Source organism: Anser anser (assembly GCF_964211835.1).
Source record: "Anser anser genome assembly, chromosome: 30".
NCBI classification, from domain to species: Eukaryota; Metazoa; Chordata; class Aves; order Anseriformes; family Anatidae; genus Anser; species Anser anser.
In genome coordinates this window covers 2,570,120-2,637,092 of record NC_139751.1, presented here as the reverse complement: position 1 = coordinate 2,637,092, position 66,973 = coordinate 2,570,120, and the positions used below count along the sequence as shown (strand labels likewise).

The 66,973-nt window shown below is 58.8% G+C and overlaps 5 protein-coding genes across 13 annotated transcripts; 1 reads left to right on the top strand and 4 right to left on the bottom strand.

Moving 5' to 3' along the window:
* Nucleotides 1-6,072: 6,072 nt before the first annotated feature.
* LOC310888000 (uncharacterized protein) lies at nt 6,073-9,076 on the bottom strand. Of its 3 annotated transcripts, none has more exons than XM_083814315.1 (9): nt 8,434-9,076; nt 8,140-8,186; nt 7,789-8,055; nt 7,634-7,707; nt 7,467-7,544; nt 7,303-7,389; nt 7,089-7,193; nt 6,914-7,001; nt 6,073-6,663 (listed from the first exon to the last, which is right to left on the bottom strand). In XM_083814315.1, exons 1-9 carry the CDS (start codon nt 8,862-8,864, stop codon nt 6,224-6,226), a joined length of 1,617 nt encoding a protein of 538 aa, XP_083670441.1. In that variant the 5' UTR covers nt 8,865-9,076; the 3' UTR covers nt 6,073-6,223. The 3 variants fall into 3 exon arrangements, with proteins under 3 accessions (XP_083670441.1, XP_083670442.1, XP_083670443.1); XM_083814316.1 differs by having other exon boundaries at nt 6,432-6,663; nt 6,914-7,006; nt 8,434-9,069; XM_083814317.1 differs by lacking the exon at nt 6,914-7,001 and having other exon boundaries at nt 6,432-6,663; nt 8,434-9,074.
* A 14,211-nt stretch (nt 9,077-23,287) lies between these two features.
* On the bottom strand, nt 23,288-50,375 carry LOC310887998 (uncharacterized protein). 6 transcript variants are annotated; one of them, XM_083814310.1, is made up of 9 exons: nt 49,876-50,372; nt 49,572-49,618; nt 49,221-49,487; nt 49,066-49,139; nt 48,899-48,976; nt 48,735-48,821; nt 48,521-48,625; nt 48,346-48,438; nt 23,290-23,551 (listed from the first exon to the last, which is right to left on the bottom strand). In XM_083814310.1, exons 1-9 carry the CDS (start codon nt 50,304-50,306, stop codon nt 23,411-23,413), a joined length of 1,323 nt encoding a protein of 440 aa, XP_083670436.1. In that variant the 5' UTR covers nt 50,307-50,372; the 3' UTR covers nt 23,290-23,410. The 6 variants fall into 6 exon arrangements, with proteins under 6 accessions (XP_083670438.1, XP_083670436.1, XP_083670439.1 ...); XM_083814313.1 differs by having other exon boundaries at nt 23,417-23,551; nt 48,346-48,433; nt 49,876-50,373; XM_083814308.1 differs by lacking the exon at nt 23,290-23,551 and adding an exon at nt 47,503-48,095 and having other exon boundaries at nt 48,346-48,433; nt 49,876-50,375.
* LOC310888010 (tubulin alpha-1A chain-like) lies at nt 29,169-30,432 on the bottom strand (the record flags this gene model as incomplete). Its single annotated transcript, XM_083814338.1, has 2 exons — nt 29,169-30,331; nt 30,376-30,432. 2 exons carry the CDS (start codon nt 30,430-30,432, stop codon nt 29,432-29,434), a joined length of 957 nt encoding a protein of 318 aa, XP_083670464.1. The 3' UTR covers nt 29,169-29,431.
* Nucleotides 30,527-32,466, top strand: LOC310888009 (uncharacterized protein; the record flags this gene model as incomplete). The annotated part of the gene is made up of 6 exons (XM_083814337.1): nt 30,527-30,655; nt 30,840-30,899; nt 31,005-31,069; nt 31,509-31,578; nt 31,749-31,795; nt 32,068-32,466. 6 exons carry the CDS (start codon nt 30,527-30,529, stop codon nt 32,201-32,203), a joined length of 507 nt encoding a protein of 168 aa, XP_083670463.1. The 3' UTR covers nt 32,204-32,466.
* A 3,308-nt stretch (nt 50,376-53,683) lies between the features above and the next one.
* Nucleotides 53,684-65,766, bottom strand: LOC310887911 (uncharacterized protein). Of its 2 annotated transcripts, XM_083814093.1 has the most exons (6): nt 64,847-65,766; nt 55,168-55,227; nt 55,006-55,070; nt 54,497-54,566; nt 54,280-54,326; nt 53,684-54,007 (listed from the first exon to the last, which is right to left on the bottom strand). In XM_083814093.1, exons 1-6 carry the CDS (start codon nt 65,372-65,374, stop codon nt 53,872-53,874), a joined length of 906 nt encoding a protein of 301 aa, XP_083670219.1. In that variant the 5' UTR covers nt 65,375-65,766; the 3' UTR covers nt 53,684-53,871. The 2 variants fall into 2 exon arrangements, 1 of the variants encoding a protein (XP_083670219.1); XR_014575793.1 differs by adding an exon at nt 55,412-55,560 and having other exon boundaries at nt 53,883-55,070; nt 64,847-64,952.
* Between the last annotated feature and the right edge of the window lie 1,207 nt (nt 65,767-66,973).

The following is a 66,973-nucleotide window of genomic DNA, read 5'->3' as shown; positions in this document are numbered from 1 at the left end:
GCTTTCAGTTCACAACCCAGATCTTGCAGTCGTGTTTGAAGACGTTTGGCCTCTCCGATGGCAGAATTTCGCTGCTCTGTCACTTGCACGAGTTTCCCCTTCAGAGCAGCGTTGTCAGATCGAACCTCGTCTATCCGCTCCTTCTGCCCACGGAGCTGAGAATTTTCTTCTGCGCGCCTGGCATTTTCATTTGTCATCTCTCTCAGACGCACTTTCAGCTCCTCGTACCTTTGCTGCAGTCTTGAGCGTTCCTGATCCAGGTTCCTGTGAGGCCTAAGTTTTGTCCCAGCCTCGGTTTCCGATTCCCCTCTCTGCTGCTGGTCGACCTGCTCTGTCTTTGCAGCAGTCTTTCCAGATTTCAGGTCGGTCTCTTTCAGTTGCCTGGTGTTTTCTTTCAGGTGCTTGGTAAGGAGGCCTAGCATACTAGTCTTCTGCTGGAGCCTCTCCACCTCCTCCCCCAGTTCCAGAGCGCTTTCCTTCCCCAGAAGGCGGGTCTCCTCTTGAAGGACACCGCATTGCCTCTGCAGGTCCTCCAGGGCATGCTGCAGATGAGCTTTCTCCTGCAGCAGCTGGCTGTCTCCACTGCCAGGTGGGCAGGCCTCTTGTTGCGCTGCCACCTGAACACCCACGTCTGTGACCGCCCGCCCGCAGCTCTTCCCTTCTCCCTGGAGGTGAGCTTTTAAGCTGGAGTGGGTTGTCTGCTGCCCTCCTCCCCCAGCAGCACCAGATGCACCGGGGCTCTTCGAAGAGCAGGTCCCGGTGGTCCCTGCGCCCAGGCGAGTCTGCAGGCGGTGCCAGGCCGCAGCCCTGTCTTCGCTGTGGGAGGCAGACGGCCTCCCCTCAGCCTGCTCCAGGATGTACTGCTGGAAGAGCCTTCTCTGCAGTTCCAGTTCATTTTGGAGGCTTACGATGCGGGCGGTCTGCTTGCTGTCCTTCCGCCAGTGGAGCTGCCTGTGGACCTCCTGCAGCTTGCTGCGGGCCTCGCTGCTGCTGCTGCAGCCGTGCCTCACCAGCTCCTCGGCCAGCTCCTGCTGCAGGTCCCGCGCCTGGCGGACGGCGTCGTCCCGCTGCTCTTGGAGCAACTCCTGTGCCTGGCGCCACTCGGCCTCCTTCTCACGCAGCAGCTGACGGATCTCTGTTGCCCGCTGCTTCTGGCTCAGCTCCCACAGCCGCTGCAGCTCCCGTGCCCGTTGCTGCTCCCATCTGGAGCGTAGCTTCTCAGCCAGAAGCTGCCGCTCCTGCTCTGCCATCTTCTTTATCTGGCGGGTTTCATCAGCAAAGCGGCGGTGCAGCTCCTGCGAGTGGAGACGCTCGGCCTCCAGCTGGGCCCGCAGCGCCTCCAGCTCCTGCCTGTGCTCCTCCTGCTGCACAGGCCTGCTGGGGGGTCGCGCTGGGCCCCGACGGGATGAGGGGTGACTGTGCACCACGGGCCCCTGGCCCACACCACCCCGGATCATGGCTTAAGGGATGAGAACGATGAACGTTCACCAAACGCTGCCAGCAATAGCCACCAGCGATCGCACGGCCTGGACCTCTGAGGGACAGCAGCCTCTGAGCCCTCAGCAGACACCGGCTCCCAGCACCGCGCAGCAGCAGAGGTCGCCTCTGCCACTGGCCCGGCCTGGGCGAGCGCGGCCTTATATAGTGTCCGGGTGATGACGTCATAAAGGAGGGATGACGTCATAAAGGAGGGATGACGCCATATGACCTTATATGGTGCGTGCCCGCCCGGACACACCCCGACAGCCTCAGCGCAAGGGGTGCAGAGGAGGGAGGTGAAGGGTTGTTAACGAGTGCAGACGCAGCCCCCGCGCAGGTGCGCAACGAGAATGTGTCTGTGAGGCCTCAGGCACGGGCACAGCTTACGGGTCTGGACCACGTCTGTCCTTTAGTGGGGGAAGCGTGGTAGTGATGACATACAGCATTACACAGCCATTAGCATGGGTTGTTAACGAGGGTTAACAACCCCTAGAAGGGTTGTTAACGAGGTCATATGACGTCATCCCTCCTCTATGACGCCATCACCCGGACACTATATAAGGCCGCGCTCGCCCAGGCCGGGCCAGTGGCAGAGGCGACCTCTGCTGCTGCGCGGTGCTGGGAGCCGGTGTCTGCTGAGGGCTCAGAGGCTGCTGTCCCTCAGAGGTCCAGGCCGTGCGATCGCTGGTGGCTATTGCTGGCAGCGTTTGGTGAACGTTCATCGTTCTGAATCCTTAAGCCATGATCCGGGGTGGTGTGGGCCAGGGGCCCGTGGCGCACAGTCACCCCTCATCCCGTCGGGGCCCAGCGCGACCCCCCAGCAGGCCTGTGCAGCAGGAGGAGCACAGGCAGGAGCTGGAGGCGCTGCGGGCCCAGCTGGAGGCCGAGCGTCTCCACTCGCAGGAGCTGCACCGCCGCTTTGCTGATGAAACCCGCCAGATAAAGAAGATGGCAGAGCAGGAGCGGCAGCTTCTGGCTGAGAAGCTACGCTCCAGATGGGAGCAGCAACGGGCACGGGAGCTGCAGCGGCTGTGGGAGCTGAGCCAGAAGCAGCGGGCAACAGAGATCCGTCAGCTGCTGCGTGAGAAGGAGGCCGAGTGGCGCCAGGCACAGGAGTTGCTCCAAGAGCAGCGGGACGACGCCGTCCGCCAGGCGCGGGACCTGCAGCAGGAGCTGGCCGAGGAGCTGGTGAGGCACGGCTGCAGCAGCAGCAGCGAGGCCCGCAGCAAGCTGCAGGAGGTCCACAGGCAGCTCCACTGGCGGAAGGACAGCAAGCAGACCGCCCGCATCGTAAGCCTCCAAAATGAACTGGAACTGCAGAGAAGGCTCTTCCAGCAGTACATCCTGGAGCAGGCTGAGGGGAGGCCGTCTGCCTCCCACAGCGAAGACAGGGCTGCGGCCTGGCACCGCCTGCAGACTCGCCTGGGCGCAGGGACCACCGGGACCTGCTCTTCGAAGAGCCCCGGTGCATCTGGTGCTGCTGGGGGAGGAGGGCAGCAGACAACCCACTCCAGCTTAAAAGCTCACCTCCAGGGAGAAGGGAAGAGCTGCGGGCGGGCGGTCACAGACGTGGGTGTTCAGGTGGCAGCGCAACAAGAGGCCTGCCCACCTGGCAGTGGAGACAGCCAGCTGCTGCAGGAGAAAGCTCATCTGCAGCATGCCCTGGAGGACCTGCAGAGGCAATGCGGTGTCCTTCAAGAGGAGACCCGCCTTCTGGGGAAGGAAAGCGCTCTGGAACTGGGGGAGGAGGTGGAGAGGCTCCAGCAGAAGACTAGTATGCTAGGCCTCCTTACCAAGCACCTGAAAGAAAACACCAGGCAACTGAAAGAGACCGACCTGAAATCTGGAAAGACTGCTGCAAAGACAGAGCAGGTCGACCAGCAGCAGAGAGGGGAATCGGAAACCGAGGCTGGGACAAAACTTAGGCCTCACAGGAACCTGGATCAGGAACGCTCAAGACTGCAGCAAAGGTACGAGGAGCTGAAAGTGCGTCTGAGAGAGATGACAAATGAAAATGCCAGGCGCGCAGAAGAAAATTCTCAGCTCCGTGGGCAGAAGGAGCGGATAGACGAGGTTCGATCTGACAACGCTGCTCTGAAGGGGAAACTCGTGCAAGTGACAGAGCAGCGAAATTCTGCCATCGGAGAGGCCAAACGTCTTCAAACACGACTGCAAGATCTGGGTTGTGAACTGAAAGCCATGAGACAACTGGCAGGACGAAGGCAACAACAGGAGAACGACCTCGAGGAAACAAGGCGACTGCTGCAGAAGAAGAAAGAGGAAGTTGAGCATTTGCAGAGGGCTTGGGCAGAGCAAAGAAGGACACATGAGGAAGACACGCAAGCGTCTCAAGCGCAGCTGAGAGAATTAGAGAAACAGAATCAGCACCAAAGTCAACAATGGGAGCTGCTCTCTCAGCAACTTGAGCAAGAAAAAAGAAAAGAATCCAACCGTGTCGGTTCAGGACTACCACAGGTGACATCTTCTCCCACAGCACAGGCCTATGCAGAGCAGTCCCATGACCTTTGCAACCGCGAAGACAGCTCTGATGTTTCTGAGGAGGCAACCAAGGTCCCGGCATCCCACACAAGCACCTCGACATCAGATGCCGCACACAACAGTCCTGGGTGCCGCCTTCTTTCAGACGAGGGCCCTGTGCATGGGAACGAAGAATCAGGAGCAGAGCATGTGTCCTTCATCCTGCAGTCCTCGGGAGAAGAATCGCTAAAACTTCGAAAATTTTTAGCTCGATATAGCTACGATCCTTTCGAGGGTCCTAATGAGCACCCCGAAGCAGAGCTTCCTCTGACTGCGGGAGAATACGTTTATGTCTATGGAGACATGGATGAAGACGGCTGGTTTGTGGGAGAGCTGACGGATGGCACGAGAGGATTTGTCCCCTCTAATTTGGTAGAAGAAGTTTCAGACGATGACCTGGTGACAACTGTGCCTCCAGAGCTACGTGATCTCCTGCAGGATAGCGATGATGAGCTGAGATCTTGCAGCAGGAGAGGAAGGAAGAAACGGAGGAATCGGAGGAATAAATAAAGATCTTGACCAAGGAATCTGTGTCCCCTGTGTCTCCCCCCCTTCTCCCTCCCCTTCCACAGCTTTTATTGCTGAGCGTGACGTTGCCGTATGGACTATCCCTTTGGTCTTTTTGGGTCAGCTGCCCTGGCAATGCCCCCTCCCCACCTCTTGCCCACAGCCAGCCGACTGGATTTGGGGCTGGGGGGTGGCAGAGGGAGGGCGCTGTGGGAGTCCTGATGCTGTGCCAGCACGGCTCAGCAGTAGACAAAACACATTGGTGCAATATCAAGTCAGTTCTAGCCAGAAGTACAGAGCATAGTGCTGCATGGGCTGCTGTGGGGAAGGTTGAGTCCATCCCAGGCAGACCCAGAACACCATACCCACCGTGGTGGGGATGGTATGACCAGGCAGGGTCTAGAGGGGTGGCTGGATCCCCACTGAAAAAGTCGTCGGGGGGCTGGGAATGATGGGGAAGGGTCTGGATGGTGTGGTGGGAGCTCCTACGCTCACCCAAGTGAGCAAGCAGTATGAGTGTTCTCCAAGGGATGTCAGCTCTGCGCGTGCATGCGCCGGTCAATCTCTAGGGGTGAGAGCACAGCGTGGCCAGCTCCACAGCTCGCTTTGGAGCCTCCTTTTTCCTTCATTCTCGGTCACAATGGTGACCAAGACTCTGCTTTACGCGGCTTGTGGAAAGGCTGCTCAGCCTGTAACTTGTGAAGCTTCTGCTCCCTGCTACGAGCTGCTTGGTAAGGCCCGGCTCTTTCAGAACCCACTTTCCCCTTTGGACCAACGGCCCAGGTGTGCTCGGGGCAGCGGTCTGTGCCAGCTGTGACGCATTTCACACCATTGCTGCTTCTGGAAGCCTGCTGCAGGCCCACCGTGCCTGCTGCCGCCATCGTTCACCCGGCTCTGCCACAAGCACCTTGTTTCTCCTCAGGTGTGGCCTCGAGTGAGCTGTCCCCTCCTGGCTGCCTGCAGGAGAGCTTCAGGGGCCTCAAAGAGAAGGCTCTGCTGGGCTCCGCTGTCACTTTGCCCTTTGGAACAAAAGCGCAAACCTGCGCTCCAGCACCGCCGTCGTGCAGCCATCTGGGAGCACAACCAACAGGCTCCCTGAGAATCCCCCGTGCCCCCCAGCGTGCCCCCCATTTTCACTCGCCTGTGCCCCCACTCCCATATGTCCCCCTTTCCCCTCACTATTTCAACTCCCATGTCCCCACCAGTAGTTTCCCAGTGAGCTACGTCCACGGGGCCTGAGGGAACCGGTGGACTTGCTAAGCCACTGGCCATCATACAGGAGAGGCTGTGGAAGTCTGTTTAAGTAGTTCCCACTGACTGGAGGAGAGGAAACATAGCCCCCATTCTACAAAGGGGAAAATGGAAGACCTGGGAGCTACAAGCCTTCCTCCCTTTGTGGGGGTGCAGAGCCTTCACCACCCTCAGGCGGGAGGCAGAGCTGAGGCAGGGCCGGGCTGGGTGGGGGGGGGCGCTCTGGAAGGTTCTGTGCTGTGGGGCGTGCTGGGGGGGGGCACTGGGAGGGGGTGTCCTTAAGGTCAGTGGTCATTAAGGTCCCCTCCAACCCAAAGCATTCTAGGATTCTGTTTCTAAAAACACCTCTTCTGTTCCATCCCAGTAATAATAAACAGCACAAGCAGAAATCAGCTCTGCCAGCCTGGGGTGTCCCCATGCATTCAGGTCGTCCTCATCCCCCCCACACTCACGCTACAGCCTGCCCCATGGGTGGCCAAGGGGAGATGTTTCCACAGCCTTGGCCCCCCCCAGAGCCTCCTCCCCAGTGCAGGCACTGCGTAGCCATCACGGGGGGGACAGCGCAGCCCTGCCTGCCGGGGGGCAGCACCCAGGGCCCCCATGGCGGCAGCAGCAGGGCAGGGGCTCCCAGCACCCACAGAGACCCCGCGGCAACGTGCAGCACAAAAGAGTTTATTAGCAGCACGATGGTGCCCATGGGGGCAGCCCCCAGCCCCAGGGGGGTGGACGTGGTCACAGCTGCCCCGGGTGCTTGCAGGGGCCCTGGTGCGGGGACACTGGGACCAGGCCGTGCTGGGCCACACGACCCCAAAGGTTCCTGAGCACCTCCGTCACGCCAGGAAGGTCCTGCAAATCCTGCCACAGCAGCTGCAGCAGCAGGGTCACACGCTGCGGGGGGAAAGCCTGAGTGCACAGCTCTGCGTGGGATACCCCCCGGAATGGGGGGACGACACCCCCCGGAATGGGGGGACGACACCTGGGTGCCCCCGGCCTCCCTGCCCCACGCAGTGCCCTCCAGTCTGAACCCCGGGGTCCCCTCCACCTCCCCAGGGAATGTCCCCCTGCCCCGCCGCTCTGACCCCAGGTCTCCCTCCCCTCACCCAGGCTCTGTCCATCTCCCCCCCCAAGGCCTCCCCACCTGAGCCTTGGGCAGAGCCAGCACCGCGTTCACCATCACTTCGGCATCCTGCCAGCCCTTTTCCCCCACGAAGAGCTGCACCACGGCCCTGTCCTGGGAGGAAGGTCCCCCCCGTTAGGCTCCATCCTCCACACCTCCCCCCACCTCCACAGGGACCCCCCCGGGACCTCCCCACCTGAGCCGTGCTGGAGCTCGGCGAGGTGCTGGGCAGAGCCGGTGTCTGCCCCTCGGGCTCCTGCTGGCCCTCGTCCTCCCTGAAGAGCTGCACCACGATGTTCTCCTGCGGGAGGGATGCCAAAATCAAGGCAGGTGGGGGGGGGCGCTGCTGCCACAAGTCCCAGCCTCTGAGGGGGGGGACCCCGAAGGGCTCAGTGCTCCCTGGCACTCACCCAGGGTGGGGCCTCCTCCTTGCTCTCAGCAGCATCGGTGCTGGGGCCAGGCTGGGGGGACAGGGCCAGTCTCCACTTCAGGGGGCGCTGCGGGGTGACGCTGCCGTCAGCGTGGGGGGGAGGGGGGTGGGCTTGGACCCCCACCCCCCCGGCTTGTCACCCACCTGGTGGGTGCCCAACACGCGGCTGCGGGGGGTGAGGCGCGGCGTGCGGAAGAAGCGCTCTTTGGATGCCTCAAAGCGCTGCAGGGCGAGATGGCGGGCAGAGGGATTTTGGGGTGGGGGGGCTCAGCACTGGCACCTGCCCCTTCACCCCCCCCCCCCATACAAACCATGGCCTTGGTGATGGGCACACGGCGAGCCAAGCCGACGTTGGAGGGTCCAGATGCTCGGGGGGGGTCAGTGCCTGCAGGCGGGGGGGGTCCTGAGCACCAGTACAGCCCCCCCCCAGTGCAGGGCGGCAGCGTGGGGGGCACAGGGGGCGTACCTGGGGTGCTGCTTTCATTCGAGGGGCGGTCTGGGAGCACGGACGCGCTCTCCTGGGTAAGGAGGGAACCTGGCGGTTCAGCTTGGGCCCCCCCCGCGGTTTGTGGGAGCCCCTGTGCCCCCCGGGCAGCTCCTGCGGTGCCCCTGGCCGAGGAGGGGACGCGGGCGGGCACTCGGCGGGCCAGGCAGGGTCTGCCCCCCGTGGCTCCCCCCGCCTCGCTCAGCTGCTCACTGGGCAGGACAGGGGCCAGCGCTGCCGGGAGGGTCTCTGTGGGGAGGGAGAGGCACAGTTATGGGGTGGGGGGGGCAGCACCCAAACACCTGGGTGCTGCAGGGGGTGGGGGGCACCCACCTGCTTTCACCACTGCGGAGGGATCCTGGTCCGTGTGTTTTTTCAGGCTGCAGGGGCGGGGGGGGCCTTAGGGGTGGGGTTAGGACCCCCCCCAAAAAAAAACAGCGGGGGAGGGGCTGGCCGGGGTGCGCTCGACCTGTGTGTGGCTGGTTCGTGGCAGGAACCGAGCATCCCCGGGACAGCCCCAAAGCCGGTCCCGGGAGGGGCGTCCCAGCACCGGCCGCTCCCCTTCCCCTCCCGTCCCCTCCCCGGGCCGAGAGCCGCCGGCGGGGCTCCCCCGCTCCCTCCCCTCACCTGCGGGACCGGGCCCCGGCCGCCCCCTTCGGGGCTTCGCCGCGGCGCTCGAGAACCGGGGCGGCGGCAGGGAGGGCGAGGGGGCGCGGGGGGCCCCCGGGAGCCCGAACAGAGAAACCGGAGGCGCGGTCGAGGTGGCGCTGGAGCGGCCGCGAGGCCTGCGGGGAGCGGGGCGCTGAGCGGCGGCAGCAGCGGGCGGCGGCACCGGGGGCGCGCATCTGGGTGCGGAGGGAGCCGAGCCGCAGCGGGACGCGCCCGGCCAGCGAGGCCCTGACGGCGCCGCCGGGCCGAGCCTCGGGCCGCGCTCCCGGGCCCGGGCCCGGTCCGCTGAGGATCGCGGCCAGCGCCGCCGGGTCCGCCCGGAACGGGGGCGTCCCGCGGGGCTCCGTGGCCCGGCTCTCCCCGCCGCCGGGGGGGCCGCGAGACGCCATGGGGGCTCCGCACCCTGCGCCCGGCCCCGCCGGGACCCTTCTACGGGCCCCGCGCCGCGCGCCGCCGGTTTCCAAACCAACGGCGGCGGGGATTGGTCCCCGCGCGATGCGGGGCCGGCCAATAGGAGGCTTCCCGACGCCGGCGGCGCTGTCGGGATTGGTCCGCGCCGCTCAAGCACCGCCCCCTATCAGCCGCCCGCCAAGGAGCGGCCGACCACAGAGAGGAGGCGGCGGGCAGAGCGCCCCCCTGGGGACTGTGGGATAGCGGCGGACGCGGGACGGGCCCCGCTCCCGGCCCCGGCCCCGGTCCCGGCCCCCGGTGCCGCCCCCGACAGCGCCGCCCCCGGGCTCCAGCCTTTGTGGATTACGTGTCTTCAAGGATGCTAACAGAGGGGCCCTTCCCAGCCCTCCATTAGCACCCAGGGGTGGGTCACTGCCCCCCATACCTGGATTTACCCCAGTAAATGCCCTGGTTCAAAGCGCGAGGAGCTGTGAGGACCAGTTCAGTCCTGACTTGTTCCTACCATCTTCTTTAAACCCTTCCCTAGACTCTATGCCATGCTGGGAACAGCAGCCCCCGCTCAGCATTGGGGTGAGGGGCTGCTCACCCCATACATATCCACTGCTCGGGATAGCAGGCAGGTGAGGAAGCTGCCATCAGCGCACCCCAGGACCCTCCCGGATTGCTGATGTCTTGCGGTGTTATCCCTCCAGCACACAGATGGTGCTTGAAGTCCCCCGGGGCCCTGCAAACGTGAAGTTTCTCCTACCTATCTGTAGAGGGACTCAGTACTTGTTTTTTTCCTGGTCAGTTCCCTTTCTTGCACAGGCACAGAGGAACTGGGTAGAGCAGCCTCGGTTTTATTTAGAGGAGATGTCAGTGGGGCGGCACGCCCTCACTGACCAGAGACAGGGTCTCTTCAAGGAAGTGTGCCAGGTCAGTGAAGATGTCTTCTGGCAGCACATGAAGCAGCAGGTGGAAGAACTCCCGGTCGTAATAGGAGGCGTAGAGCACCGCGACACCCAGCATGAAAGTGACGGCCAGCTCCACGCACAGGAAGATCAGGCAGAATGTCCTGTGGGGCAGAAAAAGAGCTGGAAAAAGGGCAGGCTGGACGCATCCCGCACCCATGCCAGAGGGGGCTGTTCTGGGAGCCCCACAGGCAGCCCCTCCAAGCATTTCTCATTGCTCATTCGGACAGGCTTGGACGTGAGCCTCCACAAGCCAGGGAAGACACCTCGGCATTGGGCAAACACGCCGCAGCAGGCGTCCTGGCCATCCCAGTCGCTGCAGGGGAACCTGGGTGGGCACAGGGCACCTGAGGGGACGCTCACCACAGCCAGGAAAAGGCACCTCTTCTCCTCGCCAGTTCCTCCGTCTTCTGTAGGTCAACACAAGGTAGGGACACTTGTCAGGCCCCACCGCACAGTCCGGTTCAGTACCCCACAGTAAATGCCAGTAACACACAGTACCCCAGTAAATGCCCTGGTTCAAAGCGCGTCCGTGCTGGCATCTCCTTCGGGCTGCGGGACACGAGCAGGGCCCAGCTGGGCTGTTTGAAATGCATCTTTTACTGTGCCTACAAGCCCTCCAAGCACCCCCGGTGTAGCTCCAGCACCGCCTGTTCCATTCAGTCCAGGGCCTTTGCTGGAGAGCTGCAACTGCAGGGGAAACATCTCCCCTTGGCCTCCCATGGGGCAGGCTGTAGCGTGAGTGTGGGGGGGATGAGGACGACCTGAATGCATGGGGACACCCCAGGCTGGCAGAGCTGATTTCTGCTTGTGCTGTTTATTATTACTGGGATGGAACAGAAGAGGTGTTTTTAGAAACAGAATCCTAGAATGCTTTGGGTTGGAGGGGACCTTAATGACCACTGACCTTAAGGACACCCCCTCCCAGTGCCCCCCCCCAGCACGCCCCACAGCACAGAACCTTCCAGAGCGCCCCCCCCCCCCCCCAGCCCGGCCCTGCCTCAGCTCTGCCTCCCGCCTGAGGGTGGTGAAGGCTCTGCACCCCCACAAAGGGAGGAAGGCTTGTAGCTCCCAGGTCTTCCATTTTCCCCTTTGTAGAATGGGGGCTATGTTTCCTCTCCTCCAGTCAGTGGGAACTACTTAAACAGACTTCCACAGCCTCTCCTGTATGATGGCCAGTGGCTTAGCAAGTCCACCGGTTCCCTCAGGCCCCGTGGACGTAGCTCACTGGGAAACTACTGGTGGGGACATGGGAGTTGAAATAGTGAGGGGAAAGGGGAACATATGGGAGTGGGGGCACAGACGAGTGAAAATGGGGGGCACGCTGGGGGGCACGGGGGATTCTCAGGGAGCCTGTTGGTTGTGCTCCCAGATGGCTGCACGACGGCGGTGCTGGAGCGCAGGTTTGCGCTTTTGTTCCAAAGGGCAAAGTGACAGCGGAGCCCAGCAGAGCCTTCTCTTTGAGGCCCCTGAAGCTCTCCTGCAGGCAGCCAGGAGGGGACAGCTCACTCGAGGCCACACCTGAGGAGAAACAAGGTGCTTGTGGCAGAGCCGGGTGAACGATGGCGGCAGCAGGCACGGTGGGCCTGCAGCAGGCTTCCAGAAGCAGCAATGGTGTGAAATGCGTCACAGCTGGCACAGACCGCTGCCCCGAGCACACCTGGGCCGTTGGTCCAAAGGGGAAAGTGGGTTCTGAAAGAGCCGGGCCTTTCCAAGCAGCTCGTAGCAGGGAGCAGAAGCTTCACAAGTTACAGGCTGAGCAGCCTTTCCACAGCCCCCCGACGACTTTTTCAGTGGGGGTCCAGCCACCCCTCTAGACCCTGCCTGGTCATACCATCCCCACCACGGTGGGTATGGTGTTCTGGGTCTGCCTGGGATGGACTCAACCTTCCCCACAGCAGCCCATGCAGCACTATGCTCTGTACTTCTGGCTAGAACTGACTTGATATTGCACCAATGTGTTTTGTCTACTGCTGAGCCGTGCTGGCACAGCATCAGGACTCCCACAGCGCCCTCCCTCTGCCACCCCCCAGCCCCAAATCCAGTCGGCTGGCTGTGGGCAAGAGGTGGGGAGGGGGCATTGCCAGGGCAGCTGACCCAAAAAGACCAAAGGGATAGTCCATACGGCAACGTCACGCTCAGCAATAAAAGCTGTGGAAGGGGAGGGAGAAGGGGGGGAGACACAGGGGACACAGATTCCTTGGTCAAGATCTTTATTTATTCCTCCGATTCCTCCGTTTCTTCCTTCCTCTCCTGCTGCAAGATCTCAGCTCATCATCGCTATCCTGCAGGAGATCACGTAGCTCTGGAGGCACAGTTGTCACCAGGTCATCGTCTGAAACTTCTTCTACCAAATTAGAGGGGACAAATCCTCTCGTGCCATCCGTCAGCTCTCCCACAAACCAGCCGTCTTCATCCATGTCTCCATAGACATAAACGTATTCTCCCGCAGTCAGAGGAAGCTCTGCTTCGGGGTGCTCATTAGGACCCTCGAAAGGATCGTAGCTATATCGAGCTAAAAATTTTCGAAGTTTTAGCGATTCTTCTCCCGAGGACTGCAGGATGAAGGACACATGCTCTGCTCCTGATTCTTCGTTCCCATGCACAGGGCCCTCGTCTGAAAGAAGGCGGCACCCAGGACTGTTGTGTGCGGCATCTGATGTCGAGGTGCTTGTGTGGGATGCCGGGACCTTGGTTGCCTCCTCAGAAACATCAGAGCTGTCTTCGCGGTTGCAAAGGTCATGGGACTGCTCTGCATAGGCCTGTGCTGTGGGAGAAGATGTCACCTGTGGTAGTCCTGAACCGATACGGTTGGATTCTTTTCTTTTTTCTTGCTCAAGTTGCTGAGAGAGCAGCTCCCATTGTTGACTTTGGTGCTGATTCTGTTTCTCTAATTCTCTCAGCTGCGCTTGAGACGCTTGCGTGTCTTCCTCATGTGTCCTTCTTTGCTCTGCCCAAGCCCTCTGCAAATGCTCAACTTCCTCTTTCTTCTTCTGCAGCAGTCGCCTTGTTTCCTCGAGGTCGTTCTCCTGTTGTTGCCTTCGTCCTGCCAGTTGTCTCATGGCTTTCAGTTCACAACCCAGATCTTGCAGTCGTGTTTGAAGACGTTTGGCCTCTCCGATGGCAGAATTTCGCTGCTCTGTCACTTGCACGAGTTTCCCCTTCAGAGCAGCGTTGTCAGATCGAACCTCGTCTATCCGCTCCTTCTGCCCACGGAGCTGAGAATTTTCTTCTGCGCGCCTGGCATTTTCATTTGTCATCTCTCTCAGACGCACTTTCAGCTCCTCGTACCTTTGCTGCAGTCTTGAGCGTTCCTGATCCAGGTTCCTGTGAGGCCTAAGTTTTTTCCCAGCCTCGGTTTCCGATTCCCCTCTCTGCTGCTGGTCGACCTGCTCTGTCTTTGCAGCAGTCTTTCCAGATTTCAGGTCGGTCTCTTTCAGTTGCCTGGTGTTTTCTTTCAGGTGCTTGGTAAGGAGGCCTAGCATACTAGTCTTCTGCTGGAGCCTCTCCACCTCCTCCCCCAGTTCCAGAGCGCTTTCCTTCCCCAGAAGGCGGGTCTCCTCTTGAAGGACACCGCATTGCCTCTGCAGGTCCTCCAGGGCATGCTGCAGATGAGCTTTCTCCTGCAGCAGCTGGCTGTCTCCACTGCCAGGTGGGCAGGCCTCTTGTTGCGCTGCCACCTGAACACCCACGTCTGTGACCGCCCGCCCGCAGCTCTTCCCTTCTCCCTGGAGGTGAGCTTTTAAGCTGGAGTGGGTTGTCTGCTGCCCTCCTCCCCCAGCAGCACCAGATGCACCGGGGCTCTTCGAAGAGCAGGTCCCGGTGGTCCCTGCGCCCAGGCGAGTCTGCAGGCGGTGCCAGGCCGCAGCCCTGTCTTCGCTGTGGGAGGCAGACGGCCTCCCCTCAGCCTGCTCCAGGATGTACTGCTGGAAGAGCCTTCTCTGCAGTTCCAGTTCATTTTGGAGGCTTACGATGCGGGCGGTCTGCTTGCTGTCCTTCCGCCAGTGGAGCTGCCTGTGGACCTCCTGCAGCTTGCTGCGGGCCTCGCTGCTGCTGCTGCAGCCGTGCCTCACCAGCTCCTCGGCCAGCTCCTGCTGCAGGTCCCGCGCCTGGCGGACGGCGTCGTCCCGCTGCTCTTGGAGCAACTCCTGTGCCTGGCGCCACTCGGCCTCCTTCTCACGCAGCAGCTGACGGATCTCTGTTGCCCGCTGCTTCTGGCTCAGCTCCCACAGCCGCTGCAGCTCCCGTGCCCGTTGCTGCTCCCATCTGGAGCGTAGCTTCTCAGCCAGAAGCTGCCGCTCCTGCTCTGCCATCTTCTTTATCTGGCGGGTTTCATCAGCAAAGCGGCGGTGCAGCTCCTGCGAGTGGAGACGCTCGGCCTCCAGCTGGGCCCGCAGCGCCTCCAGCTCCTGCCTGTGCTCCTCCTGCTGCACAGGCCTGCTGGGGGGTCGCGCTGGGCCCCGACGGGATGAGGGGTGACTGTGCGCCACGGGCCCCTGGCCCACACCACCCCGGATCATGGCTTAAGGGATGAGAACGATGAACGTTCACCAAACGCTGCCAGCAATAGCCACCAGCGATCGCACGGCCTGGACCTCTGAGGGACAGCAGCCTCTGAGCCCTCAGCAGACACCGGCTCCCAGCACCGCGCAGCAGCAGAGGTCGCCTCTGCCACTGGCCCGGCCTGGGCGAGCGTGGCCTTATATAGTGTCCGGGTGATGGCGTCATAGAGGAGGGATGACGTCATATGACCTCGTTAACAACCCTTCTAGGGGTTGTTAACCCTCGTTAACAACCCATGCTAATGGCTGTGTAATGCTGTATGTCATCACTACCACGCTTCCCCCACTAAAGGACAGACGTGGCCCAGACCCATAAGCTGTGCCCGTGCCTGAGGCCTCACAGACACATTCTCGTTGCGCACCTGCGCGGGGGCTCCGTCTGCACTTGTTAACAACCCTTCACCTCCCTCCTCTGCACCCCTTGCGCTGAGGCTGTCGGGGTGTGTCCGGGCGGGCACGCACCATATAAGGTCATATGGCGTCATCCCTCCTTTATGACGTCATCCCTCCTTTATGAGGTCATCACCCGGACACTATATAAGGCCGCGCTCGCCCAGGCCGGGCCAGTGGCAGAGGCGACCTCTGCTGCTGCGCGGTGCTGGGAGCCGGTGTCTGCTGAGGGCTCAGAGGCTGCTGTCCCTCAGAGGTCCAGGCCGTGCGATCGCTGGTGGCTATTGCTGGCAGCGTTTGGTGAACGTTCATCGTTCTCATCCCTTAAGCCATGATCCGGGGTGGTGTGGGCCAGGGGCCCGTGGCGCACAGTCACCCCTCATCCCGTCGGGGCCCAGCGCGACCCCCCAGCAGGCCTGTGCAGCAGGAGGAGCACAGGCAGGAGCTGGAGGCGCTGCGGGCCCAGCTGGAGGCCGAGCGTCTCCACTCGCAGGAGCTGCACCGCCGCTTTGCTGATGAAACCCGCCAGATAAAGAAGATGGCAGAGCAGGAGCGGCAGCTTCTGGCTGAGAAGCTACGCTCCAGATGGGAGCAGCAACGGGCACGGGAGCTGCAGCGGCTGTGGGAGCTGAGCCAGAAGCAGCGGGCAACAGAGATCCGTCAGCTGCTGCGTGAGAAGGAGGCCGAGTGGCGCCAGGCACAGGAGTTGCTCCAAGAGCAGCGGGACGACGCCGTCCGCCAGGCGCGGGACCTGCAGCAGGAGCTGGCCGAGGAGCTGGTGAGGCACGGCTGCAGCAGCAGCAGCGAGGCCCGCAGCAAGCTGCAGGAGGTCCACAGGCAGCTCCACTGGCGGAAGGACAGCAAGCAGACCGCCCGCATCGTAAGCCTCCAAAATGAACTGGAACTGCAGAGAAGGCTCTTCCAGCAGTACATCCTGGAGCAGGCTGAGGGGAGGCCGTCTGCCTCCCACAGCGAAGACAGGGCTGCGGCCTGGCACCGCCTGCAGACTCGCCTGGGCGCAGGGACCACCGGGACCTGCTCTTCGAAGAGCCCCGGTGCATCTGGTGCTGCTGGGGGAGGAGGGCAGCAGACAACCCACTCCAGCTTAAAAGCTCACCTCCAGGGAGAAGGGAAGAGCTGCGGGCGGGCGGTCACAGACGTGGGTGTTCAGGTGGCAGCGCAACAAGAGGCCTGCCCACCTGGCAGTGGAGACAGCCAGCTGCTGCAGGAGAAAGCTCATCTGCAGCATGCCCTGGAGGACCTGCAGAGGCAATGCGGTGTCCTTCAAGAGGAGACCCGCCTTCTGGGGAAGGAAAGCGCTCTGGAACTGGGGGAGGAGGTGGAGAGGCTCCAGCAGAAGACTAGTATGCTAGGCCTCCTTACCAAGCACCTGAAAGAAAACACCAGGCAACTGAAAGAGACCGACCTGAAATCTGGAAAGACTGCTGCAAAGACAGAGCAGGTCGACCAGCAGCAGAGAGGGGAATCGGAAACCGAGGCTGGGAAAAAACTTAGGCCTCACAGGAACCTGGATCAGGAACGCTCAAGACTGCAGCAAAGGTACGAGGAGCTGAAAGTGCGTCTGAGAGAGATGACAAATGAAAATGCCAGGCGCGCAGAAGAAAATTCTCAGCTCCGTGGGCAGAAGGAGCGGATAGACGAGGTTCAATCTGACAACGCTGCTCTGAAGGGGAAACTCGTGCAAGTGACAGAGCAGCGAAATTCTGCCATCGGAGAGGCCAAACGTCTTCAAACACGACTGCAAGATCTGGGTTGTGAACTGAAAGCCATGAGACAACTGGCAGGACGAAGGCAACAACAGGAGAACGACCTCGAGGAAACAAGGCGACTGCTGCAGAAGAAGAAAGAGGAAGTTGAGCATTTGCAGAGGGCTTGGGCAGAGCAAAGAAGGACACATGAGGAAGACACGCAAGCGTCTCAAGCGCAGCTGAGAGAATTAGAGAAAGAGAATCAGCACCAAAGTCAACAATGGGAGCTGCTCTCTCAGCAACTTGAGGAAGAAAAAAGAAAAGAATCCAACCGTATCGGTTCAGGACTACCACAGGTGACATCTTCTCCCACAGCACAGGCCTATGCAGAGCAGTCCCATGACCTTTGCAACCGCGAAGACAGCTCTGATGTTTCTGAGGAGGCAACCAAGGTCCCGGCATCCCACACAAGCACCTCGACATCAGATGCCGCACACAACAGTCCTGGGTGCCGCCTTCTTTCAGACGAGGGCCCTGTGCATGGGAACGAAGAATCAGGAGCAGAGCATGTGTCCTTCATCCTGCAGTCCTCGGGAGAAGAATCGCTAAAACTTCGAAAATTTTTAGCTCGATATAGCTACGATCCTTTCGAGGGTCCTAATGAGCACCCCGAAGCAGAGCTTCCTCTGACTGCGGGAGAATACGTTTATGTCTATGGAGACATGGATGAAGACGGCTGGTTTGTGGGAGAGCTGACGGATGGCACGAGAGGATTTGTCCCCTCTAATTTGGTAGAAGAAGTTTCAGACGATGACCTGGTGACAACTGTGCCTCCAGAGCTACGTGATCTCCTGCAGGATAGCGATGATGAGCTGAGATCTTGCAGCAGGAGAGGAAGGAAGAAACGGAGGAATCGGAGGAATAAATAAAGATCTTGACCAAGGAATCTGTGTCCCCTGTGTCTCCCCCCCTTCTCCCTCCCCTTCCACAGCTTTTATTGCTGAGCGTGACGTTGCCGTATGGACTATCCCTTTGGTCTTTTTGGGTCAGCTGCCCTGGCAATGCCCCCTCCCCACCTCTTGCCCACAGCCAGCCGACTGGATTTGGGGCTGGGGGGTGGCAGAGGGAGGGCGCTGTGGGAGTCCTGATGCTGTGCCAGCACGGCTCAGCAGTAGACAAAACACATTGGTGCAATATCAAGTCAGTTCTAGCCAGAAGTACAGAGCATAGTGCTGCATGGGCTGCTGTGGGGAAGGTTGAGTCCATCCCAGGCAGACCCAGAACACCATACCCACCGTGGTGGGGATGGTATGACCAGGCAGGGTCTAGAGGGGTGGCTGGACCCCCACTGAAAAAGTCGTCGGGGGGCTGTGGAAAGGCTGCTCAGCCTGTAACTTGTGAAGCTTCTGCTCCCTGCTACGAGCTGCTTGGAAAGGCCCGGCTCTTTCAGAACCCACTTTCCCCTTTGGACCAACGGCCCAGGTGTGCTCGGGGCAGCGGTCTGTGCCAGCTGTGACGCATTTCACACCATTGCTGCTTCTGGAAGCCTGCTGCAGGCCCACCGTGCCTGCTGCCGCCATCGTTCACCCGGCTCTGCCACAAGCACCTTGTTTCTCCTCAGGTGTGGCCTCGAGTGAGCTGTCCCCTCCTGGCTGCCTGCAGGAGAGCTTCAGGGGCCTCAAAGAGAAGGCTCTGCTGGGCTCCGCTGTCACTTTGCCCTTTGGAACAAAAGCGCAAACCTGCGCTCCAGCACCGCCGTCGTGCAGCCATCTGGGAGCACAACCAACAGGCTCCCTGAGAATCCCCCGTGCCCCCCAGCGTGCCCCCCATTTTCACTCGCCTGTGCCCCCACTCCCATATGTCCCCCTTTCCCCTCACTATTTCAACTCCCATGTCCCCACCAGTAGTTTCCCAGTGAGCTACGTCCACGGGGCCTGAGGGAACCGGTGGACTTGCTAAGCCACTGGCCATCATACAGGAGAGGCTGTGGAAGTCTGTTTAAGTAGTTCCCACTGACTGGAGGAGAGGAAACATAGCCCCCATTCTACAAAGGGGAAAATGGAAGACCTGGGAGCTACAAGCCTTCCTCCCTTTGTGGGGGTGCAGAGCCTTCACCACCCTCAGGCGGGAGGCAGAGCTGAGGCAGGGCCGGGCTGGGTGGGGGGGGCGCTCTGGAAGGTTCTGTGCTGTGGGAGTGCTGGGTGGGGGCACTAGGGGAGGGAACACACGGTGCTGGGGGGCACCCGGGGCACGTAGCTGGGGGTAACTGTGGGGGGGATGCCCTAGAGTAGGAGTTGAACTGGTGAGGGGAAAGGGGGTCATATAGGAGTGGGGGCACACGCAAGTGAAAATGGAGGAGTTCTCCTCCTCCCTGTTAAAGGGGAGCAAAGCTCCCCCCATGGCCTTCCTCCCTTTGTGGGGGCGCACAGCCTTCACCACCCACTGTCCGTCATACCTGAGAAGTTGTTGCTGAGGGCTATAGAAAATAAGGAGGCGATTGGTGACAGACAACACGGCTTCACTCGGGGCAGATCATGCCTGACAAATCTGGTGCCCTTCTATGATGGGGTTGCAGCATTGGTGGGTAGGGAAAGAGCAACGGACATCATCTACCTGGACTCGTGCAAAGCACTTGCACTGTCCCCCATGATCTCTAAACTGGAGAGACATGGATCGGATGGACGGACAACTCGGTGGGTAAGGAATTGGCGAGATGGTTGCACTCAAAGAGTAGCGGTCAGAGGCTCAGTGTCCAGGCAGAAACCAGTAACGAGTGGCATTCCTCAGGGATCTGCATATTGACCAGTGGTCAACAGCACCCAGGGGTGGGTCACTGCCCCCCATACCTGGATTTACCCCAGTAAATGCCCTGGTTCAAAGCGCGTCCGTGCTGGCATCTCCTTCGGGCTGCGGGACACGAGCAGGGCCCAGCTGGGCTGTTTGAAATGCATCTTTTACTGTGCCTACAAGCCCTCCAAGCACCCCCGGTGTAGCTCCAGCACCGCCTGTTCCATTCAGTCCAGGGCCTTTGCTGGAGAGCTGCAACTGCAGGGGAAACATCTCCCCTTGGCCTCCCATGGGGCAGGCTGTAGCGTGAGTGTCGGGGGGATGAGGACGACCTGAATGCATGGGGACACCCCAGGCTGGCAGAGCTGATTTCTGCTTGTGCTGTTTATTATTACTGGGATGGAACAGAAGAGGTGTTTTTAGAAACAGAATCCTAGAATGCTTTGAGTTGGAGGGGACCTTAATGACCACTGACCTTAAGGACACCCCCCCCCCCAGTGTCGGCTGTAGTGTGCCCCCCCAGGGCAGGCTGTAGTGTGTGAGTGTGGAGAAGAGATCGACACCTGCCTCTGCATTTGTCCTCCTCGGGAAGTTGTAGAAAGCAACGAGGTGAACATGTCTCAAAAAAACAACAAAAAAAACCCAAACCTGTCTCAAAAGACCGACCTTGCGGTTTGGACAAGAGCCATGGAGCAGCTGAGTCTGTACAAAGGCAGGGGGTCGGCTAGTGGTGATGAAGAAGAGCCACCAACCTTCATCCCCACGACCCCCCGACGACCACCACCAGAAGGCACTGCGCGCGGGGATAGGTTATGCATATGTATAGGCATATTGGGAAACTTCATGCCTATGTAACTCTTTACTGTCTATAACGCAAGCAAGTTGCCGCGTTGGGGTGCGCATGCCTTTGGGAGCTGTCCCGCACGTGCCTGGTGCTGAAATAAACCACATACCTACTTTATAATTCATTTGCTTTGAGTTGTGGAGTTCTTCCACGAATCAGTGTCATAAGCAGCAATTTTCTATCCAGAGAGGCCTCTGTCTGCTCTCACCTGCTCCAGATCATGCTTACTGCCTGCAGCACTTGCTTGGCACCAACACAGGCAGAGAGCTAGGAGCAGGGCTGAGCGTGAGGGAGAGGCCAAGCCCTGCAGCTGCTGCTTGCAGCTCATCTCTTACTCTCAGGAGCACCGGGAACGGATGGGAACACCTCACTAAGGTGGCCTTGTCCCACGCCAGCGCACACAGCCTGGCCAGAGACGTGACAGATGCAGAAGGGGTTCTGAGAGCAAGCCCATTCCCCAGTATCCCAAGCACGGGGAGAGGAGAGCCGCATGAAGGGAGAGCCAGTGTTGGGCTGGGGCATGAGCCCCCTGTCAGGCTCTTTCTCACCTGCATCTTGTCATAAGTCTTGGCAAAGACTTATGCAAGTCTTTGTCCGAGTCTTTTCAAAATGAGGGGGGTGTAGCTGCTTCTCCCTCAGGCGGTGGTGGCTTCTCCCATTCTCTTGCTTGTCAGAGGCATTCTGGGGTGATGTGGAGCTCCACAAGAGGAAGCGGCTCGGGCACCTGCTTCACAGAGTGCCTGTGGGATGGATGAGCTGTAACTGATGAGAACAGCCCCAAAGGCCTCCAGCCGTGGCCTGCTCCCCTGTACTGCGTCTGGCTGGGATAGAGTTAATATTCTTAATAGCAGCTTGTAAGGTGCTGTGTTTTAGAGCTGTGGCCAAAACGATGCTGGTAGTGCGCTGAAGTTGTTCGCTTTTGCTGACCAGTGTTTGCACAGCATCGAGGCCTTCTCTAGTTCTTTTACACCTATTTTTACACCTATTTACACTATATTTGTCTATTACACCCGCCCCTCGAGTGAATGGCCGTGGGGTGAGCCAGAGGTTGGGAGGAGACATAACCAGGCAGAGCAACCGTACTAACCAACAAGACGTTCCACGCCATGTAATGTCATGCTCAGCAATAAAAGGGTAAAAGAGGGGGTTTAGAGAGTTATGCAACACATCCTTTCCAGGATTGGTCCCATCACTGGGGATCGGTCATTTTAGAATAGAATGGAATAGAATAGCTCGAGTCGGAAGGGATCTTCAAAGATCATCCAGTCCAACAGCTGAACCACTCCAGAGTTAACTAAAAGTTAAAGCTTATTATTGAGGGCATCATCCAAATGCCTCTCGAACACTGACAGGCATGGGGAGTTACCACCTCACCAGGAAGCCTGTGCCAGTGTTTGACCACCCTCATGGTAAGGCAGTTTTTCCTCAGGTACCGTCTGAACCTCTCCTTGCGCAGCTTTGTGCCATTCCCGTGCATCCTTTCATCGGTTACCAGGGAGAAGAGATCGACACCTGCCTCTGCATTTCTCCTCCTCGGGAAGTTGTAGAAAGCAATGAGGTGGCCTCTTTGCCTTCTCTTCTCCAGCCTAGACAAGCCAGGTGACCTCAGCCTGTCCTCACAGGACGTGGCTTCCAGCCCTTTTGCCAGCTTTGTTGCCCTGCTCCGGACACTTTCAAGGACGTCCACATCCCTTTTGTGTTGTGGAGCCCAGAAGTGCACACAATACTCAAGGTGAGGCTGCACACGTACTAAATACAGCAAGAAAATTAATTATTAATTAATTAATTAAGATAATTAAATGCAGCAAGACAATTAACGGCTGGCTTTACTGGGTTGAATGCACTCCAGAATGCATTTTGCCCTCGTGGCTGCCAGGACTTGGCTGCTGGCTCACGCTGAGCCTGCTGTGGAGCTGCACCTCCAGAGCCCGTTCTGCTGAGCTGCTCTCTCCAGCCACTCGTCTCCCAGCCTGTGCTTGCATCCAGCATTACGCTGTCCCAGGGGCAGCACCTGGCATCTTCCGTTGTTGAACTTCATGCCGTTACTAATCTCCCAGTGTGCCAATCTGTCTAGATCCTTCTGCAAAGCCTCTCAGCCCTCCACGGAGTCAACGGTGCCTCCCAGTTTAGTGTCATTGGCAAACTTGCTGAGGACCCATTCCTCTCCTGCACCTAGATCTTTGATAAACATGTTGAAGGTAATTGGCCCCAGAACTGAGCCCTGGGGAAGACCGCTAGAGACTGGCCACCAGCCAGATGTAGACGCACTCACTAAGAAACTTGAGGTTGCACGCCAAGAAACGTTTCCCGCATCGGGACAAGAGGTTCCCAGCAGGCCCAACAGACCTCTCATTCGTACAGCAGGCCAGCGTGTATGAGTTGTGCGCTCAGTAGTGCCCAGATAATGATGGGGTGTGCCAGGCCCCTGTGTGCACTGCACCCTGTAAGGCTGGGCTGACTTGTGGTCACACTGACTTCTGTTTGATGCCCTCTGCTAGCCCCACACACTGGTAAGCTGCCAAGCAGCCGTTCAGCAGGCATATTTGGCTTTGCTCCATCACTGTTTTCAGCAATAAATCTATTGCTGCTTCTCTCTTAGGAGTGAAGCGCATCATTCCTTTTGCGACACATGGACGAGCACAGATTTCTGAGCTGGGATTCAGTGCTGCTGCCCACTGGGACATGGCTGTCACTGCTCTGGGGCTGGTGCCAGAAGTGAGTTGTGGAGGGACGCTTCCCAGCCCTCCATTAGCACCCAGGGGTGGGTCACTGCCCCCCATACCTGGATTTACCCCAGTAAATGCCCTGGTTCAAAGCGCAAGGAGCTGTGAGGACCAGTTCAGTCCTGACTTGTTCCTACCATCTTCTTTAAACCCTTCCCTAGACTCTATGCCATGCTGGGAACAGCAGCCCCCGCTCAGGATTGGGGTGAGGGGCTGCTCACCCCATACATATCCACTGCTCGGGATAGCAGGCAGGTGAGGAAGCTGCCATCAGCGCACCCCAGGACCCTCCCGGATTGCTGATGTCTTGCGGTGTTATCCCTCCAGCAGACAGATGGTGCTTGAAGTCCCCTGGGAGGACGGGGCCCTGCAAACGTGAAGTTTCTCCTACCTATCTGTAGAGGGACTCAGTACTTGTTTTTTTCCTGGTCAGTTCCCTTTCTTGCACAGGCACAGAGGAACTGGGTAGAGCAGCCTCGGTTTTATTTAGAGGAGATGTCAGTGGGGCAGAACGCCCTCACTGACCAGAGACAGGGTCTCTTCAAGGAAGTGTGCCAGGTCAGTGAAGATGTCTTCTGGCAGCACTTGAAGCAGCAGGTGGTAGAAGAACTCCCGGTCGTAATAGGAGGCGTAGAGCACCGCGACACCCAGCATGAAAGCGACGGCCAGCTCCACGCACAGGAAGATCAGGCAGAATGTCCTGTGGGGCAGAAAAAGAGCTGGAAAAAGGGCAGGCTGGACGCATCCCGCACCCATGCCAGAGGGGGCTGTTCTGGGAGCCCCACAGGCAGCCCCTCCAGGCATTTCTCATTGCTCATTCGGACAGGCTTGGACGTGAGCCTCCACAAGCCCAGGAAGACACCTCGGCATTGGGCAAACACGCCGCAGCAGGCGTCCTGGCCATCCCAATCGCTGCAGGGGAACCTGGGTGGGCACAGGGCACCTGAGGGGACGCTCACCACAGCCAGGAAAAGGCACCTCTTCTCCTCACCAGTTCCTCCGTCTTCTGTAGGTCAACACAAGGTAGGGACACTTGTCAGGCCCCACCGCACAGTCCGGTTCAGTACCCCACAGTAAATGCCAGTAACACACAGTACCCCAGTAAATGCCCTGGTTCAAAGCGCGTCCGTGCTGGCATCTCCTTCGGGCTGCGGGACACGAGCAGGGCCCAGCTGGGCTGTTTGAAATGCATCTTTTACTGTGCCTACAAGCCCTCCAAGCACCCCCGGTGTAGCTCCAGCACCGCCTGTTCCATTCAGTCCAGGGCCTTTGCTGGAGAGCTGCAAGTGCAGGGGAAACATCTCCCCTTGGCCTCCCATGGGGCAGGCTGTAGCGTGAGTGTGGGGGGGATGAGGACGACCTGAATGCATGGGGACACCCCAGGCTGGCAGAGCTGATTTCTGCTTGTGCTGTTTATTATTACTGGGATGGAACAGAAGAGGTGTTTTTAGAAACAGAATCCTAGAATGCTTTGGGTTGGAGGGGACCTTAATGACCACTGACCTTAAGGACACCCCCTCCCAGTGCCCCCCCCCAGCACGCCCCACAGCACAGAACCTTCCAGAGCGCCCCCCCCCCCCCCAGCCCGGCCCTGCCTCAGCTCTGCCTCCCGCCTGAGGGTGGTGAAGGCTCTGCACCCCCACAAAGGGAGGAAGGCTTGTAGCTCCCAGGTCTTCCATTTTCCCCTTTGTAGAATGGGGGCTATGTTTCCTCTCCTCCAGTCAGTGGGAACTACTTAAACAGACTTCCACAGCCTCTCCTGTATGATGGCCAGTGGCTTAGCAAGTCCACCGGTTCCCTCAGGCCCCGTGGACGTAGCTCACTGGGAAACTACTGGTGGGGACATGGGAGTTGAAATAGTGAGGGGAAAGGGGAACATATGGGAGTGGGGGCACAGGCGAGTGAAAATGGGGGGCACGCTGGGGGGCACGGGGGATTCTCAGGGAGCCTGTTGGTTGTGCTCCCAGATGGCTGCACGACGGCGGTGCTGGAGCGCAGGTTTGCGCTTTTGTTCCAAAGGGCAAAGTGACAGCGGAGCCCAGCAGAGCCTTCTCTTTGAGGCCCCTGAAGCTCTCCTGCAGGCAGCCAGGAGGGGACAGCTCACTCGAGGCCACACCTGAGGAGAAACAAGGTGCTTGTGGCAGAGCCGGGTGAACGATGGCGGCAGCAGGCACGGTGGGCCTGCAGCAGGCTTCCAGAAGCAGCAATGGTGTGAAATGCGTCACAGCTGGCACAGACCGCTGCCCCGAGCACACCTGTGCCGTTGGTCCAAAGGGGAAAGTGGGTTCTGAAAGAGCCGGGCCTTTCCAAGCAGCTCGTAGCAGGGAGCAGAAGCTTCACAAGTTACAGGCTGAGCAGCCTTTCCACAGCCCCCCGACGACTTTTTCAGTGGGGGTCCAGCCACCCCTCTAGACCCTGCCTGGTCATACCATCCCCACCACGGTGGGTATGGTGTTCTGGGTCTGCCTGGGATGGACTCAACCTTCCCCACAGCAGCCCATGCAGCACTATGCTCTGTACTTCTGGCTAGAACTGACTTGATATTGCACCAATGTGTTTTGTCTACTGCTGAGCCGTGCTGGCACAGCATCAGGACTCCCACAGCGCCCTCCCTCTGCCACCCCCCAGCCCCAAATCCAGTCGGCTGGCTGTGGGCAAGAGGTGGGGAGGGGGCATTGCCAGGGCAGCTGACCCAAAAAGACCAAAGGGATAGTCCATACGGCAACGTCACGCTCAGCAATAAAAGCTGTGGAAGGGGAGGGAGAAGGGGGGGAGACACAGGGGACACAGATTCCTTGGTCAAGATCTTTATTTATTCCTCCGATTCCTCCGTTTCTTCCTTCCTCTCCTGCTGCAAGATCTCAGCTCATCATCGCTATCCTGCAGGAGATCACGTAGCTCTGGAGGCACAGTTGTCACCAGGTCATCGTCTGAAACTTCTTCTACCAAATTAGAGGGGACAAATCCTCTCGTGCCATCCGTCAGCTCTCCCACAAACCAGCCGTCTTCATCCATGTCTCCATAGACATAAACGTATTCTCCCGCAGTCAGAGGAAGCTCTGCTTCGGGGTGCTCATTAGGACCCTCGAAAGGATCGTAGCTATATCGAGCTAAAAATTTTCGAAGTTTTAGCGATTCTTCTCCCGAGGACTGCAGGATGAAGGACACATGCTCTGCTCCTGATTCTTCGTTCCCATGCACAGGGCCCTCGTCTGAAAGAAGGCGGCACCCAGGACTGTTGTGTGCGGCATCTGATGTCGAGGTGCTTGTGTGGGATGCCGGGACCTTGGTTGCCTCCTCAGAAACATCAGAGCTGTCTTCGCGGTTGCAAAGGTCATGGGACTGCTCTGCATAGGCCTGTGCTGTGGGAGAAGATGTCACCTGTGGTAGTCCTGAACCGATACGGTTGGATTCTTTTCTTTTTTCTTGCTCAAGTTGCTGAGAGAGCAGCTCCCATTGTTGACTTTGGTGCTGATTCTGTTTCTCTAATTCTCTCAGCTGCGCTTGAGACGCTTGCGTGTCTTCCTCATGTGTCCTTCTTTGCTCTGCCCAAGCCCTCTGCAAATGCTCAACTTCCTCTTTCTTCTTCTGCAGCAGTCGCCTTGTTTCCTCGAGGTCGTTCTCCTGTTGTTGCCTTCGTCCTGCCAGTTGTCTCATGGCTTTCAGTTCACAACCCAGATCTTGCAGTCGTGTTTGAAGACGTTTGGCCTCTCCGATGGCAGAATTTCGCTGCTCTGTCACTTGCACGAGTTTCCCCTTCAGAGCAGCGTTGTCAGATCGAACCTCGTCTATCCGCTCCTTCTGCCCACGGAGCTGAGAATTTTCTTCTGCGCGCCTGGCATTTTCATTTGTCATCTCTCTCAGACGCACTTTCAGCTCCTCGTACCTTTGCTGCAGTCTTGAGCGTTCCTGATCCAGGTTCCTGTGAGGCCTAAGTTTTTTCCCAGCCTCGGTTTCCGATTCCCCTCTCTGCTGCTGGTCGACCTGCTCTGTCTTTGCAGCAGTCTTTCCAGATTTCAGGTCGGTCTCTTTCAGTTGCCTGGTGTTTTCTTTCAGGTGCTTGGTAAGGAGGCCTAGCATACTAGTCTTCTGCTGGAGCCTCTCCACCTCCTCCCCCAGTTCCAGAGCGCTTTCCTTCCCCAGAAGGCGGGTCTCCTCTTGAAGGACACCGCATTGCCTCTGCAGGTCCTCCAGGGCATGCTGCAGATGAGCTTTCTCCTGCAGCAGCTGGCTGTCTCCACTGCCAGGTGGGCAGGCCTCTTGTTGCGCTGCCACCTGAACACCCACGTCTGTGACCGCCCGCCCGCAGCTCTTCCCTTCTCCCTGGAGGTGAGCTTTTAAGCTGGAGTGGGTTGTCTGCTGCCCTCCTCCCCCAGCAGCACCAGATGCACCGGGGCTCTTCGAAGAGCAGGTCCCGGTGGTCCCTGCGCCCAGGCGAGTCTGCAGGCGGTGCCAGGCCGCAGCCCTGTCTTCGCTGTGGGAGGCAGACGGCCTCCCCTCAGCCTGCTCCAGGATGTACTGCTGGAAGAGCCTTCTCTGCAGTTCCAGTTCATTTTGGAGGCTTACGATGCGGGCGGTCTGCTTGCTGTCCTTCCGCCAGTGGAGCTGCCTGTGGACCTCCTGCAGCTTGCTGCGGGCCTCGCTGCTGCTGCTGCAGCCGTGCCTCACCAGCTCCTCGGCCAGCTCCTGCTGCAGGTCCCGCGCCTGGCGGACGGCGTCGTCCCGCTGCTCTTGGAGCAACTCCTGTGCCTGGCGCCACTCGGCCTCCTTCTCACGCAGCAGCTGACGGATCTCTGTTGCCCGCTGCTTCTGGCTCAGCTCCCACAGCCGCTGCAGCTCCCGTGCCCGTTGCTGCTCCCATCTGGAGCGTAGCTTCTCAGCCAGAAGCTGCCGCTCCTGCTCTGCCATCTTCTTTATCTGGCGGGTTTCATCAGCAAAGCGGCGGTGCAGCTCCTGCGAGTGGAGACGCTCGGCCTCCAGCTGGGCCCGCAGCGCCTCCAGCTCCTGCCTGTGCTCCTCCTGCTGCACAGGCCTGCTGGGGGGTCGCGCTGGGCCCCGACGGGATGAGGGGTGACTGTGCGCCACGGGCCCCTGGCCCACACCACCCCGGATCATGGCTTAAGGGATGAGAACGATGAACGTTCACCAAACGCTGCCAGCAATAGCCACCAGCGATCGCACGGCCTGGACCTCTGAGGGACAGCAGCCTCTGAGCCCTCAGCAGACACCGGCTCCCAGCACCGCGCAGCAGCAGAGGTCGCCTCTGCCACTGGCCCGGCCTGGGCGAGCGCGGCCTTATATAGTGTCCGGGTGATGACGTCATAAAGGAGGGATGACGTCATAAAGGAGGGATGACGCCATATGACCTTATATGGTGCGTGCCCGCCCGGACACACCCCGACAGCCTCAGCGCAAGGGGTGCAGAGGAGGGAGGTGAAGGGTTGTTAACAAGTGCAGACGGAGCCCCCGCGCAGGTGCGCAACGAGAATGTGTCTGTGAGGCCTCAGGCACGGGCACAGCTTACGGGTCTGGGCCACGTCTGTCCTTTAGTGTGGCAAGCGTGGTAGTGATGACATACAGCATTACACAGCCATTAGCATGGGCTGTTAACGAGGGTTAACAACCCCTAGAAGGGTTGTTAACGAGGTCATATGACGTCATCCCTCCTCTATGACGCCATCACCCGGACACTAACAAGTCCTCCACTAAACCACGTCACCGAGCTCTACATCTAAACGTCTTTTAAAGGCCTCCAGGGACGGCGACTCAACCACCTCCCTGGGCAGCCCATTCCGATGCCCAACAACCCTTTCGGTAAATAAGTTCTTATTAATACCCAACCGAAACCTGCCCTGGCGCAACTTTAGTCCGTTCCCCCTTGTCCCGTCCCCAGGCACGTGGGAGAATAGACCAACCCCCGCCTCGCTACAGCCTCCTTTAAGGTACTTATAGAGCGCGATACGGTCGCCCCTGAGCCTCCTCTTTTCCAGGCTGAACAATGCCAGCTCCCTCAGCCGCTCCTCATAAGACTTGTTCTCCAGACCCCTCACCAGCTTCGTTGCCCTTCTCTGGACGTTTATTCGGAACTGGGCAGCACGGGGGGTTGTCTCACCAAAGCCGTGAGTCGTGCTCTCACGACGCGGCAACTTGCCGTGGTTATATGCAACAAAGCGTTACATGTGCCTGAAGTTTCACAATAAGCCTCTCCATATGCATAACCTGTCCCCGCTTTATATTAAAATTAGATCCAAGAAGTCATTTCCACAAGCTCCTACCATCTGTGCTTGCGCAGTGTCTCCTGGTAGTGGTCGCCAGGGGTTGTGGGGATGAAGGTTGGTGACTCTTCCTCACCACCGCTAGCTGACCTCTTGTCTTTGCGCAGACTCAGTTGCTGCTTGGCTCTTGTCCAAACTGCAGGACCAATTTCTGCCACTTTCTTAAGATTACTTCACGTTCTTATGAGGAACTAAACGTGGTAAGGGGCCCAAGGCTTCTTGCTTCAGTTAATTTGCACGATGCAAAATGGTTAGCAAAGACATTCAGCAGCATCCACTAGTTTAATACTGTCAGCGCTCTATCTCTATTTGCTAAGATTCTCTGAACTCCCTCTCTCAGCGGCCACGTCCTCCCGCGCCTCCGAGAACTCCCCCTCCTCCATGCCCTCGCCCACGTACCAGTGCACAAAGGCACGCTTGGCGTACATCAGGTCGAACTTGTGGTCCAGGCGGGCCCAGGCCTCGGCGATGGCCGTGGTGTTGCTCAGCATGCAGACGGCGCGCTGCACCTTGGCCAGGTCCCCCCCGGGCACCACCGTGGGAGGCAGGCAGTTGATGCCCACCTTGAAACCACTCGGGCACCAGTCCGCAAACTGGATGCTGCGCTTGGTCTTGATGGTGGCGATGGCGGCGTTGACGTCCTTGGGCACCACGTCCCCGCGGTACAGCAGGCAGCACGCCATGTACTTGCCGTGCCGCGGGTCGCACTTCACCATCTGGTTGGCCGGCTCGAAGCAGGCGTTGGTGATCTCGGCCACCGAGAGCTGCTCGTGGTAAGCCTTCTTGGCCGAGATGACGGGGGCATAGGTGGCCAGGGGGAAGTGGATGCGCGGGTACGGCACCAAGTTGGTCTGGAACTCGGTCAGGTCAACATTCAGGGCCCCGTCGAAGCGCAGGGAGGCCGTGATGGAGGACACGATCTGGCCTATCAACCTGTTGAGGTTGGTGTAGGTGGGCCTCTCGATGTCCAGGTTCCTGCGGCAGATGTCGTAGATGGCCTCGTTGTCCACCATGAAGGCGCAGTCAGAGTGCTCCAGCGTGGTGTGGGTGGTGAGGATGGAGTTGTAGGGCTCCACCACGGCCGTGGAGACCTGTGGGGCCGGGTAGATGGAGAACTCCAGCTTGGACTTCTTGCCGTAGTCGACCGAGAGGCATAGGTGGCCAGGGGGAAGTGGATGTAGGGGTATGGGTGCAGTGACCCAGCCCTGGGTGCTAATGGAGGGCTGGGAAGCGTCCCTCCACAGCTCACTTCTGGCACCAGCCCCAGAGCAGTGGCAGCCATGTCCCAGTGGGCAGCAGTGGCCATGTCACCATGGTGTCACCATGGTTGTCATTGTGACACGGCCGCCTCGAAGGGTACAAAGAGGGCTGCTCCCCCAGGTGCAGGTGCAGGTGAAGCCATGGAGGCAGAGGGTGCGAAGGGGTCCCTGGAGCATGCACAGGAGTCCCTGGAGAACATGGCGGAGGTCTTGGCGCAGGTCGCTCAGGCAAGGGCTGGTGTGGAAGCGGCGCTGGAGGAGTTCCTAAAGGTCTGTAACCCAGAGGCAGAAGTCCAACAGGGGCAGGGCAGAGCTGCTGGGGAGTGGTGCGATCCCCAGAATGCCTTAGTGCTTGCTGCCCTGGTTCTGGCCTGGCCTTGCAGAGCCCTGGGGATAGACTGGGGATGCCCTTTCCCACCCTGACTCCGTGCAATTTGTCCCGGTTGCTTTGCAGTGCAAACGGAGATGTGCAGAGCTGGAAGAGGCTGTTGCTGAAAGAGCCAGTATCAACAAGGTCCTGAGGGCAGGAGGGAGGGGAGATCAACATGTTTGGGGGGGGGGGGAAGCCCCGTCCAAGCATGTGTGGGTAGTCTCAGAACCTGATCCTTTGCTTCTCCAGGCTCTGAGGGAGGAGATTAAGAACCTCCAGGAGAGAAGGGAGGTTTTCAAAACGCAAACTGCCAGGTGAGTGGGGACAGGGCCCTGACCCCGACCAGGGGTAGACGGCGGGGAGGAGCTGTACAGCTTCCAGGCACCCGTGTCACAGACAGTTTGGGGGCTCCTTTCAGCTCCTCATGGCTGCTCTGGAGAGCCCTTTGCCTTCTCCTAAGCAGCTCCAAGCTTCTCTGAGCAACTCTTGACTCCTTTTAGCAATGCTGCACGACTGTGAGCAGCTCCCAGCCTCTTGTCAGAGCCCCCCGCGCCCCCAAGACCTGGGGCACGGAGAAGGCAGAGGGTGCAGGGGGTGAGTGTGGGTTTGTGCGGTGCTGGGACAATGAGATGCCTCATCCCTGCTCCAGCAGAGGCTGGGCAGCACCCTGAGCTCCTCCTGGCCACCTCAGTCAAGGGGGAGGTCCTGGCCGAGGTCTCTTCTCACAGCCCAGAAACTCTGTGGTGTCTGTAGCAGGGGGAAGAGGATGCAGGCGGCCGAGGCGCCCAAGACCTGGATGCAGGAGATGGTGGCTGCGCAGCTGGTAGGAGCTATACCCCTGCTGTGGGCCTGCGGGGGGAGGGTCTGGACTTGGCCCCAGAGGACATGGGGCCATTCACCTCAGTGGGAACGAGGGAGGGGGTCTGAGCGCCCCCAACGCCTTCCCTGGCTCACGTGCCCTAACACGTGGCCCTGCTTTGCCTTGTCCTGTAGGATGAAGAGTTGGCGTCAAGGAGGCACAGAATCAGTACTTGGCTGCGGTGAGTTGCTCTCGCAGGTCGTGGCTCCCAAGGCATTAGGCAGCTTTTGACCTCTCCAGGATAAACTGCCTCAGCATTTCTTTGTTTCCTGGGTTGGGGAAGCAGGTGGGGGGTGGCCCTCAAAGTACAGCAGAGCCAAGGGGGATAGGCAGGTTCCTCACCCCAATCCTGAGCGGCACATGTTGCTCCCAGCATGGCACGGGGTCCCATGGCAGGGTTTAAAGAGGATGAATTTATCCCTGGCTCTGTCTGAACCTTCTTCTGTTCTGCAGGAGATTAGTGCTGTCCTTTGCCGGCCTGCAGCTCGCCTTCCTCATCCTGGTCCTGCTGAAGAGGGACATCCTCCACTGGATCCTTCCTCCAGGGCTGGCATCTGCCCTTGGAAGCCATCCACCAGATGAACTTTGAAAAGAAAAGGGAACCTTGAAGAAAAGGGAAGACCCTTTCTCTTCTAACCCTGCCAATAAACTGTGGCCCTTTATCAATAACCCTACCAATAAACTGTGGTCTTTTATTAGTGGGGAAGGGCCTGCGCAGACATTCTGCACGGCTGGTGCTGACTGCATGATGCTGCTGGGCAGTTGGTGGCCTGCTGGGTATTTGATGCACCCCATTCTGAGCGATACAAAACAACAAGAATCCCAGCTCAGAAATCTGTGCTCGTCCATGTGTCGCAAAAGGAATGATGCGCTTCACTCCTAAGAGAGAAGCAGCAATAGATTTATTGCTGAAAACAGTGATGGAGCAAAGCCAAATATGCCTGCTGAACGGCTGCTTGGCAGCTTACCAGTGTGTGGGGCTAGCAGAGGGCATCAAACAGACCTCAGTGTGACCCCAATCAGCCCAGCCTTACAGGGTGCAGTGCACACAGGGGCCTGGCACACCCCATCATTATCTGGGCACTACTGAGCGCACAACTCATACACGCTGGCCTGCTGTACGAATGAGAGGTCTGTTGGGCCTGCTGGGAACCTCTTGTCCCGATGCGGGAAACGTTTCTTGGCGCGCAACCTCAAGTTTCTTAGTGAGTGGGGCTACATCTGGCTGGTGGCCAGTCTCTAGCGGTCTTCCCCAGGGCTCAGTTCTGGGGCCAATTACCTTCAACATGTTTATCAAAGATCTAGGTGCAGGAGAGGAATGGGTCCTCAGCAGGTTTGCCAATGACACTAAACTGGGAGGCACCGTTGACTCCGTGGAGGGCTGAGAGGCTTTGCAGAAGGATCTAGACAGATTGGCACACTGGGAGATTAGTAACGGCATGAAGTTCAACAACGGAAGATGCCAGGTGCTGCACCTGGGACAGCGTAATGCTGGATGCAAGCACAGGCTGGGAGACGAGTGGCTGGAGAGAGCAGCTCAGCAGAACGGGCTCTGGAGGTGCAGCTCCACAGCAGGCTCAGCGTGAGCCAGCAGCCAAGTCCTGGCAGCCACGAGGGCAAAATGCATTCTGGAGTGCATTCAACCCAGTAAAGCCAGCCGTTAATTGTCTTGCTGCATTTAATTATCTTAATTAATTAATTAATAATTAATTTTCTTGCTGTATTTAGTACGTGTGCAGCCTCACCTTGAGTATTGTGTGCACTTCTGGGCTCCACAACACAAAAGGGATGTGGACGTCCTTGAAAGTGTCCGGAGCAGGGCAACAAAGCTGGCAAAAGGGCTGGAAGCCACGTCCTGTGAGGACAGGCTGAGGTCACCTGGCTTGTCTAGGCTGGAGAAGAGAAGGCAAAGAGGCCACCTCATTGCTTTCTACAACTTCCCGAGGAGGAGAAATGCAGAGGCAGGTGTCGATCTCTTCTCCCTGGTAACCGACGAAAGGATGCACGGGAATGGCACAAAGCTGCGCAAGGAGAGGTTCAGACGGTACCTGAGGAAAAACTGCCTTACCATGAGGGTGGTCAAACACTGGCACAGGCTTCCTGGTGAGGTGGTAACTCCCCATGCCTGTCAGTGTTCGAGAGGCATTTGGATGATGCCCTCAATAATAAGCTTTAACTTTTAGTTAACTCTGGAGTGGTTCAGCTGTTGGACTGGATGATCTTTGAAGATCCCTTCCGACTCGAGCTGTTCTATTCCATTCTATTCTAAAATGACCGATCCCCAGTGATGGGACCAATCCTGGAAAGGATGTGTTGCATAACTCTCTAAACCCCCTCTTTTACCCTTTTATTGCTGAGCATGACATTACATGGCGTGGAACGTCTTGTTGGTTAGTACGGTTGCTCTGCCTGGTTATGTCTCCTCCCAACCTCTGGCTCACCCCACGGCCATTCACTCGAGGGGCGGGTGTAATAGACAAATATAGTGTAAATAGGTGTAAAAATAGGTGTAAAAGAACTAGAGAAGGCCTCGATGCTGTGCAAACACTGGTCAGCAAAAGCGAACAACTTCAGCGCACTACCAGCATCGTTTTGGCCACAGCTCTAAAACACAGCACCTTACAAGCTGCTATTAAGAATATTAACTCTATCCCAGCCAGACGCAGTACAGGGGAGCAGGCCACGGCTGGAGGCCTTTGGGGCTGTTCTCATCAGTTACAGCTCATCCATCCCACAGGCACTCTGTGAAGCAGGTGCCCGAGCCGCTTCCACTTGTGGAGCTCCACATCACCCCAGAATGCCTCTGACAAGCAAGAGAATGGGAGAAGCCACCACCGCCTGAGGGAGAAGCAGCTACACCCCCCTCATTTTGAAAAGACTCGGACAAAGACTTGCATAAGTCTTTGCCAAGACTTATGACAAGATGCAGGTGAGAAAGAGCCTGACAGGGGGCTCATGCCCCAGCCCAACACTGGCTCTCCCTTCATGCGGCTCTCCTCTCCCCGTGCTTGGGATACTGGGGAATGGGCTTGCTCTCAGAACCCCTCCTGCATCTGTCACGTCTCTGACCAGGCTGTGTGCGCTGGCGTGGGACAAGGCCACCTTAGTGAGGTGTTCCCATCCGTTCCCGGTGCTCCTGAGAGTAAGAGATGAGCTGCAAGCAGCAGCTGCAGGGCTTGGCCTCTCCCTCACGCTCAGCCCTGCTCCTAGCTCTCTGCCTGTGTTGGTGCCAAGCAAGTGCTGCAGGCAGTAAGCATGATCTGGAGCAGGTGAGAGCAGACAGAGGCCTCTCTGGATAGAAAACTGCTGCTTATGACACTGATTCGTGGAAGAACTCCACAACTCGATACTGCAACTACGATATCATCGGCATAAGCGAAACCTGGTGGGATGAGTCCTGTGACTGGGGTGTTGCGATAGATGGTTACAGGCTCTTCAGGAGGGACAGGCAGGGTAGGCGAGGTGGTGGGGTGGCGATATATGTGAAGCAGGGGCTGGACTGTGTGGAACTTCAGGTCGGCGATGGCAAAGTTGAGAGCCTCTGGGTAAGGATCAAGGGACGAACGAATAAAGGGGATGTCGTTGTGGGAGTCTATTACAGACCGCCTGGCCAGGACGATAGCGCCGATAAATTATTCTTTACAGAACTAAGAGAGGCCTCGAGATTAACTCCCCTTGTCCTTATGGGGGACTTCAACTTGCCAGACGTTAACTGGGAGTGCCACACGGCTGACACGAGCAAGTCCAGGAGGTTCATGAAGCACCTAGATGATAACTTCTTGGTGCAGGTGCTAACGGAGCCAACTAGGAAAGGTGCCCTCCTAGACCTGTTGCTAGAAAACAGAGAGGGTCTGGTGGGAGATGTGGTGATTGGTGGCCGCCTTGGTCAAAGCGACCATGAAGTGGTTGAGTTCAAAATTTACGGTGACAGAAGGAAAAGTGCCACCAAAACCTCTTCCCTAGATATGGGGAAAGCGGACTTCAGGCTGCTCAGGGAACTAGTCAGCAAGGTCCCCTGGGAAACTGCTCTTGAAGGCCTCGATGTCCACCAGTGCTGGTCATTCTTTAAACGATGCCTCCTAGAAGCACAAGATCAAGCAATTCCTAAATATCGCAAGTCAGGCAGGCGGGGCAGGAGGCCGGCGTGGCTGACCAGGAACATTCTAATGGAGATTAGGCGGAAACAGAGAGTGTTTCGCTACTGGAAGGAGGGCCAGGTGTCATGGAAAGAATACAGGGATGCTGTTCGTGTTTGTAGGCAGAAAATTCGTGTGGCCAAAGCACACCTAGAGTTGAAGCTGGCTGTGTCTGTGAGAGAAAATAAAAAGGGCTTTTTCAGATATGTGAATGGAAAAAGGAGAACTAAAGAATACATAGGGCCGCTCCTTGATAGGGAAGGTCTCCTCACAGACAATGACATAGGCAAAGCAGAGACGCTTAACGCCTTCTTTGCCTCTGTCTTCAATGCCGATGATGGGCTTCGGGACCCAGGGTGCCCTGAGCTAGAGGACCGGGATGGTGGGGATGACAAACTCCCAACCGACCCTGAACGTGTGCGGGATTTGCTACTCCACCTGGATCCCTACAAGTCCATGGGTCCGGATGGGATTCATCCCCGGGTGCTGAAAGAGCTGGCGGACGTCATCGCGGAACCTCTCTCAATTATTTTTCAATGATCCTGGGAATTTGGAGAGGTCCCGGTAGACTGGAAGCTGGCAAATGTTGTGCCGATTTACAAGAAGGGTCAGAAAGAAGACCCTAGCAATTACAGGCCTGTCAGTCTCACGTCAGTGCCTGGTAAAATCATGGAGAAGATGGTTCTCGAACTTATTGAGGCTCACCTGGGGGACAAAGCAGTCATTGGTCCCAGCCAGCATGGGTTTGTGAAGGGCAGGTCCTGCCTAACTAACCTGATTTCCTTTTATGATAAGATCACCCGTATGATGGACCAAGGGAAACCAGCTGATGTGATTTTTTTGGACTTCAGCAAGGCTTTTGACACGGTTTCCCATAGGATCCTACTGGACAAAATGTCCACCATACAGCTAAATAAAAACATCATACGATGGGTGAGCAATTGGCTAACGGGCAGGGCCCAAAGGGTTATGGTAAATGGGGCTGCGTCAGGCTGGCGGGCGGTCACCAGTGGGGTCCCTCAAGGCTCCATATTAGGGCCGGTACTTTTCAATATTTTTATAAACGATCTGGATGTAGGAATAGAAGGTATTTTGAGCAAGTTTGCTGATGACACCAAACTTGGAGGAGTTGTGGACTCGAATGAGGGTGGAAAGGCCTTGCAGAGGGATCTGGATAGGTTGGAGAGCTGGGCGATCACCAACCGCATGAAGTTCAATAAGAGCAAGTGCCGGGTCCTGCACCTGGGACGGGGAAACCCTGGCTGCACGTACAGACTGGGCGATGAGACGCTGGAGAGCAGCCTAGAAGAGAGGGATCTGGGGGTCGTGGTAGACAGCAAGTTGAATATGAGCCAGCAGTGTGCCCTGGCGGCCAGGAGGGCCAACCGTGTCCTGGGGTGCATCAAGCACGGCATCGCTAGTAGGTCAAGGGAGGTGATTGTCCCGCTCTACTCTGCGCTGGTGCGGCCTCACCTCGAGTACTGTGTGCAGTTCTGGGCACCACAGTATAAAAAGGACATGAAACTGTTGGAGAGTGTACAGAGGAGGGCTACGAAGATGGTGAAAGGCCTGGAGGGGAAGACGTACGAGGAACGGCTGAGGTCACTGGGCCTGTTCAGCCTGGAGAAGAGGAGGCTGAGGGGAGACCTCATCACAGTCTACAACTTCCTCGTAAGGGGGTGTCGAGAGGCAGGAGACCTTTTCTCCATTAACACCAGTGACAGGACCCGCGGGAACGGGGTTAAGCTGAGGCAGGGAAAATTTAGGCTCGACATCAGGAGGGGGTTCTTCACAGAGAGGGTGGTTGCACACTGGAAGAGGCTCCCCAGGGAAGTGGTCACTGCACCGAGCCTGTCTGAATTTAAGAAGAGATTGGACTGTGCACTTAGTCACATGGTCTGAACTTTTGGGTAGACCTGTGCGGTATCAAGAGTTGGACTTGATGATCCTTAAGGGTCCCTTCCAACTCAGGATATTCTATGATTCTATGATAACTCAAAGCAAATGAATTATAAAGTAGGTATGTGGTTTATTTCAGCACCAGGCACATGCGGGACAGCTCCCAAAGGCATGCGCACCCCAACGCGGCAACTTGCTTGCGTTATAGACAGTAAAGAGTTACATAGGCATGAAGTTTCCCAATATGCCTATACATATGCATAACCTATCCCCGCGCGCAGTGCCTTCTGGTGGTGGTCGTCGGGGGGTCGTGGGGATGAAGGTTGGTGGCTCTTCTTCATCACCACTAGCCGACCCCCTGCCTTTGTACAGACTCAGCTGCTCCATGGCTCTTGTCCAAACCGCAAGGTCGGTCTTTTGAGACAGGTTTGGGTTTTTTTTGTTGTTTTTTTGAGACATGTTCCCCTCATTGCTTTCTACAACTTCCCGAGGAGGACAAATGCAGAGGCAGGTGTCGATCTCTTCTCCACACTCACACACTACAGCCTGCCCTGGGGGGGCACACTACAGCCGACACTGGGGGGGGGGGTGTCCTTAAGGTCAGTGGTCATTAAGGTCCCCTCCAACTCAAAGCATTCTAGGATTCTGTTTCTAAAAACACCTCTTCTGTTCCATCCCAGTAATAATAAACAGCACAAGCAGAAATCAGCTCTGCCAGCCTGGGGTGTCCCCATGCATTCAGGTCGTCCTCATCCCCCCCACACTCACGCTACAGCCTGCCCCATGGGAGGCCAAGGGGAGATGTTTCCCCTGCAGTTGCAGCTCTCCAGCAAAGGCCCTGGACTGAATGGAACAGGCGGTGCTGGAGCTACACCGGGGGTGCTTGGAGGGCTTGTAGGCACAGTAAAAGATGCATTTCAAACAGCCCAGCTGGGCCCTGCTCGTGTCCCGCAGCCCGAAGGAGATGCCAGCACGGACGCGCTTTGAACCAGGGCATTTAGTGGGGTAAATCCAGGTATGGGGGGCAGTGACCCACCCCTGGGTGCTACTGACCACTGGTCAATATGCAGATCCCTGAGGAATGCCACTCGTTACTGGTTTCTGCCTGGACACTGAGCCTCTGACCGCTACTCTTTGAGTGCAACCATCTCGCCAATTCCTTACCCACCGAGTTGTCCGTCCATCCGATCCATGCCTCTCCAGTTTAGAGATCATGGGGGACAGTGCAAGTGCTTTGCACGAGTCCAGGTAGATGATGTCCGTTGCTCTTTCCCTACCCACCAATGCTGCAACCCCATCATAGAAGGGCACCAGATTTGTCAGGCATGATCTGCCCCGAGTGAAGCCGTGTTGTCTGTCACCAATCGCCTCCTTATTTTCTATAGCCCTCAGCAACAACTTCTCAGGTACGACGGACAGTGGGTGGTGAAGGCTGTGCACCCCCACAAAGGGAGGAAGGCCATGGGGGGAGCTTTGCTCCCCTTTAACAGGGAGGAGGAGAACTCCTCCATTTTCACTTGCGTGTGCCCCCACTCCTATATGACCCCCTTTCCCCTCACCAGTTCAACTCCTACTCTAGGGCATCCCCCCCACAGTTACCCCCAGCTACGTGCCCCGGGTGCCCCCCAGCACCGTGTGTTCCCTCCCCTAGTGCCCCCACCCAGCACTCCCACAGCACAGAACCTTCCAGAGCGCCCCCCCCCACCCAGCCCGGCCCTGCCTCAGCTCTGCCTCCCGCCTGAGGGTGGTGAAGGCTCTGCACCCCCACAAAGGGAGGAAGGCTTGTAGCTCCCAGGTCTTCCATTTTCCCCTTTGTAGAATGGGGGCTATGTTTCCTCTCCTCCAGTCAGTGGGAACTACTTAAACAGACTTCCACAGCCTCTCCTGTATGATGGCCAGTGGCTTAGCAAGTCCACCGGTTCCCTCAGGCCCCGTGGACGTAGCTCACTGGGAAACTACTGGTGGGGACATGGGAGTTGAAATAGTGAGGGGAAAGGGGGACATATGGGAGTGGGGGCACAGGCGAGTGAAAATGGGGGGCACGCTGGGGGGCACGGGGGATTCTCAGGGAGCCTGTTGGTTGTGCTCCCAGATGGCTGCACGACGGCGGTGCTGGAGCGCAGGTTTGCGCTTTTGTTCCAAAGGGCAAAGTGACAGCGGAGCCCAGCAGAGCCTTCTCTTTGAGGCCCCTGAAGCTCTCCTGCAGGCAGCCAGGAGGGGACAGCTCACTCGAGGCCACACCTGAGGAGAAACAAGGTGCTTGTGGCAGAGCCGGGTGAACGATGGCGGCAGCAGGCACGGTGGGCCTGCAGCAGGCTTCCAGAAGCAGCAATGGTGTGAAATGCGTCACAGCTGGCACAGACCGCTGCCCCGAGCACACCTGGGCCGTTGGTCCAAAGGGGAAAGTGGGTTCTGAAAGAGCCGGGCCTTTCCAAGCAGCTCGTAGCAGGGAGCAGAAGCTTCACAAGTTACAGGCTGAGCAGCCTTTCCACAGCCCCCCGACGACTTTTTCAGTGGGGATCCAGCCACCCCTCTAGACCCTGCCTGGTCATACCATCCCCACCACGGTGGGTATGGTGTTCTGGGTCTGCCTGGGATGGACTCAACCTTCCCCACAGCAGCCCATGCAGCACTATGCTCTGTACTTCTGGCTAGAACTGACTTGATATTGCACCAATGTGTTTTGTCTACTGCTGAGCCGTGCTGGCACAGCATCAGGACTCCCACAGCGCCCTCCCTCTGCCACCCCCCAGCCCCAAATCCAGTCGGCTGGCTGTGGGCAAGAGGTGGGGAGGGGGCATTGCCAGGGCAGCTGACCCAAAAAGACCAAAGGGATAGTCCATACGGCAACGTCACGCTCAGCAATAAAAGCTGTGGAAGGGGAGGGAGAAGGGGGGGAGACACAGGGGACACAGATTCCTTGGTCAAGATCTTTATTTATTCCTCCGATTCCTCCGTTTCTTCCTTCCTCTCCTGCTGCAAGATCTCAGCTCATCATCGCTATCCTGCAGGAGATCACGTAGCTCTGGAGGCACAGTTGTCACCAGGTCATCGTCTGAAACTTCTTCTACCAAATTAGAGGGGACAAATCCTCTCGTGCCATCCGTCAGCTCTCCCACAAACCAGCCGTCTTCATCCATGTCTCCATAGACATAAACGTATTCTCCCGCAGTCAGAGGAAGCTCTGCTTCGGGGTGCTCATTAGGACCCTCGAAAGGATCGTAGCTATATCGAGCTAAAAATTTTCGAAGTTTTAGCGATTCTTCTTCCGAGGACTGCAGGATGAAGGACACATGCTCTGCTCCTGATTCTTCGTTCCCATGCACAGGGCCCTCGTCTGAAAGAAGGCGGCACCCAGGACTGTTGTGTGCGGCATCTGATGTCGAGGTGCTTGTGTGGGATGCCGGGACCTTGGTTGCCTCCTCAGAAACATCAGAGCTGTCTTCGCGGTTGCAAAGGTCATGGGACTGCTCTGCATAGGCCTGTGCTGTGGGAGAAGATGTCACCTGTGGTAGTCCTGAACCGATACGGTTGGATTCTTTTCTTTTTTCTTCCTCAAGTTGCTGAGAGAGCAGCTCCCATTGTTGACTTTGGTGCTGATTCTCTTTCTCTAATTCTCTCAGCTGCGCTTGAGACGCTTGCGTGTCTTCCTCATGTGTCCTTCTTTGCTCTGCCCAAGCCCTCTGCAAATGCTCAACTTCCTCTTTCTTCTTCTGCAGCAGTCGCCTTGTTTCCTCGAGGTCGTTCTCCTGTTGTTGCCTTCGTCCTGCCAGTTGTCTCATGGCTTTCAGTTCACAACCCAGATCTTGCAGTCGTGTTTGAAGACGTTTGGCCTCTCCGATGGCAGAATTTCGCTGCTCTGTCACTTGCACGAGTTTCCCCTTCAGAGCAGCGTTGTCAGATCGAACCTCGTCTATCCGCTCCTTCTGCCCACGGAGCTGAGAATTTTCTTCTGCGCGCCTGGCATTTTCATTTGTCATCTCTCTCAGACGCACTTTCAGCTCCTCGTACCTTTGCTGCAGTCTTGAGCGTTCCTGATCCAGGTTCCTGTGAGGCCTAAGTTTTTTCCCAGCCTCGGTTTCCGATTCCCCTCTCTGCTGCTGGTCGACCTGCTCTGTCTTTGCAGCAGTCTTTCCAGATTTCAGGTCGGTCTCTTTCAGTTGCCTGGTGTTTTCTTTCAGGTGCTTGGTAAGGAGGCCTAGCATACTAGTCTTCTGCTGGAGCCTCTCCACCTCCTCCCCCAGTTCCAGAGCGCTTTCCTTCCCCAGAAGGCGGGTCTCCTCTTGAAGGACACCGCATTGCCTCTGCAGGTCCTCCAGGGCATGCTGCAGATGAGCTTTCTCCTGCAGCAGCTGGCTGTCTCCACTGCCAGGTGGGCAGGCCTCTTGTTGCGCTGCCACCTGAACACCCACGTCTGTGACCGCCCGCCCGCAGCTCTTCCCTTCTCCCTGGAGGTGAGCTTTTAAGCTGGAGTGGGTTGTCTGCTGCCCTCCTCCCCCAGCAGCACCAGATGCACCGGGGCTCTTCGAAGAGCAGGTCCCGGTGGTCCCTGCGCCCAGGCGAGTCTGCAGGCGGTGCCAGGCCGCAGCCCTGTCTTCGCTGTGGGAGGCAGACGGCCTCCCCTCAGCCTGCTCCAGGATGTACTGCTGGAAGAGCCTTCTCTGCAGTTCCAGTTCATTTTGGAGGCTTACGATGCGGGCGGTCTGCTTGCTGTCCTTCCGCCAGTGGAGCTGCCTGTGGACCTCCTGCAGCTTGCTGCGGGCCTCGCTGCTGCTGCTGCAGCCGTGCCTCACCAGCTCCTCGGCCAGCTCCTGCTGCAGGTCCCGCGCCTGGTGGACGGCGTCGTCCCGCTGCTCTTGGAGCAACTCCTGTGCCTGGCGCCACTCGGCCTCCTTCTCACGCAGCAGCTGACGGATCTCTGTTGCCCGCTGCTTCTGGCTCAGCTCCCACAGCCGCTGCAGCTCCCGTGCCCGTTGCTGCTCCCATCTGGAGCGTAGCTTCTCAGCCAGAAGCTGCCGCTCCTGCTCTGCCATCTTCTTTATCTGGCGGGTTTCATCAGCAAAGCGGCGGTGCAGCTCCTGCGAGTGGAGACGCTCGGCCTCCAGCTGGGCCCGCAGCGCCTCCAGCTCCTGCCTGTGCTCCTCCTGCTGCACAGGCCTGCTGGGGGGTCGCGCTGGGCCCCGACGGGATGAGGGGTGACTGTGCACCACGGGCCCCTGGCCCACACCACCCCGGATCATGGCTTAAGGGATGAGAACGATGAACGTTCACCAAACGCTGCCAGCAATAGCCACCAGCGATCGCACGGCCTGGACCTCTGAGGGACAGCAGCCTCTGAGCCCTCAGCAGACACCGGCTCCCAGCACCGCGCAGCAGCAGAGGTCGCCTCTGCCACTGGCCCGGCCTGGGCGAGCGCGGCCTTATATAGTGTCCGGGTGATGACGTCATAAAGGAGGGATGACGTCATAAAGGAGGGATGACGCCATATGACCTTATATGGTGCGTGCCCGCCCGGACACACCCCGACAGCCTCAGCGCAAGGGGTGCAGAGGAGGGAGGTGAAGGGTTGTTAACGAGTGCAGACGCAGCCCCCGCGCAGGTGCGCAACGAGAATGTGTCTGTGAGGCCTCAGGCACGGGCACAGCTTACGGGTCTGGACCACGTCTGTCCTTTAGTGGGGGAAGCGTGGTAGTGATGACATACAGCATTACACAGCCATTAGCATGGGTTGTTAACGAGGGTTAACAACCCCTAGAAGGGTTGTTAACGAGGTCATATGACATCATCCCTCCTCTATGACGCCATCACCCGGACACTATATAAGGCCGCGCTCGCCCAGGCCGGGCCAGTGGCAGAGGCGACCTCTGCTGCTGCGCGGTGCTGGGAGCCGGTGTCTGCTGAGGGCTCAGAGGCTGCTGTCCCTCAGAGGTCCAGGCCGTGCGATCGCTGGTGGCTATTGCTGGCAGCGTTTGGTGAACGTTCATCGTTCTGAATCCTTAAGCCATGATCCGGGGTGGTGTGGGCCAGGGGCCCGTGGCGCACAGTCACCCCTCATCCCGTCGGGGCCCAGCGCGACCCCCCAGCAGGCCTGTGCAGCAGGAGGAGCACAGGCAGGAGCTGGAGGCGCTGCGGGCCCAGCTGGAGGCCGAGCGTCTCCACTCGCAGGAGCTGCACCGCCGCTTTGCTGATGAAACCCGCCAGATAAAGAAGATGGCAGAGCAGGAGCGGCAGCTTCTGGCTGAGAAGCTACGCTCCAGATGGGAGCAGCAACGGGCACGGGAGCTGCAGCGGCTGTGGGAGCTGAGCCAGAAGCAGCGGGCAACAGAGATCCGTCAGCTGCTGCGTGAGAAGGAGGCCGAGTGGCGCCAGGCACAGGAGTTGCTCCAAGAGCAGCGGGACGACGCCGTCCGCCAGGCGCGGGACCTGCAGCAGGAGCTGGCCGAGGAGCTGGTGAGGCACGGCTGCAGCAGCAGCAGCGAGGCCCGCAGCAAGCTGCAGGAGGTCCACAGGCAGCTCCACTGGCGGAAGGACAGCAAGCAGACCGCCCGCATCGTAAGCCTCCAAAATGAACTGGAACTGCAGAGAAGGCTCTTCCAGCAGTACATCCTGGAGCAGGCTGAGGGGAGGCCGTCTGCCTCCCACAGCGAAGACAGGGCTGCGGCCTGGCACCGCCTGCAGACTCGCCTGGGCGCAGGGACCACCGGGACCTGCTCTTCGAAGAGCCCCGGTGCATCTGGTGCTGCTGGGGGAGGAGGGCAGCAGACAACCCACTCCAGCTTAAAAGCTCACCTCCAGGGAGAAGGGAAGAGCTGCGGGCGGGCGGTCACAGACGTGGGTGTTCAGGTGGCAGCGCAACAAGAGGCCTGCCCACCTGGCAGTGGAGACAGCCAGCTGCTGCAGGAGAAAGCTCATCTGCAGCATGCCCTGGAGGACCTGCAGAGGCAATGCGGTGTCCTTCAAGAGGAGACCCGCCTTCTGGGGAAGGAAAGCGCTCTGGAACTGGGGGAGGAGGTGGAGAGGCTCCAGCAGAAGACTAGTATGCTAGGCCTCCTTACCAAGCACCTGAAAGAAAACACCAGGCAACTGAAAGAGACCGACCTGAAATCTGGAAAGACTGCTGCAAAGACAGAGCAGGTCGACCAGCAGCAGAGAGGGGAATCGGAAACCGAGGCTGGGACAAAACTTAGGCCTCACAGGAACCTGGATCAGGAACGCTCAAGACTGCAGCAAAGGTACGAGGAGCTGAAAGTGCGTCTGAGAGAGATGACAAATGAAAATGCCAGGCGCGCAGAAGAAAATTCTCAGCTCCGTGGGCAGAAGGAGCGGATAGACGAGGTTCGATCTGACAACGCTGCTCTGAAGGGGAAACTCGTGCAAGTGACAGAGCAGCGAAATTCTGCCATCGGAGAGGCCAAACGTCTTCAAACACGACTGCAAGATCTGGGTTGTGAACTGAAAGCCATGAGACAACTGGCAGGACGAAGGCAACAACAGGAGAACGACCTCGAGGAAACAAGGCGACTGCTGCAGAAGAAGAAAGAGGAAGTTGAGCATTTGCAGAGGGCTTGGGCAGAGCAAAGAAGGACACATGAGGAAGACACGCAAGCGTCTCAAGCGCAGCTGAGAGAATTAGAGAAACAGAATCAGCACCAAAGTCAACAATGGGAGCTGCTCTCTCAGCAACTTGAGCAAGAAAAAAGAAAAGAATCCAACCGTGTCGGTTCAGGACTACCACAGGTGACATCTTCTCCCACAGCACAGGCCTATGCAGAGCAGTCCCATGACCTTTGCAACCGCGAAGACAGCTCTGATGTTTCTGAGGAGGCAACCAAGGTCCCGGCATCCCACACAAGCACCTCGACATCAGATGCCGCACACAACAGTCCTGGGTGCCGCCTTCTTTCAGACGAGGGCCCTGTGCATGGGAACGAAGAATCAGGAGCAGAGCATGTGTCCTTCATCCTGCAGTCCTCGGGAGAAGAATCGCTAAAACTTCGAAAATTTTTAGCTCGATATAGCTACGATCCTTTCGAGGGTCCTAATGAGCACCCCGAAGCAGAGCTTCCTCTGACTGCGGGAGAATACGTTTATGTCTATGGAGACATGGATGAAGACGGCTGGTTTGTGGGAGAGCTGACGGATGGCACGAGAGGATTTGTCCCCTCTAATTTGGTAGAAGAAGTTTCAGACGATGACCTGGTGACAACTGTGCCTCCAGAGCTACGTGATCTCCTGCAGGATAGCGATGATGAGCTGAGATCTTGCAGCAGGAGAGGAAGGAAGAAACGGAGGAATCGGAGGAATAAATAAAGATCTTGACCAAGGAATCTGTGTCCCCTGTGTCTCCCCCCCTTCTCCCTCCCCTTCCACAGCTTTTATTGCTGAGCGTGACGTTGCCGTATGGACTATCCCTTTGGTCTTTTTGGGTCAGCTGCCCTGGCAATGCCCCCTCCCCACCTCTTGCCCACAGCCAGCCGACTGGATTTGGGGCTGGGGGGTGGCAGAGGGAGGGCGCTGTGGGAGTCCTGATGCTGTGCCAGCACGGCTCAGCAGTAGACAAAACACATTGGTGCAATATCAAGTCAGTTCTAGCCAGAAGTACAGAGCATAGTGCTGCATGGGCTGCTGTGGGGAAGGTTGAGTCCATCCCAGGCAGACCCAGAACACCATACCCACCGTGGTGGGGATGGTATGACCAGGCAGGGTCTAGAGGGGTGGCTGGATCCCCACTGAAAAAGTCGTCGGGGGGCTGGGAATGATGGGGAAGGGTCTGGATGGTGTGGTGGGAGCTCCTACGCTCACCCAAGTGAGCAAGCAGTATGAGTGTTCTCCAAGGGATGTCAGCTCTGCGCGTGCATGCGCCGGTCAATCTCTAGGGGTGAGAGCACAGCGTGGCCAGCTCCACAGCTCGCTTTGGAGCCTCCTTTTTCCTTCATTCTCGGTCACAATGGTGACCAAGACTCTGCTTTACGCGGCTTGTGGAAAGGCTGCTCAGCCTGTAACTTGTGAAGCTTCTGCTCCCTGCTACGAGCTGCTTGGTAAGGCCCGGCTCTTTCAGAACCCACTTTCCCCTTTGGACCAACGGCCCAGGTGTGCTCGGGGCAGCGGTCTGTGCCAGCTGTGACGCATTTCACACCATTGCTGCTTCTGGAAGCCTGCTGCAGGCCCACCGTGCCTGCTGCCGCCATCGTTCACCCGGCTCTGCCACAAGCACCTTGTTTCTCCTCAGGTGTGGCCTCGAGTGAGCTGTCCCCTCCTGGCTGCCTGCAGGAGAGCTTCAGGGGCCTCAAAGAGAAGGCTCTGCTGGGCTCCGCTGTCACTTTGCCCTTTGGAACAAAAGCGCAAACCTGCGCTCCAGCACCGCCGTCGTGCAGCCATCTGGGAGCACAACCAACAGGCTCCCTGAGAATCCCCCGTGCCCCCCAGCGTGCCCCCCATTTTCACTCGCCTGTGCCCCCACTCCCATATGTCCCCCTTTCCCCTCACTATTTCAACTCCCATGTCCCCACCAGTAGTTTCCCAGTGAGCTACGTCCACGGGGCCTGAGGGAACCGGTGGACTTGCTAAGCCACTGGCCATCATACAGGAGAGGCTGTGGAAGTCTGTTTAAGTAGTTCCCACTGACTGGAGGAGAGGAAACATAGCCCCCATTCTACAAAGGGGAAAATGGAAGACCTGGGAGCTACAAGCCTTCCTCCCTTTGTGGGGGTGCAGAGCCTTCACCACCCTCAGGCGGGAGGCAGAGCTGAGGCAGGGCCGGGCTGGGTGGGGGGGGGCGCTCTGGAAGGTTCTGTGCTGTGGGGCGTGCTGGGGGGGGGCACTGGGAGGGGGTGTCCTTAAGGTCAGTGGTCATTAAGGTCCCCTCCAACCCAAAGCATTCTAGGATTCTGTTTCTAAAAACACCTCTTCTGTTCCATCCCAGTAATAATAAACAGCACAAGCAGAAATCAGCTCTGCCAGCCTGGGGTGTCCCCATGCATTCAGGTCGTCCTCATCCCCCCCACACTCACGCTACAGCCTGCCCCATGGGTGGCCAAGGGGAGATGTTTCCACAGCCTTGGCCCCCCCCAGAGCCTCCTCCCCAGTGCAGGCACTGCGTAGCCATCACGGGGGGGACAGCGCAGCCCTGCCTGCCGGGGGGCAGCACCCAGGGCCCCCATGGCGGCAGCAGCAGGGCAGGGGCTCCCAGCACCCACAGAGACCCCGCGGCAACGTGCAGCACAAAAGAGTTTATTAGCAGCACGATGGTGCCCATGGGGGCAGCCCCCAGCCCCAGGGGGGTGGACGTGGTCACAGCTGCCCCGGGTGCTTGCAGGGGCCCTGGTGCGGGGACACTGGGACCAGGCCGTGCTGGGCCACACGACCCCAAAGGTTCCTGAGCACCTCCGTCACGCCAGGAAGGTCCTGCAAATCCTGCCACAGCAGCTGCAGCAGCAGGGTCACACGCTGCGGGGGGAAAGCCTGAGTGCACAGCTCTGCGTGGGATACCCCCCGGAATGGGGGGACGACACCCCCCGGAATGGGGGGACGACACCTGGGTGCCCCCGGCCTCCCTGCCCCACGCAGTGCCCTCCAGTCTGAACCCCGGGGTCCCCTCCACCTCCCCAGGGAATGTCCCCCTGCCCCGCCGCTCTGACCCCAGGTCTCCCTCCCCTCACCCAGGCTCTGTCCATCTCCCCCCCCAAGGCCTCCCCACCTGAGCCTTGGGCAGAGCCAGCACCGCGTTCACCATCACTTCGGCATCCTGCCAGCCCTTTTCCCCCACGAAGAGCTGCACCACGGCCCTGTCCTGGGAGGAAGGTCCCCCCCGTTAGGCTCCATCCTCCACACCTCCCCCCACCTCCACAGGGACCCCCCCGGGACCTCCCCACCTGAGCCGTGCTGGAGCTCGGCGAGGTGCTGGGCAGAGCCGGTGTCTGCCCCTCGGGCTCCTGCTGGCCCTCGTCCTCCCTGAAGAGCTGCACCACGATGTTCTCCTGCGGGAGGGATGCCAAAATCAAGGCAGGTGGGGGGGGGCGCTGCTGCCACAAGTCCCAGCCTCTGAGGGGGGGGACCCCGAAGGGCTCAGTGCTCCCTGGCACTCACCCAGGGTGGGGCCTCCTCCTTGCTCTCAGCAGCATCGGTGCTGGGGCCAGGCTGGGGGGACAGGGCCAGTCTCCACTTCAGGGGGCGCTGCGGGGTGACGCTGCCGTCAGCGTGGGGGGGAGGGGGGTGGGCTTGGACCCCCACCCCCCCGGCTTGTCACCCACCTGGTGGGTGCCCAACACGCGGCTGCGGGGGGTGAGGCGCGGCGTGCGGAAGAAGCGCTCTTTGGATGCCTCAAAGCGCTGCAGGGCGAGATGGCGGGCAGAGGGATTTTGGGGTGGGGGGGCTCAGCACTGGCACCTGCCCCTTCACCCCCCCCCCCCATACAAACCATGGCCTTGGTGATGGGCACACGGCGAGCCAAGCCGACGTTGGAGGGTCCAGATGCTCGGGGGGGGTCAGTGCCTGCAGGCGGGGGGGGTCCTGAGCACCAGTACAGCCCCCCCCCAGTGCAGGGCGGCAGCGTGGGGGGCACAGGGGGCGTACCTGGGGTGCTGCTTTCATTCGAGGGGCGGTCTGGGAGCACGGACGCGCTCTCCTGGGTAAGGAGGGAACCTGGCGGTTCAGCTTGGGCCCCCCCCGCGGTTTGTGGGAGCCCCTGTGCCCCCCGGGCAGCTCCTGCGGTGCCCCTGGCCGAGGAGGGGACGCGGGCGGGCACTCGGCGGGCCAGGCAGGGTCTGCCCCCCGTGGCTCCCCCCGCCTCGCTCAGCTGCTCACTGGGCAGGACAGGGGCCAGCGCTGCCGGGAGGGTCTCTGTGGGGAGGGAGAGGCACAGTTATGGGGTGGGGGGGGCAGCACCCAAACACCTGGGTGCTGCAGGGGGTGGGGGGCACCCACCTGCTTTCACCACTGCGGAGGGATCCTGGTCCGTGTGTTTTTTCAGGCTGCAGGGGCGGGGGGGGCCTTAGGGGTGGGGTTAGGACCCCCCCCAAAAAAAAACAGCGGGGGAGGGGCTGGCCGGGGTGCGCTCGTCCTGTGTGTGGCTGGTTCGTGGCAGGAACCGAGCATCCCCGGGACAGCCCCAAAGCCGGTCCCGGGAGGGGCGTCCCAGCACCGGCCGCTCCCCTTCCCCTCCCGTCCCCTCCCGTCCCCTCCCCGGGCCGAGAGCCGCCGGCGGGGCTCCCCCGCTCCCTCCCCTCACCTGCGGGACCGGGCCCCGGCCGCCCCCTTCGGGGCTTCGCCGCGGCGCTCGAGAACCGGGGCGGCGGCAGGGAGGGCGAGGGGGCGCGGGGGGCCCCCGGGAGCCCGAACAGAGAAACCGGAGGCGCGGTCGAGGTGGCGCTGGAGCGGCCGCGAGGCCTGCGGGGAGCGGGGCGCTGAGCGGCGGCAGCAGCGGGCGGCGGCACCGGGGGCGCGCATCTGGGTGCGGAGGGAGCCGAGCCGCAGCGGAACGCGCCCGGCCAGCGAGGCCCTGACGGCGCCGCCGGGCCGAGCCTCGGGCCGCGCTCCCGGGCCCGGGCCCGGTCCGCTGAGGATCGCGGCCAGCGCCGCCGGGTCCGCCCGGAACGGGGGCGTCCCGCGGGGCTCCGTGGCCCGGCTCTCCCCGCCGCCGGGGGGGCCGCGAGACGCCATGGCGGCTCCGCACCCTGCGCCCGGCCCCGCCGGGACCCTTCTACGGGCCCCGCGCCGCGCGCCGCCGGTTTCCAAACCAACGGCGGCGGGGATTGGTCCCCGCGCGATGCGGAGCCGGCCAATAGGAGGCTTCCCGACGCCGGCGGCGCTGTCGGGATTGGTCCGCGCCGCTCAAGCACCGCCCCCTATCAGCCGCCCGCCAAGGAGCGGCCGACCACAGAGAGGAGGCGGCGGGCAGAGCGCCCCCCTGGGGACTGTGGGATAGCGGCGGACGCGGGACGGGCCCCGCTCCCGCTCCCGCTCCCGGCCCCGGCCCCCGGTGCCGCCCCCGACAGCGCCGCCCCCGGGCTCCAGCCTTTGTGGATTACGTGTCTTCAAGGATGCTAACAGAGGGGCCCTTCCCAGCCCTCCATTAGCACCCAGGGGTGGGTCACTGCCCCCCATACCTGGATTTACCCCAGTAAATGCCCTGGTTCAAAGCGCGAGGAGCTGTGAGGACCAGTTCAGTCCTGACTTGTTCCTACCATCTTCTTTAAACCCTTCCCTAGACCCTATGCCATGCTGGGAACAGCAGCCCCCGCTCAGGATTGGGGTGAGGGGCTGCTCACCCCATACATATCCACTGCTCGGGATAGCAGGCAGGTGAGGAAGCTGCCATCAGCGCACCCCAGGACCCTCCCGGATTGCCGACGTCTTGCGGTGTTATCCCTCCAGCACACAGATGGTGCTTGAAGTCCCCTGGGAGGACGGGGCCCTGCAAACGTGAAGTTTCTCCTACCTATCTGTAGAGGGACTCAGTACTTGTTTTTTTCCTGGTCAGTTCCCTTTCTTGCACAGGCACAGAGGAACTGGGTAGAGCAGCCTCGGTTTTATTTAGAGGAGATGTCAGTGGGGCGGCACGCCCTCACTGACCAGAGACAGGGTGTCTTCAAGGAAGTGTGCCAGGTCAGTGAAGATGTCTTCTGGCAGCACATGAAGCAGCAGGTGGAAGAACTCCCGGTCGTAATAGGAGGCGTAGAGCACCGCGACACCCAGCATGAAAGCGACGGCCAGCTCCACGCACAGGAAGATCAGGCAGAATGTCCTGTGGGGCAGAAAAAGAGCTGGAAAAAGGGCAGGCTGGACGCATCCCGCACCCATGCCAGAGGGGGCTGTTCTGGGAGCCCCACAGGCTGCCCCTCCAGGCATTTCTCATTGCTCATTCGGACAGGCTTGGACGTGAGCCTCCACAAGCCCAGGAAGACACCTCGGCATTGGGCAAACACGCCGCAGCAGGCGTCCTGGCCATCCCAGTCGCTGCAGGGGAACCTGGGTGGGCACAGGGCACCTGAGGGGACACTCACCACAGCCAGGAAAAGGCACCTCTTCTCCTCGCCAGTTCCTCCGTCTTCTGTAGGTCAACACAAGGTAGGGACACTTGTCAGGCCCCACCGCACAGTCCGGTTCAGTACCCCACAGTAAATGCCAGTAACACACAGTACCCCAGTAAATGCCCTGGTTCAAAGCGCGTCCGTGCTGGCATCTCCTTCGGGCTGCGGGACACGAGCAGGGCCCAGCTGGGCTGTTTGAAATGCATCTTTTACTGTGCCTACAAGCCCTCCAAGCACCCCCGGTGTAGCTCCAGCACCGCCTGTTCCATTCAGTCCAGGGCCTTTGCTGGAGAGCTGCAACTGCAGGGGAAACATCTCCCCTTGGCCTCCCATGGGGCAGGCTGTAGCGTGAGTGTGGGGGGGATGAGGACGACCTGAATGCATGGGGACACCCCAGGCTGGCAGAGCTGATTTCTGCTTGTGCTGTTTATTATTACTGGGATGGAACAGAAGAGGTGTTTTTAGAAACAGAATCCTAGAATGCTTTGGGTTGGAGGGGACCTTAATGACCACTGACCTTAAGGACAGCCCCTCCCAGTGCCCCCCCCCAGCACGCCCCACAGCACAGAACCTTCCAGAGCGCCCCCCCCACCCAGCCCGGCCCTGCCTCAGCTCTGCCTCCCGCCTGAGGGTGGTGAAGGCTCTGCACCCCCACAAAGGGAGGAAGGCTTGTTTTTAGAAACAGAATCCTAGAATGCTTTGGGTTGGAGGGGACCTTAATGACCACTGACCTTAAGGACACCCCCCCCCCAGTGCCGGCTGTAGTGTGCCCCCCCAGGGCAGGCTGTAGTGTGTGAGTGTGGAGAAGAGATCGACACCTGCCTCTGCATTTCTCCTCCTCGGGAAGTTGTAGAAAGCAATGAGGTGGCCTCTTTGCCTTCTCTTCTCCAGCCTAGACAAGCCAGGTGACCTCAGCCTGTCCTCACAGGACGTGGCTTCCAGCCCTTTTGCCAGCTTTGTTGCCCTGCTCCGGACACTTTCAAGGACGTCCACATCCCTTTTGTGTTGTGGAGCCCAGAAGTGCACACAATACTCAAGGTGAGGCTGCACACGTACTAAATACAGCAAGAAAATTAATTATTAATTAATTAATTAAGATAATTAAATGCAGCAAGACAATTAACGGCTGGCTTTACTGGGTTGAATGCACTCCAGAATGCATTTTGCCCTCGTGGCTGCCAGGACTTGGCTGCTGGCTCACGCTGAGCCTGCTGTGGAGCTGCACCTCCAGAGCCCTTTCTGCTGAGCTGCTCTCTCCAGCCACTCGTCTCCCAGCCTGTGCTTGCATCCAGCATTACGCTGTCCCAGGGGCAGCACCTGGCATCTTCCGTTGTTGAACTTCATGCCGTTACTAATCTCCCAGTGTGCCAATCTGTCTAGATCCTTCTGCAAAGCCTCTCAGCCCTCCACGGAGTCAACGGTGCCTCCCAGTTTAGTGTCATTGGCAAACTTGCTGAGGACCCATTCCTCTCCTGCACCTAGATCTTTGATAAACATGTTGAAGGTAATTGGCCCCAGAACTGAGCCCTGGGGAAGACCGCTAGAGACTGGCCACCAGCCAGATGTAGACGCACTCACTAAGAAACTTGAGGTTGCACGCCAAGAAACGTTTCCCGCATCGGGACAAGAGGTTCCCAGCAGGCCCAACAGACCTCTCATTCGTACAGCAGGCCAGCATGTATGAGTTGTGCGCTCAGTAGTGCCCAGATAATGATGGGGTGTGCCAGGCCCCTGTGTGCACTGCACCCTGTAAGGCTGGGCTGACTTGTGGTCACACTGAGGTCTGTTTGATGCCCTCTGCTAGCCCCACACACTGGTAAGCTGCCAAGCAGCCATTCAGCAGGCATATTTGGCTTTGCTCCATCACTGTTTTCAGCAATAAATCTATTGCTGCTTCTCTCTTAGGAGAGAAGTGCATCATTCCTTTTGCGACACATGGACGAGCACAGATTTCTGAGCTGGGATTCTTGTTGTTTTGTATCGCTCAGAATGGGGTGCATCAAATACCCAGCAGGCCACCAACTGCCCAGCAGCATCATGCAGTCAGCACCAGCCGTGCAGAATGTCTGCGCAGGCCCTTCCCCACTAATAAAAGACCACAGTTTATTGGTAGGGTTATTGATAAAGGGCCACAGTTTATTGGCAGGGTTAGAAGAGAAAGGGTCTTCCCTTTTCTTCAAGGTTCCCTTTTCTTTTCAAAGTTCATCTGGTGGATGGCTTCCAAGGGCAGATGCCAGCCCTGGAGGAAGGATCCAGTGGAGGATGTCCCTCTTCAGCAGGACCAGGATGAGGAAGGCGAGCTGCAGGCCGGCAAAGGACAGCACTAATCTCCTGCAGAACAGAAGAAGGTTCAGACAGAGCCAGGGATAAATTCATCCTCTTTAAACCCTGCCATGGGACCCCGTGCCATGCTGGGAGCAACATGTGCCGCTCAGGATTGGGGTGAGGAACCTGCCTATCCCCCTTGGCTCTGCTGTACTTTGAGGGCCACCCCCCACCTGCTTCCCCAACCCAGGAAACAAAGAAATGCTGAGGCAGTTTATCCTGGAGAGGTCAAAAGCTGCCTAATGCCTTGGGAGCCACGACCTGCGAGAGCAACTCACCGCAGCCAAGTACTGATTCTGTGCCTCCTTGACGCCAACTCTTCATCCTACAGGACAAGGCAAAGCAGGGCCACGTGTTAGGGCACGTGAGCCAGGGAAGGCGTTGGGGGCGCTCAGACCCCCTCCCTCGTTCCCACTGAGGTGAATGGCCCCATGTCCTCTGGGGCCAAGTCCAGACCCTCCCCCCGCAGGCCCACAGCAGGGGTATAGCTCCTACCAGCTGCGCAGCCACCATCTCCTGCATCCAGGTCTTGGGCGCCTCGGCCGCCTGCATCCTCTTCCCCCTGCTACAGACACCACAGAGTTTCTGGGCTGTGAGAAGAGACCTCGGCCAGGACCTCCCCCTTGACTGAGGTGGCCAGGAGGAGCTCAGGGTGCTGCCCAGCCTCTGCTGGAGCAGGGATGAGGCATCTCATTGTCCCAGCACCGCACAAACCCACACTCACCCCCTGCACCCTCTGCCTTCTCTGTGCCCCAGGCCTTGGGGGCGCGGGGGGCTCTGACAAGAGGCTGGGAGCTGCTCACAGTCGTGCAGCATTGCTAAAAGGAGTCAAGAGTTGCTCAGAGAAGCTTGGAGCTGCTTAGGAGAAGGCAAAGGGCTCTCCAGAGCAGCCATGAGGAGCTGAAAGGAGCCCCCAAACTGTCTGTGACACGGGTGCCTGGAAGCTGTACAGCTCCTCCCCGCCGTCTACCCCTGGTCGGGGTCAGGGCCCTGTCCCCACTCACCTGGCAGTTTGCGTTTTGAAAACCTCCCTTCTCTCCTGGAGGTTCTTAATCTCCTCCCTCAGAGCCTGGAGAAGCAAAGGATCAGGTTCTGAGACACATGCTTGGACGGGGCTTCCCCCCCCCCCAAACATGTTGATCTCCCCTCCCTCCTGCCCTCAGGACCTTGTTGATACTGGCTCTTTCAGCAACAGCCTCTTCCAGCTCTGCACGTCTCCGTTTGCACTGCAAAGCAACCGGGACAGATTGCACAGAGTCAGGGTGGGAAAGGGCATCCCCAGTCTATCCCCAGGGCTCTGCAAGGCCAGGCCAGAACCAGGGCAGCAAGCACTAAGGCATTCTGGGGATCGCACCACTCCCCAGCAGCTCTGCCCTGCCCCTGTTGGACTTCTACCTCTGGGTTACAGACCTTTAGGAACTCCTCCAGCGCCGCTTCCACACCAGCCCTTGCCTGAGCGACCTGCGCCAAGACCTCCGCCATGTTCTCCAGGGACTCCTGTGCATGCTCCAGGGACCCCTTCGCACCCTCTGCCTCCATGGCTTCACCTGCACCTGCACCTGGGGGAGCAGCCCTCTTTGTACCCTTCGAGGCGGCCGTGTCACAATGACAACCATGGTGACACCATGGTGACATGGCCACTGCTGCCCACTGGGACATGGCTGCCACTGCTCCGGGGCTGGTGCCAGAAGTGAGTTGTGGAGGGACGCTTCCCAGCCCTCCATTAGCACCCAGGGGTGGGTCACTGCCCCCCATACCTGGATTTACCCCAGTAAATGCCCTGGTTCAAAGCGCGTCCGTGCTGGCATCTCCTTCGGGCTGCGGGACACGAGCAGGGCCCAGCTGGGCTGTTTGAAATGCATCTTTTACTGTGCCTACAAGCCCTCCAAGCACCCCCGGTGTAGCTCCAGCACCGCCTGTTCCATTCAGTCCAGGGCCTTTGCTGGAGAGCTGCAACTGCAGGGGAAACATCTCCCCTTGGCCTCCCATGGGGCAGGCTGTAGCGTGAGTGTGGGGGGGATGAGGACGACCTGAATGCATGGGGACACCCCAGGCTGGCAGAGCTGATTTCTGCTTGTGCTGTTTATTATTACTGGGATGGAACAGAAGAGGTGTTTTTAGAAACAGAATCCTAGAATGCTTTGGGTTGGAGGGGACCTTAATGACCACTGACCTTAAGGACAGCCCCTCCCAGTGCCCCCCCCCAGCACGCCCCACAGCACAGAACCTTCCAGAGCGCCCCCCCCCACCCAGCCCGGCCCTGCCTCAGCTCTGCCTCCCGCCTGAGGGTGGTGAAGGCTCTGCACCCCCACAAAGGGAGGAAGGCTTGTAGCTCCCAGGTCTTCCATTTTCCCCTTTGTAGAATGGGGGCTATGTTTCCTCTCCTCCAGTCAGTGGGAACTACTTAAACAGACTTCCACAGCCTCTCCTGTATGATGGCCAGTGGCTTAGCAAGTCCACCGGTTCCCTCAGGCCCCGTGGACGTAGCTCACTGGGAAACTACTGGTGGGGACATGGGAGTTGAAATAGTGAGGGGAAAGGGGGACATATGGGAGTGGGGGCACAGGCGAGTGAAAATGGGGGGCACGCTGGGGGGCACGGGGGATTCTCAGGGAGCCTGTTGGTTGTGCTCCCAGATGGCTGCACGACGGCGGTGCTGTAGCGCAGGTTTGCGCTTTTGTTCCAAAGGGCAAAGTGACAGCGGAGCCCAGCAGAGCCTTCTCTTTGAGGCCCCTGAAGCTCTCCTGCAGGCAGCCAGGAGGGGACAGCTCACTCGAGGCCACACCTGAGGAGAAACAAGGTGCTTGTGGCAGAGCCGGGTGAACGATGGCGGCAGCAGGCACGGTGGGCCTGCAGCAGGCTTCCAGAAGCAGCAATGGTGTGAAATGCGTCACAGCTGGCACAGACCGCTGCCCCGAGCACACCTGGGCCGTTGGTCCAAAGGGGAAAGTGGGTTCTGAAAGAGCCGGGCCTTTCCAAGCAGCTCGTAGCAGGGAGCAGAAGCTTCACAAGTTACAGGCTGAGCAGCCTTTCCACAGCCCCCCGACGACTTTTTCAGTGGGGGTCCAGCCACCCCTCTAGACCCTGCCTGGTCATACCATCCCCACCACGGTGGGTATGGTGTTCTGGGTCTGCCTGGGATGGACTCAACCTTCCCCACAGCAGCCCATGCAGCACTATGCTCTGTACTTCTGGCTAGAACTGACTTGATATTGCACCAATGTGTTTTGTCTACTGCTGAGCCGTGCTGGCACAGCATCAGGACTCCCACAGCGCCCTCCCTCTGCCACCCCCCAGCCCCAAATCCAGTCGGCTGGCTGTGGGCAAGAGGTGGGGAGGGGGCATTGCCAGGGCAGCTGACCCAAAAAGACCAAAGGGATAGTCCATACGGCAACGTCACGCTCAGCAATAAAAGCTGTGGAAGGGGAGGGAGAAGGGGGGGAGACACAGGGGACACAGATTCCTTGGTCAAGATCTTTATTTATTCCTCCGATTCCTCCGTTTCTTCCTTCCTCTCCTGCTGCAAGATCTCAGTTCATCATCGCTATCCTGCAGGAGATCACGTAGCTCTGGAGGCACAGTTGTCACCAGGTCATCGTCTGAAACTTCTTCTACCAAATTAGAGGGGACAAATCCTCTCGTGCCATCCGTCAGCTCTCCCACAAACCAGCCGTCTTCATCCATGTCTCCATAGACATAAACGTATTCTCCCGCAGTCAGAGGAAGCTCTGCTTCGGGGTGCTCATTAGGACCCTCGAAAGGATCGTAGCTGTATCGAGCTAAAAATTTTCGAAGTTTTAGCGATTCTTCTCCCGAGGACTGCAGGATGAAGGACACATGCTCTGCTCCTGCTTCTTCGTTCCCATGCACAGGGCCCTCGTCTGAAAGAAGGCGGCACCCAGGACTGTTGTGTGCGGCATCTGATGTCGAGGTGCTTGTGTGGGATGCCGGGACCTTGGTTGCCTCCTCAGAAACATCAGAGCTGTCTTCGCGGTTGCAAAGGTCATGGGACTGCTCTGCATAGGCCTGTGCTGTGGGAGAAGATGTCACCTGTGGTAGTCCTGAACCGATACGGTTGGATTCTTTTCTTTTTTCTTGCTCAAGTTGCTGAGAGAGCAGCTCCCATTGTTGACTTTGGTGCTGATTCTGTTTCTCTAATTCTCTCAGCTGCGCTTGAGACGCTTGCGTGTCTTCCTCATGTGTCCTTCTTTGCTCTGCCCAAGCCCTCTGCAAATGCTCAACTTCCTCTTTCTTCTTCTGCAGCAGTCGCCTTGTTTCCTCGAGGTCGTTCTCCTGTTGTTGCCTTCGTCCTGCCAGTTGTCTCATGGCTTTCAGTTCACAACCCAGATCTTGCAGTCGTGTTTGAAGACGTTTGGCCTCTCCGATGGCAGAATTTCGCTGCTCTGTCACTTGCACGAGTTTCCCCTTCAGAGCAGCGTTGTCAGATCGAACCTCGTCTATCCGCTCCTTCTGCCCACGGAGCTGAGAATTTTCTTCTGCGCGCCTGGCATTTTCATTTGTCATCTCTCTCAGACGCACTTTCAGCTCCTCGTACCTTTGCTGCAGTCTTGAGCGTTCCTGATCCAGGTTCCTGTGAGGCCTAAGTTTTGTCCCAGCCTCGGTTTCCGATTCCCCTCTCTGCTGCTGGTCGACCTGCTCTGTCTTTGCAGCAGTCTTTCCAGATTTCAGGGCGATCTCTTTCAGTTGCCTGGTGTTTTCTTTCAGGTGCTTGGTAAGGAGGCCTAGCATACTAGTCTTCTGCTGGAGCCTCTCCACCTCCTCCCCCAGTTCCAGAGCGCTTTCCTTCCCCAGAAGGCGGGTCTCCTCTTGAAGGACACCGCATTGCCTCTGCAGGTCCTCCAGGGCATGCTGCAGATGAGCTTTCTCCTGCAGCAGCTGGCTGTCTCCACTGCCAGGTGGGCAGGCCTCTTGTTGCGCTGCCACCTGAACACCCACGTCTGTGACCGCCCGCCCGCAGCTCTTCCCTTCTCCCTGGAGGTGAGCTTTTAAGCTGGAGTGGGTTGTCTGCTGCCCTCCTCCCCCAGCAGCACCAGATGCACCGGGGCTCTTCGAAGAGCAGGTCCCGGTGGTCCCTGCGCCCAGGCGAGTCTGCAGGCGGTGCCAGGCCGCAGCCCTGTCTTCGCTGTGGGAGGCAGACGGCCTCCCCTCAGCCTGCTCCAGGATGTACTGCTGGAAGAGCCTTCTCTGCAGTTCCAGTTCATTTTGGAGGCTTACGATGCGGGCGGTCTGCTTGCTGTCCTTCCGCCAGTGGAGCTGCCTGTGGACCTCCTGCAGCTTGCTGCGGGCCTCGCTGCTGCTGCTGCAGCCGTGCCTCACCAGCTCCTCGGCCAGCTCCTGCTGCAGGTCCCGCGCCTGGCGGACGGCGTCGTCCCGCTGCTCTTGGAGCAACTCCTGTGCCTGGCGCCACTCGGCCTCCTTCTCACGCAGCAGCTGACGGATCTCTGTTGCCCGCTGCTTCTGGCTCAGCTCCCACAGCCGCTGCAGCTCCCGTGCCCGTTGCTGCTCCCATCTGGAGCGTAGCTTCTCAGCCAGAAGCTGCCGCTCCTGCTCTGCCATCTTCTTTATCTCGCGGGTTTCATCAGCAAAGCGGCGGTGCAGCTCCTGCGAGTGGAGACGCTCGGCCTCCAGCTGGGCCCGCAGCGCCTCCAGCTCCTGCCTGTGCTCCTCCTGCTGCACAGGCCTGCTGGGGGGTCGCGCTGGGCCCCGACGGGATGAGGGGTGACTGTGCGCCACGGGCCCCTGGCCCACACCACCCCGGATCATGGCTTAAGGGATGAGAACGATGAACGTTCACCAAACGCTGCCAGCAATAGCCACCAGCGATCGCACGGCCTGGACCTCTGAGGGACAGCAGCCTCTGAGCCCTCAGCAGACACCGGCTCCCAGCACCGCGCAGCAGCAGAGGTCGCCTCTGCCACTGGCCCGGCCTGGGCGAGCGCGGCCTTATATAGTGTCCGGGTGATGGCGTCATAGAGGAGGGATGACGTCATATGACCTCGTTAACAACCCTTCTAGGGGTTGTTAACCCTCGTTAACAGCCCATGCTAATGGCTGTGTAATGCTGTATGTCATCACTACCACGCTTCCCCCACTAAAGGACAGACGTGGTCCAGACCCGTAAGCTGTGCCCGTGCCTGAGGCCTCACAGACACATTCTCGTTGCGCACCTGCGCGGGGGCTCCGTCTGCACTCGTTAACAACCCTTCACCTCCCTCCTCTGCACCCCTTGCGCTGAGGCTGTCGGGGTGTGTCCGGGCGGGCACGCACCATATAAGGTCATATGACGTCATCCCTCCTCTATGACGCCATCACCCGGACACTATATAAGGCCGCGCTCGCCCAGGCCGGGCCAGTGGCAGAGGCGACCTCTGCTGCTGCGCGGTGCTGGGAGCCGGTGTCTGCTGAGGGCTCAGAGGCTGCTGTCCCTCAGAGGTCCAGGCCGTGCGATCGCTGGTGGCTATTGCTGGCAGCGTTTGGTGAACGTTCATCGTTCTGAATCCTTAAGCCATGATCCGGGGTGGTGTGGGCCAGGGGCCCGTGGCGCACAGTCACCCCTCATCCCGTCGGGGCCCAGCGCGACCCCCCAGCAGGCCTGTGCAGCAGGAGGAGCACAGGCAGGAGCTGGAGGCGCTGCGGGCCCAGCTGGAGGCCGAGCGTCTCCACTCCCAGGAGCTGCACCGCCGCTTTGCTGATGAAACCCGCCAGATAAAGAAGATGGCAGAGCAGGAGCGGCAGCTTCTGGCTGAGAAGCTACGCTCCAGATGGGAGCAGCAACGGGCACGGGAGCTGCAGCGGCTGTGGGAGCTGAGCCAGAAGCAGCGGGCAACAGAGATCCGTCAGCTGCTGCGTGAGAAGGAGGCCGAGTGGCGCCAGGCACAGGAGTTGCTCCAAGAGCAGCGGGACGACGCCGTCCGCCAGGCGCGGGACCTGCAGCAGGAGCTGGCCGAGGAGCTGGTGAGGCACGGCTGCAGCAGCAGCAGCGAGGCCCGCAGCAAGCTGCAGGAGGTCCACAGGCAGCTCCACTGGCGGAAGGACAGCAAGCAGACCGCCCGCATCGTAAGCCTCCAAAATGAACTGGAACTGCAGAGAAGGCTCTTCCAGCAGTACATCCTGGAGCAGGCTGAGGGGAGGCCGTCTGCCTCCCACAGCGAAGACAGGGCTGCGGCCTGGCACCGCCTGCAGACTCGCCTGGGCGCAGGGACCACCGGGACCTGCTCTTCGAAGAGCCCCGGTGCATCTGGTGCTGCTGGGGGAGGAGGGCAGCAGACAACCCACTCCAGCTTAAAAGCTCACCTCCAGGGAGAAGGGAAGAGCTGCGGGCGGGCGGTCACAGACGTGGGTGTTCAGGTGGCAGCGCAACAAGAGGCCTGCCCACCTGGCAGTGGAGACAGCCAGCTGCTGCAGGAGAAAGCTCATCTGCAGCATGCCCTGGAGGACCTGCAGAGGCAATGCGGTGTCCTTCAAGAGGAGACCCGCCTTCTGGGGAAGGAAAGCGCTCTGGAACTGGGGGAGGAGGTGGAGAGGCTCCAGCAGAAGACTAGTATGCTAGGCCTCCTTACCAAGCACCTGAAAGAAAACACCAGGCAACTGAAAGAGACCGACCTGAAATCTGGAAAGACTGCTGCAAAGACAGAGCAGGTCGACCAGCAGCAGAGAGGGGAATCGGAAACCGAGGCTGGGAAAAAACTTAGGCCTCACAGGAACCTGGATCAGGAACGCTCAAGACTGCAGCAAAGGTACGAGGAGCTGAAAGTGCGTCTGAGAGAGATGACAAATGAAAATGCCAGGCGCGCAGAAGAAAATTCTCAGCTCCGTGGGCAGAAGGAGCGGATAGACGAGGTTCGATCTGACAACGCTGCTCTGAAGGGGAAACTCGTGCAAGTGACAGAGCAGCGAAATTCTGCCATCGGAGAGGCCAAACGTCTTCAAACACGACTGCAAGATCTGGGTTGTGAACTGAAAGCCATGAGACAACTGGCAGGACGAAGGCAACAACAGGAGAACGACCTCGAGGAAACAAGGCGACTGCTGCAGAAGAAGAAAGAGGAAGTTGAGCATTTGCAGAGGGCTTGGGCAGAGCAAAGAAGGACACATGAGGAAGACACGCAAGCGTCTCAAGCGCAGCTGAGAGAATTAGAGAAAGAGAATCAGCACCAAAGTCAACAATGGGAGCTGCTCTCTCAGCAACTTGAGCAAGAAAAAAGAAAAGAATCCAACCGTATCGGTTCAGGACTACCACAGGTGACATCTTCTCCCACAGCACAGGCCTATGCAGAGCAGTCCCATGACCTTTGCAACCGCGAAGACAGCTCTGATGTTTCTGAGGAGGCAACCAAGGTCCCGGCATCCCACACAAGCACCTCGACATCAGATGCCGCACACAACAGTCCTGGGTGCCGCCTTCTTTCAGACGAGGGCCCTGTGCATGGGAACGAAGAATCAGGAGCAGAGCATGTGTCCTTCATCCTGCAGTCCTCGGGAGAAGAATCGCTAAAACTTCGAAAATTTTTAGCTCGATACAGCTACGATCCTTTCGAGGGTCCTAATGAGCACCCCGAAGCAGAGCTTCCTCTGACTGCGGGAGAATACGTTTATGTCTATGGAGACATGGATGAAGACGGCTGGTTTGTGGGAGAGCTGACGGATGGCACGAGAGGATTTGTCCCCTCTAATTTGGTAGAAGAAGTTTCAGACGATGACCTGGTGACAACTGTGCCTCCAGAGCTACGTGATCTCCTGCAGGATAGCGATGATGAGCTGAGATCTTGCAGCAGGAGAGGAAGGAAGAAACGGAGGAATCGGAGGAATAAATAAAGATCTTGACCAAGGAATCTGTGTCCCCTGTGTCTCCCCCCCTTCTCCCTCCCCTTCCACAGCTTTTATTGCTGAGCGTGACGTTGCCGTATGGACTATCCCTTTGGTCTTTTTGGGTCAGCTGCCCTGGCAATGCCCCCTCCCCACCTCTTGCCCACAGCCAGCCGACTGGATTTGGGGCTGGGGGGTGGCAGAGGGAGGGCGCTGTGGGAGTCCTGATGCTGTGCCAGCACGGCTCAGCAGTAGACAAAACACATTGGTGCAATATCAAGTCAGTTCTAGCCAGAAGTACAGAGCATAGTGCTGCATGGGCTGCTGTGGGGAAGGTTGAGTCCATCCCAGGCAGACCCAGAACACCATACCCACCGTGGTGGGGATGGTATGACCAGGCAGGGTCTAGAGGGGTGGCTGGATCCCCACTGAAAAAGTCGTCGGGGGGCTGGGAATGATGGGGAAGGGTCTGGATGGTGTGGTGGGAGCTCCTACGCTCACCCAAGTGAGCAAGCAGTATGAGTGTTCTCCAAGGGATGTCAGCTCTGCGCGTGCATGCGCCGGTGAATCTCTAGGGGTGAGAGCACAGCGTGGCCAGCTCCACAGCTCGCTTTGGAGCCTCCTTTTTCCTTCATTCTCGGTCACAATGGTGACCAAGACTCTGCTTTACGCGGCTTGTGGAAAGGCTGCTCAGCCTGTAACTTGTGAAGCTTCTGCTCCCTGCTACGAGCTGCTTGGAAAGGCCCGGCTCTTTCAGAACCCACTTTCCCCTTTGGACCAACGGCCCAGGTGTGCTCGGGGCAGCGGTCTGTGCCAGCTGTGACGCATTTCACACCATTGCTGCTTCTGGAAGCCTGCTGCAGGCCCACCGTGCCTGCTGCCGCCATCGTTCACCCGGCTCTGCCACAAGCACCTTGTTTCTCCTCAGGTGTGGCCTCGAGTGAGCTGTCCCCTCCTGGCTGCCTGCAGGAGAGCTTCAGGGGCCTCAAAGAGAAGGCTCTGCTGGGCTCCGCTGTCACTTTGCCCTTTGGAACAAAAGCGCAAACCTGCGCTCCAGCACCGCCGTCGTGCAGCCATCTGGGAGCACAACCAACAGGCTCCCTGAGAATCCCCCGTGCCCCCCAGCGTGCCCCCCATTTTCACTCGCCTGTGCCCCCACTCCCATATGTCCCCCTTTCCCCTCACTATTTCAACTCCCATGTCCCCACCAGTAGTTTCCCAGTGAGCTACGTCCATGGGGCCTGAGGGAACCGGTGGACTTGCTAAGCCACTGGCCATCATACAGGAGAGGCTGTGGAAGTCTGTTTAAGTAGTTCCCACTGACTGGAGGAGAGGAAACATAGCCCCCATTCTACAAAGGGGAAAATGGAAGACCTGGGAGCTACAAGCCTTCCTCCCTTTGTGGGGGTGCAGAGCCTTCACCACCCTCAGGCGGGAGGCAGAGCTGAGGCAGGGCCGGGCTGGGGGGGGGGGGCGCTCTGGAAGGTTCTGTGCTGTGGGGCGTGCTGGGGGGGGGCACTGGGAGGGGGTGTCCTTAAGGTCAGTGGTCATTAAGGTCCCCTCCAACCCAAAGCATTCTAGGATTCTGTTTCTAAAAACACCTCTTCTGTTCCATCCCAGTAATAATAAACAGCACAAGCAGAAATCAGCTCTGCCAGCCTGGGGTGTCCCCATGCATTCAGGTCGTCCTCATCCCCCCCCCACTCACGCTACAGCCTGCCCCATGGGAGGCCAAGGGGAGATGTTTCCCCTGCAGTTGCAGCTCTCCAGCAAAGGCCCTGGACTGAATGGAACAGGCGGTGCTGGAGCTACACCGGGGGTGCTTGGAGGGCTTGTAGGCACAGTAAAAGATGCATTTCAAACAGCCCAGCTGGGCCCTGCTCGTGTCCCGCAGCCCGAAGGAGATGCCAGCACGGACGCGCTTTGAACCAGGGCATTTACTGGGGTACTGTGTGTTACTGGCATTTACTGTGGGGTACTGAACCGGACTGTGCGGTGGGGCCTGACAAGTGTCCCTACCTTGTGTTGACCTACAGAAGACGGAGGAACTGGCGAGGAGAAGAGGTGCCTTTTCCTGGCTGTGGTGAGTGTCCCCTCAGGTGCCCTGTGCCCACCCAGGTTCCCCTGCAGCGACTGGGATGGCCAGGACGCCTGCTGCGGCGTGTTTGCCCAATGCCGAGGTGTCTTCCTGGGCTTGTGGAGGCTCACGTCCAAGCCTGTCCGAATGAGCAATGAGAAATGCCTGGAGGGGCAGCCTGTGGGGCTCCCAGAACAGCCCCCTCTGGCATGGGTGCGGGATGCGTCCAGCCTGCCCTTTTTCCAGCTCTTTTTCTGCCCCACAGGACATTCTGCCTGATCTTCCTGTGCGTGGAGCTGGCCGTCGCTTTCATGCTGGGTGTCGCGGTGCTCTACGCCTCCTATTACGACCGGGAGTTCTTCTACCACCTGCTGCTTCAAGTGCTGCCAGAAGACATCTTCACTGACCTGGCACACTTCCTTGAAGAGACCCTGTCTCTGGTCAGTGAGGGCGTGCCGCCCCACTGACATCTCCTCTAAATAAAACCGAGGCTGCTCTACCCAGTTCCTCTGTGCCTGTGCAAGAAAGGGAACTGACCAGGAAAAAAACAAGTACTGAGTCCCTCTACAGATAGGTAGGAGAAACTTCACGTTTGCAGGGCCCCGTCCTCCCAGGGGACTTCAAGCACCATCTGTGTGCTGGAGGGATAACACCGCAAGACATCAGCAATCCGGGAGGGTCCTGGGGTGCGCTGATGGCAGCTTCCTCACCTGCCTGCTATCCCGAGCAGTGGATATGTATGGGGTGAGCAGCCCCTCACCCCAATGCTGAGCGGGGGCTGCTGTTCCCAGCATGGTATAGAGTCTAGGGAAGGGTTTAAAGAAGATGGTAGGAACAAGTCAGGACTGAACTGGTCCTCACAGCTCCTTGCGCTTTGAACCAGGGCATTTAGTGGGGTAAATCCAGGTATGGGGGGCAGTGACCCACCCCTGGGTGCTAATGGAGGGCTGGGAAGCGTCCCTCCACAACTCACTTCTGGCACCAGCCCCAGAGCAGTGACAGCCATGTCCCAGTGGGCAGCAGCACTGAATCCCAGCTCAGAAATCTGTGCTCGTCCATGTGTCGCAAAAGGAATGATGCGCTTCACTCCTAAGAGAGAAGCAGCAATAGATTTATTGCTGAAAACAGTGATGGAGCAAAGCCAAATATGCCTGCTGAATGGCTGCTTGGCAGCTTACCAGTGTGTGGGGCTAGCAGAGGGCATCAAACAGACCTCAGTGTGACCACAAGTCAGCCCAGCCTTACAGGGTGCAGTGCACACAGGGGCCTGGCACACCCCATCATTATCTGGGCACTACTGAGCGCACAACTCATACACGCTGGCCTGCTGTACGAATGAGAGGTCTGTTGGGCCTGCTGGGAACCTCTTGTCCCGATGCGGGAAACGTTTCTTGGCGCGCAACCTCAAGTTTCTTAGCGAGTGGGGCTACATCTGGCTGGTGGCCAGTCTCTAGCGGTCTTCCCCAGGGCTCAGTTCTGGGGCCAATTACCTTCAACATGTTTATCAAAGATCTAGGTGCAGGAGAGGAATGGGTCCTCAGCAAGTTTGCCAATGACACTAAACTGGGAGGCACCGTTGACTCCGTGGAGGGCTGAGAGGCTTTGCAGAAGGATCTAGACAGATTGGCACACTGGGAGATTAGTAACGGCATGAAGTTCAACAAAGGAAGATGCCAGGTGCTGCCCCTGGGACAGCGTAATGCTGGATGCAAGCACAGGCTGGGAGACGAGTGGCTGGAGAGAGCAGCTCAGCAGAAAGGGCTCTGGAGGTGCAGCTCCACAGCAGGCTCAGCGTGAGCCAGCAGCCAAGTCCTGGCAGCCACGAGGGCAAAATGCATTCTGGAGTGCATTCAACCCAGTAAAGCCAGCCGTTAATTGTCTTGCTGCATTTAATTATCTTAATTAATTAATTAATAATTAATTTTCTTGCTGTATTTAGTACGTGTGCAGCCTCACCTTGAGTATTGTGTGCACTTCTGGGCTCCACAACACAAAAGGGATGTGGACGTCCTTGAAAGTGTCCGGAGCAGGGCAACAAAGCTGGCAAAAGGGCTGGAAGCCACGTCCTG

Bases quoted from the DNA above. Each gene is read 5' to 3' on its own strand.
- LOC310888000 (XM_083814315.1), bottom strand. From the start codon at position 8,864: ATGGCGTCTCGCGGCCCCCCCGGCGGCGGGGAGAGCCGGGCCACGGAG. The intron at 8,056-8,139 runs GTGGGTGCCCCC...CCCTCCCCACAG, and splicing joins CTCCGCAGTGGTGAAAGCAG to AGACCCTCCCGGCAGCGCTG. The intron at 7,708-7,788 runs GTACGCCCCCTG...CCCCGCCTGCAG, and splicing joins GAATGAAAGCAGCACCCCAG to GCACTGACCCCCCCCGAGCA.
- LOC310887998 (XM_083814308.1), bottom strand. From the start codon at position 50,306: ATGGCGTCTCGCGGCCCCCCCGGCGGCGGGGAGAGCCGGGCCACGGAG. The intron at 49,140-49,220 runs GTACGCCCCCTG...CCCCGCCTGCAG, and splicing joins GAATGAAAGCAGCACCCCAG to GCACTGACCCCCCCCGAGCA. The intron at 48,626-48,734 runs GTGAGTGCCAGG...TCCCTCCCGCAG, and splicing joins AGGAGGAGGCCCCACCCTGG to GAGAACATCGTGGTGCAGCT.
- LOC310887911 (XM_083814093.1), bottom strand. From the start codon at position 65,374: ATGTCAGTGGGGCGGCACGCCCTCACTGACCAGAGACAGGGTCTCTTC. The intron at 55,071-55,167 runs GTCCTGAGGGCA...TTGCTTCTCCAG, and splicing joins AAAGAGCCAGTATCAACAAG to GCTCTGAGGGAGGAGATTAA. The intron at 54,008-54,279 runs GTGAGTTGCTCT...TCTGTTCTGCAG, and splicing joins AGAATCAGTACTTGGCTGCG to GAGATTAGTGCTGTCCTTTG.